The sequence below is a fragment of the Molothrus ater genome, chromosome 22 (genome assembly GCF_012460135.2).
Source record: "Molothrus ater isolate BHLD 08-10-18 breed brown headed cowbird chromosome 22, BPBGC_Mater_1.1, whole genome shotgun sequence".
NCBI classification, from domain to species: domain Eukaryota; kingdom Metazoa; phylum Chordata; class Aves; order Passeriformes; family Icteridae; genus Molothrus; species Molothrus ater.
The window spans coordinates 556,922-629,010 of NC_050499.2; the positions used below are offsets into that span (position 1 = coordinate 556,922).

A 72,089-nucleotide genomic window follows, 5' to 3' on the forward strand; every position below is an offset into this window, starting at 1 on the left:
GAGGGGTGGGGAAATCATTGCTCTTCACTCACCCCCCACCCTGAGACCCAAACAGGCCATGGACACATCTGCAGGAACAGATCGACTGGCGCTGCTGTCACACAAACCAAACATGATGGTTTAGGACAAGAGGAAACGGCCTCAAGTTGTGCCAGGAGAGGTTCTGGTTCTAACATATTAGGAAACATATTCTAACATATTAGGAAACATTTACTTCCCAGAAGGGCTGTCCTGCCCTGGTACAGCTGCCAGGGCAGTGGTGGACTCACCATCCTTGGAGTGAATTAGAGCTGCGTGGATGCAGCATTTGGGGGACATCATTTAGTGGTGGGATTAGCAGAGCTGAGGAATGGTTGAGCTTGATGATCCCAGGGATTTTTCCAACTAAATAATTCCATGATTCTATGCTTTTGGGTCCTCTTGTAGCAAACCGCTGGGCTGCTGCACCAATTTTTCCCTCTCTCTATGAAGGAGAGTAAACAAAACTTAATAATGTCACTGAAGGTGCTGTGAACTGTCAAAGACCTGGAAATCTTAGAGCGTAAGATCCAGCCCCAGAAGGAAATATTACTATGCATGATGGTGTGTAACTACCTTGGTGAGGAGTTGCCCAATGCTGGTATGGGAGAAATTGTCTTTCAGGTTGTGTTAAGATAAAGGAGAAAAAGACACTTCTTTTAGAATGCAAATGTTCCTACCAAAGTAATTATTCCAGAATAGCTAATCTGATAGATAACCAGAACAAACAACTTCTGTGTCCTGGAAGGATGGAGTTTCATGATTTTTGGGGATTCCCAGGCATGTTGTTGGCTGTTTTGCCAGCACCTAAAATGGTGGTTTTCTACCAAGCTGGGCCAGACAGAACCATAAATAACATTTGTGAAGATGATTATGGAAGTGATTAATTTGAATTCTCTTTCACAGAGAATGGGCTGGACGGATAAAGCCAAAACATTTTAACCATAAACACCTTCCTACCAAGAGTGGACATTTTACCCAATATACTTATTTCTTCAAGGAATAAATGACCTGCTTTAATGTTTCTATTTGTCAATGGAAATTACTTTACAAGAAGCTGAGTAGAGTCTATTTTTTTTTTTTTTCTCAAAGGACAAGTCCTTTCCCTTTTGCACCTTTCAGTGAGGCAGAAGGTGGAACCTTCACCTGCCAGGGGTGAGTGCTGCCAATGCAGATGTCTATCAACAGGTAAAATGAGTCCCTAGGCAGTGCAGGCTGATGGAAGCTCAGCTCCAGGCTTTAAAATGGGATGGAAAAGTGTCCAGATTGCATGGGGGAGCCTGGGAAAGACAAGCATGATTTATTGCATTAAATCACACAAATAAAGGTAAGTGAGTGACTCAGGCATGTGCTTGCCTTCACAGGGGTCAGCATAGCAGAGAGGCACATCCCTCTTCCCACCTGGTGGAAAAGCGCTCCAGGCGATCCTCCCAGGATCCAGTTGCTGATCTGGGGAACATCACTTTAAGCCAACGCATTTCACTTCCAGTCCTCTGGGATTCCAGATGAGCCATCAAAGGGGTGAAAAGGGAAGCTCCACCCAAGTTTGTATTTTGCAGGATGAGGCACAGTATGAACTGACAGTGGAACTGCCCGAGGTGCAGTAAGGACAGATACAGAGCCCACATGAGCTCTGAGTTTTGATTAATTATCCCAGCAGAATTTTCTTTCTCTTGCCATTGAATTAACTGCATGCACTGGATGGAGGAGATGCTCCTGGCCAAGATGGAAGATGAGAAAGAACCCTCCTCCTGCCCCCCAGCCTGCAAACTCCTCTGCTACTTGAAAACCCTTCGCAAAAAATCATTTTTGAAGGGTTCTGCCAAATGGATTTTAAGCAATAATTGGCTGGGGATGGACTATGAAGATGCAGAAGTGCCATTAAAAGGAGAAATTATTCACTCCACCACCTCTGGGAGCAATGCTGTCCTGGTGTAGGAGGAGAAGAGAAAGCACCAAGAGCCCACTTGCGAAACCCTGCTCTCCTTACTCAGAGGAAATTTTTAAATTGCCACCCACACAAATTCAACCCCCTGTGACTCATTGCCACAGAGAATGAGATCAGCTTTAAAGCAACCAGAACTTGAACACAATGAAGGTTCTCTCCTAAGTTCTTCATTCACAGATGGCGCCTTTTCCAGATTTTCCCACCTTCTGCAAGAGCTAGAAATATTCTGATTTATTTGCTTCTTCACTTCTCCCAGGAAACAGGGGTCTCAGGAGATCCCATGACTCTTAGAGTCAGAGATTTCTGGATGAACACCTATTCTTAACATACAGCAAAAAGAATCCCAGAGCTGGCAGAGGCCTCATGTCATGTTGTGGGACCATTGCCGAGTGGGAACAAGAGCTCTGGGCTATGATCAGCTCCAGCTTGGGATGGTTTACTCATTCCTGGCTCTCCTCCCACAGCTTCATTCCCAGCTCAAATCCAATAGTGGAGGACAGAGAAAGGATTTAACACCTGTATCAACCTCCTACCAGCTGCTGTTGTAGAGCAGGATCAGGCTATTAATCATGGACCCCTCTGGATTTTTGACTAGAAAATAATTCCCAGAGGGATTCTGAAGCTCAGCTTCAAGCTTAGGGTCTCTCAATCCCTGTGTTGTTGGTTGGGTGGTAGGTTTGGGGTTTTTTTTACATTATCCCTTTGGGCTCAGGGTTCTAATTACTTTTCATTCCTTTTTTCTTTAATGATAATATTTGAGTGACAGATCTTTTATTAAAACATTGTTATCAAAAAGCATCCGGGAGTGGGCAGGGCTAGAGCTCCACTCAGGGTTTCCATGCCTCAGGGAAGCTCTTCCTGGCTCTCACATGGCCTCTGAAGAACAGAGGTTTGGTGTGCAGGTTTGGGGAATGAGACAGAAAGACATGGTTGTCCCAAAAGTTTGTTAGGAAAATGAATGTCCATCACACCAGAGAGGGAGGTGGTGAGGCAAAGGAAGGATCTTCAACAGCTTCTTCCCATCATTTCTCCTTGGCAGGAGAGCTGCGATCAAGAAAGACATGCTGATGCTGTATTCACCTTATTCCTTGTCCATGTGGTGACCACCCACACAGCAAAGAGCTGTGTCCTCTCCTCCTGATCCCATGCTCCAGGCACCTGACCAAAACTGGGAGTGGTCATGTCTTGGAGCCTTCCTTTGGAGCATGGCTTTGCAGGAGTCATTTTTCCATGCTTCCTTCTCTCCTCCTGCTTTATCTACTGAGACCATGAGTTCCCTAGGACAAGAAACCTGCAGTGGTCCATCACTCCTGGTACTGTTAGTGCCATCATGGCACCTTCTGACACAGACACCGCACAGAAAATTCTATGGAATATACTTCATGGAAGGTCAAATCAGTTGCTCATGGATCTGAAGCAAAATGAAGTTTTACCCATCAATCTTTTTTTTTTTTCCCTCCTCTTTGAGTGCATAATTCTTCCATTTTTCTTTAAAGATAATTCTAACATGAGACTTGAAGCACTGGGACCAGAACCTGAAATAACAACCTGAGATTGTTATTGGGTGGCTGCATGTCTTCTCCACCTCTCCCATTTTCCATGGCACATTCTGGCTGCAATTTCTAAGAAACTGTGCAAGAAGGATCCATCCATTGTATTTTTGTAATTCCTAGCTGGCCTTGCCCAGGTGATGAAGTGATAACACGAACTGCTCTGTGCCAGAGTACACACTTGACATGGCCCCACTTTCCAGCCCTCTCAAACTGATGTGGTTTCTACTCAGATAAGCCAATATACACCCAATGCCTGTGGGAAAAGGTTAAAAAAACCCTAATTTGCTCTCTCTTGCCTATTCATGAAGCAATTCCAATTATTTAATGGATTAAATGAGCCTGAAAGCCACAAGGAGCCCCTGTGAAAGGAGAGGGGACATTACTTCACAGCTGGAGGTATTTGGTGGGTCAGATTTTGGCAGAGGGGCATCACCAGCATCCAGGGTTGGCTGTGCCATCCCTCTACTTCTCTTCTGCTGGAGTGGAAGAAGGTTGGAAAGAGGGGAACTTCTGATTTTTTGATTGTGCTCCAGTGAGTCTCACTTTTCCTGAAAGTGGATGCAGGGTCCGGTTGAGACAAGCCCCTTTCCTAAAGGCTGCCTGTCTTTCAGGAGATCATTTTTTTGGGAAGCCAATGTGCATCCTCAGTGATGAAAAATACAAGCAGAAAAATTCCCGCTGACATGCAGGGAGCTTGCTGTAGCCCTGAGGCCGTGTCTGCCCCCAGGAGCCCCCATCAGCTCCATCCCACATTCTTGCTCTTCAGTGTGTGTTTTCAAATAGTTTTTTTCCAAAACAAAAATTATTATCAGGGCTTTTTCGTCCTTCATTTTGCTTGGCTGGGTCACCTCTGCTTATTGCTCATTCCCATGTTCATCTCTGCTCCCAAGCATCTGGGGACAGGCTTGTGAGTGGGGAGTTCTGGACAGGCAAGATGTGGCACTGCTTCTCAAGACCCCACCTGAGACCCCAGATGGTGGGAAAAATTCAGCCGAAACATCCAATTTCCTGTGAAGTTGCTTTATTATCATTATTGTCATTACTACTAGTATTAATATTACTTTTATTAATACTGTTGTTACCTTGCACTGAAATACCCACTTCAGGATTTTTTTCCCAACAGAAATACTATGTCTATTTTTGAGGAGAACCTGTGGACTCAGCAAGCAATGGGGCAAAAACCACCTAAAAATTTCAGAGTGGAGTGAAGGAGTTGGAAGGGAAGGAGCCAGGGAAGGAGCTGGGAGCAAGGTGGTACAAAGATGCTTAGACTGGAGACTTTGAACTTGAATGAGAGATGTCAGGGGAGAAATACAAATAGAGAGGGAGAGAAAAAAAATGAGAAGTACTTTTCCTGTACTGTTGTTAACCCATAAAACCAGAGAAGCAGAGTCATGTACACCACATGTGCCAAGGGAAAGGGGAGGAGAGAAAAAATGACAGCATCACTGGCTTGACGAGATCTTCAGTAAAAAAACAAATGACCTTTTGTGCTGTCTGGGGAAAAACTCTTCCATCATCTTTATGAATTTCCACCTTTGGCAATAGCTAAATAGCCTTATGTATCTACCATTGAGACACTTACAGCCATGCCATAAATCTTAACTCCAAACTATCATTATTTGCTGGAGAAAATGTATGGTTTGCTCTGCACGTGAAAAAAAGAGCAAAACTTCTGACAGAGGAGACCCTTTCAGGCTAACTGTTCTCCCTGGGCTCTCTCCTTCTTGTTGCTGGGATGAACACTTCTTGCATGCTCAGCTCTTAGAAATATCTGTGGAAATGTGCCATTTTCTATCTCTTAAAACTGTTATTATCTTGGTATTATCTGTTGCTTGCAACAGTGAGTCAGTTTGGGAAACACTGGGCGGTCAAGTCTCAGCCATTCATCTGCAAAATGGAGTTAAGGAATAAACACTGGAGATTCTTGGGGTCCCATCAATTACAATAATTGGGGTTAAAAAATTTGATACAGTCAGAAGAAGTGCCCAGAGCTTTTGCCTTCCCCCTCTGCCCTATGGAAGACACAGCCCAGGTAGAGGTGGGAGCCCGTCCCCAGTGCTGGCTCTGGGGCAACTGGAATGTGATTTAATTCCTCCCCTCTCATTACCACTTCCTGAGCCTGGGTGCCTACAAGCCCTGAGGGACAGCAGGGGATGAGGGGAAATATTAGTTTCTTAACAAATTCTTGTGTTATCTTCTTGACAGTACCTTTAAGTGCTGGATGACACTCAGGAATGATGTGGCTTAACCTCCAGGGTTCAAGTGAGGGAGCATTTCCCTTTGCCAAGGAGCAGCAGTAATCGCTGGAGAAGAAATCCATTCCAGCTCTCCCTGCCAGCAGCCACAGAGTGCTTCACCCACATGGCAGGGACATGTCTGGGGGTCCTGTGCCACCTGTCTCGGGTAGCTGTGCTACCTCTGGAGTACCACTGATGTCAGCAGTATCGGGATTGTTGGTCTCCGTGAGCTTTTCCAACCTTAATGATTCCCTGATTCTCGATGTGTGGATGAAGGGGATATCATACATTCCCCAAAGTTAGTATCTTTCCATGGAGGTGATGTGATGGACTGTGGGCACTCCCTTAACCTGCTGCAAAAGGGAAAGGAAATGGGTTAAAGCACAGGGAAGGTGAGCTTAAGTGGAGGGACTCCGGGGAACCAACATTTCAGTGGGATGAAGGCTGGCGCTCTGGAGGAGTTGGATGCAAAGGCTTTTCCCGGCACTCCCTTTACACACTTATTATCTGGAGATGAATAAAAAGCCACGGTATTATTAAATCCCAGAGATTAAAGGTTTAACATGACCAAGAAGAAGTTTGGAGAGCAATAATTAATGTTTATATGTGGTTTCTATCTTCTCTTCTGTTTTTCTTTCATCCTTTGGCTGCCTCAAAAGAGAATAGAGGGGAACAGCTTCTTCTGCCAAGGCCACACTTCACCAGTTAAGACTCTTCTTTTTCCACTTCAAAATATTTGTAACAATTCAATTCACAGGCTCATGATTCATGGAGTTTTCCCAGTGTTTATCTGCAATTACAGGTCCCATTGTTCCCCAGCACCAGACTTTCTTGTAGTTTACATTCTCCACACAATGATTTCCAGCCCTGTCCCTCAGCCTGGGAAACCTGTGGCATCACTGCCTCCACTGCTGGAGCATTCTCTTCTCCCCCTCTCTCTCCAAAACAGAAAGATAAAGAACTTCCCATGGATGTGGCATCAAAAGCTGCAAATTCCCACCCTCAGTGGCTCTTCAGGAGCTGCTGTGTGTCACCCTAACCTTTCTTTGGAACATCTCCAGGTCAAGACTATTCCTTGTTCCTTGGCATGAGCCTCTTGCAGGGAGGACAGAAGGTGGCATGTAATCTCTTCTGAGCCAGATGCTCAGAAAGTATAAATGTCTCCCCACTGCTTTATGTCAACTGAAAATACAGCTTGACCACACCTCTTGGTTCCTGTACAGTCCTGTGCTGTGCTGCTCTCGAACCCAAGAATTCTAGCTAAGCAAAAATTTCAAGTTCCTACAACAGGCGAAAATAATGAGGGGCTGTTCCCTTCTCCTGCCCCAATGGAATGAAGATTACCAACTTAATTTACAAAACCCCAAACAAGGCAGAAAGCAACAACCCCACCCCTAGATAAACATTTCCTATCAGACCTAGACTTGGATAAGCATTCCTGGTTCCTGAAGAAATTTGAACCACAGAAAATTCTGAGTTGGAAGGGGGCCCACAAGGATCATCAAATCCAACTCTTAAGCAAAAAAGCCCATACTGGGATTGAACCTTCAGCCTTGGCATTATTAGCACTGTTCTCTGATCAGCTAGGCTAATGAATTTCATAAACCTGTCAGTGTTTCACTTGTAAACTCGAGGCCTTGAGTGTTAGGAATGCTGGAAATTGGGTGTTGCAAGATAATGCAATGACAAATTAATCTGTTTTTTTTTCTGGAAACCTCAATATGGGGCATAGATGGATGGTAGATACAAACCCCAATAATAATAAATGCTGCCTTCTCTGCATTTTCCATCATTCCAGTCTGCCCTACCTACAGATATCTGTCCATTACCTCTTTTCCTCCTGCTGTTGATCCTGAAAACCTGATTGAGATTTGCCATGCTGGGGGCTGCAGATGAAAGGAGCTCTGTGCCATCCATTCCTCATCCTTGGCAGATTCACATATGGTGGCACCATGTCACAGTCCCAAAACGCTCCTTGCCCGTGATTTTGGCAATCCTGCTGCCTCTAGGTATAAAGCAAAATTGCCAGGGAGGCATGCCCGAAACAACGCAATGCCAAGACAGGATTAAGCCTCTCTCATTCCCAGGCTATTCTGCAGGAAAAAGGAATTGTGGATCCCCTACCACATGCAGCCAGGGGCTTGGGACTGGGCACAGACCCAGCTGAGACCATCCATCAGCTCCTGGGAGTTATCCCATCCTTTTCCTAAACAGTTGTTCTTATCCCAGCAGTGCCAGGCTGGGAGGCAATGTAACACCATAAGGGGGAACCAATGTGATTCCCTCTTTTCATCTTCCTTAGAATACAAGTACAGAATTAATTTTAACTAAAGGAAGTCTCTTAAGAAGAGAAGTTTACCCTGGATATCAATATTTCCAGTAATGGAAACTCAAACATACCCCAGACACATTCTCCATGCTCAATTAGCCAGGCTGTTAAAACATCTCCCCTGATGTCTCTATTATCCCTCCTTTCCATTAGGGAAAATCCAGTAGATTTAAAAATTAGACACATATCATTTTAGATTTTAATGCAAAAAAAAAAAAAAAAAAAAGAAAAGTATAATGTTCATTAGGAAAAAAAAACCAGTTCTCAGTCACAATTCTCCAGAGGCTGCAATTGCAGCTCTTTTTTTCTGACTGGAGCCCAAGAGCTGACAAACTGCCTGACAGAACAAGTGCCCTTCTTGGAGGGGACTTGGCACAGCCCAGCCCTGTGATAAAAGGTTTTGTACAGCCCCAACCATGTTCACGCTGCCTCCCTTCACACCCCCTGAGCCTGAGCATGGGGGAGTATTTCCAAATGGAATGGCTCTAACAGCAGCTGATTATTACCTCAGTAAGTAACCTCGACTTCTCTGCTCTTTCCCCAAGTGAAAAACAAAGGCTGAGCACACATCACCACTCACAGCCTGCTCAGTGAGATCACACATTTTTACTGTGACATGTCAATACAATAAAGTATTATTAATAACTAAGAACTCCTGAAAAGAAAAAAAAACTGGATAAAAATTTATTTTTATTAATTATAAACCCTAGCAATTACAGAGATGATGGGTTCACTTCTCCTCTCACCCACTGACAGTACAAGGACACAGTATCAAGTGAGGGAAGGACGGCAGGATTGTGACCTGGAAGCACATGAGGAGTTGCCCAGGGCACATCCTTGTCCCCATCCTTGATGAGCAAGAAGAAGATCAGCACAGGAGGGAGGAGGGAGGGTGCACTGAGAGCCTAATGAGGCTGCAGGACTCCCTGCCACACGATGCTTCTGAAATCCAAGAACCAAAGTAATTTCTGTGGATAAAGATACCTAGGGTCATCACAGCCAGGAGTAAGGAGCATTTGGAAGGCAGATACAGTGTCATGTCCCGGGGTTAAGCCAGCTGCTGCAGGTCAGGAGAAGGAGGAAAGATTGCTCTCCATCTGTCTGAGCTGCTCCTCGTATTCCCCTTGGCAGCCAGTGTGACACAGGCTGGACACAGCCACTTTTCTAAACTACTCCATATTACTCCATATTATCCATTTCCACAGAATGGTCTGGGTTGGGAGGGACCATAATACCCTCTCATTGAATCCCCTGTCATGGGCAGGGACACCTTCCCCTGGACCATTTTGTGTTAGTCTTCAGCTAAAAAACCCTCTAAGACATCTGCTTTTGCTAAAAATGCCCAGTGATCATCAATTTCCATGCAAATCAAGGTCTGGTGTCTTCAGCTGTTAACATGAAACATGAAGGAGATTAGGGAAAGGATCTCTCTGTGTACAGTTAGTGGCGTTTCCAGAGAATGACTCGCCTCTGCAGGAGACAGCATAAATTGTCTGATTTTTCACACTGGCCACAGATGGAAGGAGATGGTCAGCTCAGGCTTAACAGCAAACTTTAAGATGGTCAAAGTCAGGTGGGATGAAGCCCATTCTAAGGAAGAAATGTTTCAAGCTGCTGTTGTGTAGCATTGCCCAACAGACTATCAACATGATAATAAAAATATCTGCTCTAATTTAAAAAATAAAAATGGGAAAAAAGTGCATTTCCTCACCTTTGATTTGTCAGTCCTGAAAAGGCTCATTTTTTGCATACCACAAACACAACAAAACTTTGACAAAGTGAACCAACTACCAACCAAAACTGGAGGAGAAACAAAATTGTGTAAATCATTAGCAACTTCCATCAAGAAATTGTGGCATTAAATCCTGGTGAAATCCACTGGTATTGGCTCATTGGGCTCAAGAACATGATTGACAAGGTGATCTGGAGGTGAGTTACACAAACACAGTGGTGGCACCTGCGGTGTCTGAAGTGGCTCAGACCCATACTGGACAGCAAAGCCAATCAAGGCCTCCCTGGGGATGGATCCAGGTTCAGCCATTAAGAGCTGGTGGCTTCAACCTGAACCCCTCCACCCCTGAAGAACAGCCCCACAGGAGCACTTGGGTGATCTTATTGACACTCAGCTTTGGGTGCCTTCCCCAGCTCACCCCTGACAGCAAACTCCACTCTACTGTGGGGTGTCGTGATCCAGCTCCAGACCTGAATTCTTCAGTTTGCTCCCATCCTGCACTTGCTGAACTGCAGGTGGTAAAAATAAAGGCTGCTAAAATATTTCCCAGTGCACCAACAGCACATAAATATGGGAGAATTTAAGAGAAACTCCAGTCAAAGCCTCTCAAAGGAATTAAAATGCATTTCTTATGAGCAGCTGAACTCATGTCCATACTCTTACTGCTCTCAGAGAGGACCCCTGGGGTTTGCACTCCTGCCATTTTTGTCTTTGTTATTTTGAGAACTGTGTTTCGTCTGTTTGTACCTTTAGTTTCCATATCTGTAAAATGGGCACTTCCCCTAACACAGTAGTTCTGCATTAACTAAAGTTGTCAAATCATTAAAATCATAGGCATGGAGTTCTTGTTTTCTTGATTTCACCCTGTAAAGAGAATAAAATCAAAGCAGATTGCCAGAAAAAAAGAAGCCTTTGTGTCTCATCTTCCTCCACAGATAGAGTTTCTAAGGTATGTTAAGAAACAAAACCCCATAGGGGTTAGTGGTGTCCATTTAAATCTCTCAAATACATACATGCAAATATTCCAAGTCCAGGAGGATTAACTCCAAATCTGAGTGGATTAGTCAAAAAGCTTCCACAGCAATGTAGAACTGCTAGAGAAAAATATATAAAATTGTCACTTTTGTCAGCTTTACAATACAACTTGATCCCCCTATGTATAACGAGCTGTGAGCCTGGCAATATCCTGGGATCAGGTGGAGAGGAAAATTTCACTTGGGAACAAAGCAGTGGAATACAGAGGGTCGGGAGACCTGAGGCCACCTTGGTCCCTCACTCAACACCCCACAGTCCTCCCTGGGTGCACCCATGGAGCTTGGCCAGCCCCTCTGCAAACCTATAGTCACACATACACACATATAAATATATATTTCAAACTCCAAGTAGTTACAGACATCTCCAAAAGATTAGGATGTGAAGGACATGATAAACACATTAAATCACATAAACAAACAAACAACCTTGCACCATTGTTTGAAGGTTATATACATTACAAGGCTAAAAAAAAAAAAGGGGATACAATTCCTTTGCAGGAGGAACGAAGAAAATGCAGCAAGTACAACTTCCTGCAGGATTTTCTGGGCTAGGAGACTGAAGGGCACAGATAACCACTAGTAACTCACACACAGAATTTATACCAGGCTCCATGGGTGGAACAGGTGACCAAGGGAAAAGTCCAGCTCTGATATAGAATCCCAGAATCCCAGAATGGTTTGTCTTGGAAAGGAATTAAAGCTCATTTCACCCCCCTGCTCTGGGCAGGGACTATCCCAGGTTGCTCCCAGCCCCAATGTCCAGCCTGGCCTTTGGCACTGCCAGGGATCCAGGGGCAGCCACAGCTGCTCTGGGCACCCTGTGCCAGGGCCTGCCCACCCTGGCAGGGAGGAATTCTTGGGAATCTACTGGCTGAAGAAAGAACACACCACTCTGCACCTGTGGCATCTCTGAATCAGAAATATTCAAATGTAGCAAGAATTTTTTTCAGGATTATAAAGGGAGATCTACTCCCAGGCTCCCACATCCAAGATTGCATTTGATCTGCAGAACTCTCCTCACTTTTTATTGAAAAAACTTCCCTGACTGGAATTGGTTGTCAGTGCCTGCATGACTGGTCACAGCTTATCCATAGCCTAAATTAGCAGATGTATGACTGCCTGTTTAGCTATATTTTTAGATCTCTGGGCTCTTGCAAGCTGTCAGAATGAAAAAAGCATTATTTTAGGAAAAGTAGTACAGCAAAACAGAGGGACAGTCCATTTGACGTGTGAGGATAAATTAAGGATGAGAATACATTAAAGAAAATTCTGAGCACCTTCATCATATTCCTGTATTCAAGGAGAAACACAGCTGAGTTTCAGTTGATCTTGGCTTCTTCATTGACCTGGAGCAGTACATTTCCCCCCTTTTTAGTGTTTGAATAGTTTGTCAGTGAAAGATCCCATTCATAAAGTGCTGGCGATGACAATTCTGCAAAGCTAAATGGCACTTAACCGTGTACCTAATAAATCTGCAACAAAAATAAACAGAGCGGATGAGAGGGAAAAAAATTAACAATGGCAGAGAGCTAAAAAGAAAAAAAAAAAATTAAAGCCCCACTGGCATGTATGAAAGGCCATTGTCATTAAAACTGTTTGGAATGGTATTGAGCAGCACTGCTCCCATTGCCCTCTCCTGTTTGCCTGACCTTTGAATTCTCAGAAGAAGCAGGGCTGGGCTGATGTCTGGGTACTCTGTATTTGGTAAGACAAACTTGCTGTGAATGGTGCAGATCTATCTCTCCATGCAGGTGGCCCCATCCACTGGCACCTCCTAGGTAAGACAAAGGACATCTCCATACTCATGGAAAGCAAGATTTGCATTTATGAAATGAGTGACTCCATATAGGAAAAATGAATGCAAATCCTCAAATTGTTGAAAGCAGGACTCAGGGAGGGAAATTCAGGCAGAAAATTTGGAACAATGACAATTCTGTAAGAAATTAATCTCATGTCACAAATGAGATAATTTATCACAGAAACCCCAGAGCAAAGATTATAATAAATCAATTTAGCATGAAAAATTGTCACCTATATTTAAGAATTTGGAAGAAAATTTGATAAAATAGATTTTAACAGCTTAGGAAAATAAAGCAGAAGAGATACAGGGAAATAGGATAATGTGAAAAGATTTTGCTGTGGATAATTTCTTTTCAATAATGTAATGGATTTTCTAGACAAGGGAAATGTCATCCACCAGCAATTTGTATGAATTCTCCAATTCTGCAAGGAGAAGTAGTATCTTCACTAACAAAAGCAGGGCTGTTATGAGAGGGTCCAGAGGTGGTTGGAGATAAAAGGAAAAGAGAGAGAGAGAGGCAAGTGGGCTCAAGGAAGTTTATTAACATAGTTGTTCAGGATTCCAACTGAGATTAATTTTATATGAGTCTTTAATTAAAACTCTGGGCAGTAAAAGCAGAGTTGAGCCATCAAAGTTGGCTGATGACAAAAAGCTGAGTCAGATTGCCATTACCAAAGGAATTGTACAACCTGCATGGAAACAGGAGATTGAGAAATGAGATATGGGAGAAGCAAACCATGTGGTAATCACTGAATGATTAAATGAGATCTCTGGCTACCAAAATCAGGTGGCCCACCTTAAAAAACCCCACCATTTTAGCTCCAAAATGAGCCAGATGAGATATCTGGGGTAGAGGAGGCGCTGCTGTAAGACCTTCACTACAGCAGTGTGTATGGTTTTCATCACCTGTGCTCAAGAAAGATAAATCCAGCCTGGAACAGAAACAGCAAAAGGATATGGGAGTGATCCTGGGAAGGAGATTATCTCATAGGACAAGCCTCCAAGAGCCTGACAGGATGAAGATTGCATGGAGATCTGATCCTCAGCTTTAAATACCCAAGGAGAAAAGCAGTAGAGAGGGAGATCTGCTTGTGGACAATACCAGGGAAAAATAAAAGGCCATGGAATGGGACACACAGAGGCCTAGACAGAAAATTTAATGAAGGGCTGCCACAGGAACTGGCCTCTGCAGCAGCTTTCCAAGAAGAGTAGAAAACTAAAACCCCTTCCATTTGTTTTTAAACAGAGACAGAAGTATTTATGAAAGTATGAACAACAAGGAATTGCAACAACCTGTTCTTGTAACCCAAACAATCCTGCTAGTGCTGACTTTTATTTCCTGCCATGATACCAGCTTGAGAAGGCACCCTCAGCGCTACCTGCACAGAACCTGCACAGGTAAAAGGGGAATATTTGTGTTCTATTTCACAAGCATCCATTTCCTGCTCTGTTGTTATTGTAACTACACCATGTTTAATCAATGTAAGCTGTTAGGAAGAACAGGCAGGAAATGAAGCTGATCAAAATAGAATCCTCCAAAGAGGACACCTGGCTCTGGGAAGCACTTGGGGAGCATCAATGGTTTGGCAATAATCCTCTGCTCACCTGCTCCAGATTTATTGTGCCCAACTAGAACTGTTTCTTTGCTAAGAGCAGATCTTGAAAAAGAGCTAAAATATAGAAAGATTTGGGTTTCTGAAAGAAAGAAAAGCATTCTGCCTTTGCAGGCCAGGGGTTAGATGTGCAGTAATTCCTGGTTTTGGGAGACCATGGCTGCAAGGAGAAGTGTGTGACACCCTCCAAGGAGCTCAGTTCCTTCAGAGGGAGCATTATCTTCTGCTTCAAAATCAGTGGTTCTCCCAGAATGTCTCCAATTCAGACTTTAAATCCTTATCTTGGCCCTTGTACCAGGCCCATGTCCCACATAAGGCACCCCAGGTGCTGAGTAAATAATGAAAATCTCATTTTGCTGCCCCAGGCTTCCAGATTGCTGCCGGAGCAGATGGGCTCCGTGCTGTGCCCAAAGGTCAGCACACTTGGCCTAATCCAGCCAGGGCTGGGCGCCAGGGAGCTGAGCATTCCTTGGGAAAGGGTGCAGGGAGACTGTTCCACAGCTTCCAGGCAGTTCCTGTCAAGGGGAGGATCAAGTTCAGGACTTTTGCTCATCCCAAGGTGGTGATATGGCACAAGGAGAGGGGCAGGACCTGGGGAAGGGGAACAATGAACCTCAGATTTAGCAGGTAAAGGGCTGGCTGATGCTTCAGAAATGAGCTGTTCCCTCTCTCCTGGCAAGAGCTTGGAGCAAATGCCAAGCCATCCTCTACTCTCTGACATCTTCATCTCACTGTGCAAGATGGTGACTTTTCACTGCAGGAACAGATCCAATTATTACCTCAGGGGTAAATATTCACTGAGGCACATGGAGAATAAGGCAGGTAACTCCCAGTCTGGGCTTTTAATCCCTTTATCAGGGATTATTATCAGCATCATTATGCTACATAACACAAAATGAAACACAGGGGGGAAAATGCCATTGTCTTTCCAGTAATGAAAAGAATGGACAGGAGAGAAAATAGTTTCTCTGAGTCATGGTCCCCACCCAAATAATAGAAATATCTCCGTGTGGAGGAGCAGGTGACGTTATGGATTAATTGCTGTTAATTTTCACCATGAAGCAGCTTCTTTGGGCAAATCCCAGCACGGAAAGCTGCTCTCCCTCCTTAGGTGGCCCAGACTCTAGAGCTTTGTTCATTTTCAGGTTTGCAGAGAGAGGATGCTCTGCATCCCCTGTTTGGCAGGGATCAATCCTCTGAGACTGCAGGCACATTCCTCCGATCCTCCAACACCAGTCCAGGAATGGGCACAGCACAGGAAAAAGAAAACAATTGTTCTGGATGTGGAAAACAGCCCTGGTGTGGCAGCCTGTGGTTTGAGAGCACACTAGGGTGTCTGCTAAAAATCCCAGCAGCATCGGTGGACCACAGCTCTGGGAGTCCTAGGAGGTGCAATTCCCCAGCTGCCAAAGCCCAAAGGACCTCCTGTGGGAGCAACATTGATCAGGAAGTGTCCAGGGTAGGAAGGTTGGGAAGAGAGACAGAATTATGGGCAATCCAAAGGTCCATAAGAGGCTGGAAGTTCCCATCCCTCCTGGCAGGACCTTGAGCACCAAAGCACCAAGGCTTTTATACATACTGACATGCCAAGGACAGGGATGGATGATGGAGGAGAAGTGTCTCCACACTGATCTGATGCCACCATCTCTCAGCAGAATCACTGTGAGCAAGAACTCCCAGCCTGTGATCTACTTGTGCATTTATCACTTTTAATCCACCACTTCCAGCTTGTTTGCCCCTCACTGAGCTACCAGTCCTATAAGATAATGTGAATTTTTCCAGAGGCACCAGGAAAGCGACTCAGGGAGCTATGTGACCTAGCTTTACAAGTAACCCCCCTTCCTCCATGTTGGCTTGCTAGAAAGTTTTGAAAGCCACAAAAATATGCATGGTTTGTACCCAGCAGCCTCAAGGATGGAGCCCTGCTGTTTTCATGGCAGTTTACTCCTCTTTTTTCCCATTACTTTTATAAGAGTAAGTAAGAGCGCTACTATAGAACTGTAATTACAAGGTGACGCTGCTGGAACAGCCAGGCTGGGACAGGAAGGGATGCTGCTGAAAGCTTTCTCACAGTGAGCTCCTTCTAGCAGAAATAGCAGGGCCTGACTGATTTCAGACAGTTGTCAGACCTGCTTTAACTTAATCCCCTTTCTGAGACAGCCTCTGTGACACCTTCCAGGGCTTCAGGATCCCTTGTACTCTTTGTCCCGACCAAACCTGCCTGAATTCATCATGGTCTGCAAGGATCAGCATCAGAATTGGGTATTGCAGCTCTGATACAACTAATGAAGACTTTACTTCAGCTTAAGCGAGACCTGTCTTTGGGTGTGGTGAGAAGGGTGAAGTCTGCAGTGTCCAGGAAATCAGAATCTTCTCCACCTGACAAGGCTGGCTCCTGCTTGGGAAGGGCATTAATGGTCCATGTGGGAAGCAAAGAAGGCCTGAAATATTTCACTGTTGTTTTCTCTACAAGGGTTTGGTTCCTTTGGTTTATGCAAATATTAGAAGCATTTGCCCAAGGGGTACCATCACTTCCGCTGCTTTTGTTAGTGCTCGACAGCCTTCGTCACCTTCTTCCCCAGGAAATTTTGGCTCCTGAAATTTTACCTTGATAATTTTGTCCTCAGTAATCTCTGGAGGGAAAATCCCCACTCCCACCTGCATGCAGGAAGGCAGGTTGTCAATGATTTCAGGAACTTCTCCTAGTGAGTAACGCTTTCTAGTACCCTCAGTTTGACAAAACAAGAACTCCAGTGTTTCCAGCAGTGAAGGGACCTGTCAGAACAGCCTGGAGGAGTTCCCTGTCCATTGGCAGCTGCCTACACTTCTCCCTTTGGGAGAGGATCATTTTACCCACGGATCCCAGCAGATCCAGAGGCTTCCCTTTGAGCAGTGACTACAATTCCACTGCACTGGGACATTCTGTTCAAGGAGGTTTATAATACAGGAAGGGACTGGTATTACTGGGAAAAGCCTAGGAACCACAGGGTGTCTGGTTTAAACAAAAACAACAGCCAGACAATCTATTTCTGCCAGGGAAAAATGTATTTAGATTTCAGGGTTCAAATACCTGCATTGAAAATCACCCTCATGGACTTTAACTCCACAACTTCAAGGTGTAAACTTGTTTCCAGTTGTGGATTCCTAGACACAAGACAAGGGACAAGTTGAGGGTTTTTTTGCCAGTTTTTAGACAGTAATTTAAACTAAATATCACTAATTTAAGAAATTTAAATTGCAGCTACAATATAATAATGGAAAGCTGCTGTGCTCCAAAGATTGATGCCCCCAGACCACTTCAGTTTACAATAAAACCTGATAAATCCTTCCTGGCAGTACCAGACCTTGGGAAGAAAGAGGAGTGAGGTTCTTACAGGATATTCATGCCCAACATCTAAGATTCTACATGATCCAGACTAAACCAAACGTCTGCCTTGTTGAGCTGTGGGCCCAAATTCTGTATCATAGCTGAAGTCTAATCCAAGAACTGTTCTCTATCCAGCTATATTTTAATTTATAGTGCATAAAAGGAAATATGAAAAACATTAATCATCCTTACACATAGAGCTAAACCAGAGAAAAATATCTCTCTACAGAACTAGTGCTTCATCTGTCCAAAAAATAGAGGTTGACTTTTTAACCATGATTATTTTTCTTTCTAGTTTTATTTTTCATGTAGGTTGATGCAGTTAAGCTCTTTCCCTTTGTTTTTTCTTTCAACTACTTCTTCTCTCCTCTTTTTTCCAGTCCATTCTTGTGTACTGGCCTTTTCCACTTTGCTGCTGAGGAAAGATGATTGAGAGGGGGGAAACTGAAAACCCTCTCAAACACCAGATTTCTTTGTCCTGGCCTGAAGTTAAATGAATAAAGATTTTTTTCTTTCCTTATTTATCCTTGCTGGGACCTGGGGAAACCATCCAGTAGGATGAGCTCAGTGCTTTGCAATATTATCTCAGGAGTGGGTACAATAAAAGGTGGGTCCCAGCCAGAACTCCGGATATGAGCACTTCCCATCCCTGTAGGGGAGTTGGGATTTTGGCATTGGGGCTTGTTCCTTTCTGTCAGGACTGGAAGCCAAATACCCCTGAACATCATCAGGGCTCAATCCCAAGGGCTCTTGTCTCAGGTCAGATTTCTCGGATGAGCAACCAGGAGTCCAGGGGCAGCAGATCCTGAGAGTCAAGAGGCTTTTAAAGGAATGAAATCACCCCCAGGGCTGGCCCAAAGGCTCCCAGGCAGCCCTTGGCTGTCACTGGGGGTGAGGATGAAACTCAGCAGATTGCCCCAGGGAGCTGCTCCTTGTGTTTCTCCTCAGGTGCCTAAAATCAGGTTCTGCAGAAGGCAAACACAACTCTCTGTGGGCAAACAGCCCACAGCCCCTCTTAAGGGTTAAATCCCAGTCCAGCTTTCAAACCCAACCCAGTTCAGCCCAAAGTCAGTGGAAGAGTCACTCAATTCTTGGCATTTCAGTGACAAGACCAAAAATAAGCCCAAAGTAGAAAAAACCTTAAAGCAAGAGGAAAAGGAGCACTTGCCTCCCAACAGCAGCTGGGATCCCTATGTTTAGGTCTACTAGAATTTGTAATTTTACTCCAGTTGAGCTGTAAATGGGTTTCCCCATTTCTTCCCTGCTGCTCTCCCTCCATCCAAAACATTCTGAATGTGCTTTCCATGATCACTCAAAGGATTATCAGTGAAAGTAATCCAGTGTGAGCAGCAGCAGTGAGCATTTCAAGAGCTAATTCTGGACTTAAATAATCATGTTGAAAAATAAGATGTTAAGATAGCTACTCAGCCAAAAGAGGAATAAAAACATCTTCAGTGTCTTGTGGACTCATGAAAAACTAGCCCAGACAGCAAGAGAATTGCATTTTTACCCAGACTGACTCATAAATTATTAGAATGGGATTAATGAGGGGGAAAAAAATTAAAAAATCACTGGAACTGTTCCTACTGTAAAGTGGGGCTGAGTCAGAAACAATTATTTTCATCTGGGAAGTGGGAAATGCCATTATGTAAAACTTACTTTACACTTTGTTAGAAAATGGCCAACTTTGATTTCCTTGGGACTTCGAAACTTATCATTAAAATCCTTATAAATTTTGTATTCTCATATTTATCAGTTTCAGGGAACAGCAAAGAAACCCCACACTCCGTTTCCTACCTCAGGGCAAGAAAGTGATGTTTTTTCCAGTTTCTACGTTTATTTCCCCACCCTGTTATGTAAATCTATCAGAATTCTTCAAATTGGACAAATCCAGTAGGTAACAACTGCAAAAACTCAGCAAATGTATTATACATTTTATAAAAAACCTTTTGGTTGAAGAAAACACTGCAGTTTCCAAATTCTGTGTTTACAGTACATCTCTGATTGGGTTGGTTTTTTAAGTTAAAAAAGTCCCAGGATGGTTTGGGTTGGAAGGGGCCCTAGACCTCATCCAGTCCCACCCCCTGTCATGAGAAGGAACATCTTCCACAATCCCAAGTTGCTCCAAGCCCTGTCCAGTGTGGCCTGGAAGAGAACAGATTCATTACAAAATATTTCACTTTGACTCAGACAAGCTGAAATATCTTTGATGCCTTCCCTGACAGTCAGCTTTTTGTTTCTAGAACCACACAAAATTCAATTTAATCAGCTGTTCAGGCTTACAAATCAACTGAGTAGAAACTCTTGCAGAGTTTTTTTGCAACTTGATGGTGAAACTCATTATTAGACAAATGATTTCCACTCAGTTGCTCTCTTCACTCTCCCTGAGTACTGTGGCATTTGAGACTTGTGGAAACATTTTCTGTGGAGATAGGAGTGCTGATGCCACTATCCAAGAACAATAGAGGCCGATTACAGATTTCATAGACCATGTAATCTAATTCCTGTATAAACAGGCCACAGGCCTTTTAAAATTAAATGTTATTTCTAGTCCAATAGATACGGTTGAACTACAGCACAATTCTGGAAAGAAGAGGGATAAAAAGACATCCACAGATAAAGAATGTGCAACAACTCAGACATTGCATCATAGCTCCAGCAAAATCCTGCCTCACCACCTTTGCCTCTCACTGGGGCTGTCACAAGCATGTCTGGGCTCTGTGAAAGAAAAATGTTCAAAGACAACTAAATTTTGATGCATTTAATGGCAGAGGAAACACTTTGCAGTTCACAGCCTGTGTTTGCAACAGAACAGGCAAGAGGGAAATGTTTCATCCCATTTCTAGTTCACTGTGACAGAGAAAAAAAGGAGCTAAAAGGTAACAAACCCCAGGTATTTTCTAAGCTCCTTGCAAACGAGTGTTGCCCAGTTCTGGTAAATTTGGCTTAGATTTAGGTGCAAACCTGTCGATGCACTTACACCAGTGGCTGCCTTTTCCAAGCTGATTATTGTGCACTGGACACACAGGGAGTGGAGCATGTCCCTCCCTGGCTTGGCTAAAGCTGGAGTTTCACCACATGAAAGTGTAATCTCTGTCTCACACACTGTAAACACACACAGTGAGCAGCACAAAGAGGATTACCTGGAAAGTATTTCTCTATTAAGCCATTTCAAAAGTCAGTCCCCAGGCAGGATTATACAGATTCATTTCTTCAAGGAAAGAAGAAACCCACATTTTTTAACATTAGCACTGTTCTAGGACAGGATGTCTCACAAACACCACTGTGCTTATATGACTTATTTATTTTTACCTTTCTGAAAGCTGTTTTCAAGTTTTAAAGCACATCTTCAGTGCTGGCTGGATGGAGAACAAACAACAGCAAGGGTTGGATGCATGGCAGCCGTGGAAAAGCCTTGCCAAGCTGAGACACTCAACCATGGATATGAACTGCACAAATCCTTTACCAAATACCTATTTTATCTTACCTGATTACCCAGAGCTAATGCAGAGCTGGAATCAGACACTGCCAAACACCACTGAGCAAGAAACTGGGGGAAAAAGAATCCCTTTCTGCCCACTCAACACTGCTTGGATAAACCGTTTGAGAACTGTGTGTGAATCCTTGCCATCCCAAAAAAGGGATATTCAGAAATCATCTTCACAGAGCCACAAAGAGCCACTAAATATGTGTCCAAAACTGGAGGAGGTGACAGAAAATAGTGCCCTTGTTCTGACACATTCACCCAGTGACAAGGTGGCATTTACAACACCCTCACCTCCCTCAGCAAGTGCTACAAATAGTTTACACGGAGCACGTTGTAGAGTGATGTTAAGGAAAATCTGATGATTTCTATTTCCTCCAGATTTTGTTGGAACAGAAAAACCTATTCCAGAAAAGCCTCTGCCTGATACTCTGAAATAAGAATCTCTGGAAGAGAAACAACAGCAGCAACTGTTTAATTTATGTATTTTATTTTTAATTAAAAAATAAAAGTTATCTTAATACATCTCTTGCAGCCTTTGGGCAAAATGCACTCTTAACAAGACTCTATGAAACATGATGCACATCTTTTCCTGGCACATATCTTAAACAAATGCCAGCTTCCTGCAGCAACTTTGGAAATCCACCATTTTCCCCAAACCCTGAAAACATTTAACAGTTCATTTAAAAAATCCCTCTAAAAATTAGAAGTGGGCCTAAAGCAAAAGTCCCAGATCCAAGCACCCAAAAGCTTTTGGAGGAGACTTATATCCAAATGCTCATTTCATTCCAAGTTTTATCCCACATCACTGCAAATTCACAGACACAGCACCCAAACCACCCAAGGAGAGGCAATTGGAGCTGACCCAGGTATGGATCTCCCTTTGGAAGCTTTGATCTTAACTGGGCCAAAGCAAACCTGGGGGTCTGAACCGTTTCCTAAAATTGTTTAAGTCAGGCCCATCCCTAACAGAATTAAGTGCTGGTTACACAAGGAAATGGTGCTGTCAGAGCTCCCATTCCTTGGCTATCCCTGATCTGAGCCCAGGCCAAGCTCTTTGTCCATTGGCACCACACAAGACAAGGATAAAGCCAAGGGAACACACTGACCCTCCAACATGGCCACACACCTGCCTCCCACTGCCTGGGAGAGCCCCAGGCTTCTCAAGGAGTTGTCTTGGTGTGGTTTTCCCTGGAAATGTCCTGGCTCAGCCCTCCCTGCAGGAAAGCTCAGGCCCCTGCCAGAGGAACAGGCTGGCACCATTCCCACGGGATGTCTTCGTTCCACCTGGCCCATGATGGCTGATTCCCAAAGGCACAACGTGACCAATCTTCAGACTTATGCACAAGGTCTACATACATATATATATATATATATATATATATTTATATATATATGTACACTCACACCACTACATACATATTTAAATATATATATACATATATATATTTGGTTTTGATTTTTCTCTTTGATTTTTTTTTTATTCTCTTCTTTTCCCCTCCTTTCTCTCCCTTTTAACTTAATGGTGTAGTCTCCTCTGAGGAAGGCTCTGGTATATGTTCTGGAGACTTCTCTGTCTCCAACAGGACTTCTGGGTTTTCCTCTGTTAGTTTTGGCTCCTCAGAGGCTTGGGATCCCTCCTGCAGCTGACTCTGAGCCTGGCTATTCATTTTCTCCTCTGCTTCAATCTCCTCCGAGGTGGGAATGGAGTTTTTCTTTGGACGGCCTTTGGGCTTCGTTGGAGCTTCCTGTCCACCCTTCAACACCTGGAGCAAAAAGATGAACTGTCAGGATTCTGAACTCTGCTGGTCTCAGACATCCTGTTCCTATGTCTAAGTCCCTCTCTCTACACACCATTCCTGCAGCAACAAGACACTCCAGCCAAGGATCTATATCCAAGGTAATGCCAAATTTGTTAGAAGTGACAGTAACTTCTGCAGGTGCCATATGCATCCAATGGAACAGCCTAGACTGCATCTCCTCTCCAAATCAGAAAACATAGACACCTCCACTAGAGAATATCACAGCATCATGCTCCCACCAGCATTTATTGAGTGGCTGACCTTCATAAAAAAGCATTTTAACTGGAAAAGGACCATGAAGATGAGAAAAAGTGAAAGGTGAAACAAAGATATGAGAAGTAAAAATTAGTATCAGCTCTCAAAACTGCTCTGTTTCCATAGAGCAACAGAGTCTTTTTTTTCTATGCACAAAACCAATCTCAGAAGCACTGAGATCACAGGAATGCAGAAAAATGCAGAAGGAGATATTTTGGTTTTTCCCTCACTTCTATTCTCATTTCTTTCACCTCTTTGCTTTGTCCTCCTCCTACTGCCTTTAGCCCCCTCTAGCCCACCACATGTACTTGCAGTATGAACACTTTAAAAAAAGAGACCATCTCTGTGAGAAATGATCAGGAATAAAACAAAATTTGGTATAAATAGACACAAGTCACTCTACTATGTTCAGCTTCCAAATCTGTTATTTGCAAGGAGCCATTTAAGAGCCATGGAGAAATGACAAGCACCCACTCACCATTTTCTTCCACTTCATCCTACGGTTCTGGTACCACGTCTTCACCTGGAGCTGAGTCAGCCCCAAGGATTGGGCTAAGTCGAGCCTGGGAGACAAACCAGACAACAAAATGAGTTTACTTAAGCCAAGAGGAGCTCAGGTGCCAGGTCTAGGCAGTGCAACACTGTTAGAGCATTCAGCAGTTTCTCTCTGATCAGTTGTCTCAAGAATGGTCACACAGAAGTGGTAAAACCCGTGAATTTAGGATGCAAAGATGGATGCTGCTATGGAAGATGCAGGTGTTGGCAAGCTCTCTTTTCTAGACATGGCAGGGTTTGTCTGCCCTCTTTGAGACATGAACCTGTTGCACTCCAGCTGCTGATGCTCTATGTTTGTCCATGAATTAGGAGCTACTGGTACATCACATCCCTGAAAAACAGGTCCCTGGTGTCTGAAGCAAACAGGTGGGAACAGACACACAGCATCAGCTACTCTTTGTATCATATTTCTCCTTCACTACCTTCAGAATGGGGATCATGGTACTTGCCCATTTCTCATGGAATAGTAGTACATCTAAATCTATCAATTTAATATACATTCTGTTATTGAGGCAATTTAAGCTTCTAAGTGAATTTATTTTTTGTATGTTTAGCTGCAGGGTATATGTGGCAGACAGCCCATAATCCTGATTCATCCTTCACAAATCTCCAACCCATGCAAGTTCATGTGAACCCATTCATTATTTCTATATTAAAGCCCAGGATATGAAGCAAATGTGGCTCAGAGTAGCTCCTGATCCTTCCCCACAGGTGATAGCACCATGCATCTGGTGGTTTTGTAATGGAGCTGCACAAGGGATGGAGCTGGAAATCCTCAGCCACGCCAGGAAAGTGCACCTCAGAGTCATGCAAGTCCTGCAGGTGGGACAGATCCAACTCAGAGCCACATTCCACAGTATTCTGCATTCTGTGACTTTTTGGCAAATATCTCCTTGCCTTTGGATGGGCAAACACATTTGTGAAGGCCAAGTTTTTCATAATGAAAGCTTTGTTACACCTGGGCTCCTTGGGCAACCAGATTTACATTTGTAAACACCCACATACCCCACCCTAGCTCTCTGTGCTCCACCTCACACTCAAGGATTCATGCTTCTCTCCCACTCCGGATTCACTCTGGACCTGCAGGCTTGTTCTGCCACTACATCACATCTGAAGCCATTGATCTAAGACACCATTACTGTTAAGAGTAGAACATGTCAGAGTCATTACCCTGATGATAAACCAGGGGTTTCAGGTGCCCTCCCAGGGCTACAATCTTCTATCCAGGACAAAAGCTGCAGAAGTGAACACAGGTCACAATTCACTGCTTTGCCAGGTTTTCAGCCATGCTGTTGACAGAGAGAAGCTTGGCTTAGACAACCCTTTGTGCCTTAGTGATCATGTCTGGTAACACCTGGTTTACTTGCAACCAGCTGCCATCTCTTGCCACATACCTCAGTGCAACCAGCACTGCCTGGAAACCCAAGGAAACAAACACAGAGGAAGTGGTACATGGGCAGGAATTGCTCATCGTCCTCAATGAAGCCAAGGAACAGTCATATGAGATTATTAATTACCAGCCTTGAGTGCCTCAGCAAACCATCTGGTGATGTGAAGCTGTGAGGAGTCATTGCAGGCATAGCAGGAACTCTGAAACTCCATGAGGCAGGTTGGCTACAACCAGGAATTTTCACCTGCAGCAATTTGGTGACAGGCAGTAGGAGCAGAAAATGCCATCTTCAGAATCAATTTAAATATTGGGACACTGCCCTCTGTGGAGTGCAGGGCCTGATACCTTTCAAACCTTCTCCAGGTTTACAAACTTCCTAGGAATTTGATGGGTCATTTTTCCATAATTTAAATTTCCAGAGTAGGATTCAAAGCCCTTAAAAAAGCTAAAATCTCTCTTAGTTTGGTTTGCCCATGTGGTACCAAGCAGTGCCTAAGAACTTGCCTGTGCCTTTGCAAGGCACCTTTCAACTCCAGGCTCTGCTTTCCAACCTTATGAACAGGCCACCACCTTCCCACTGAATTGCTGCCCACGGTGCTGGATAAAAGCCAGCTCAGGAGCAGCTGAAGATACCATGAACACACAGCCATGAGCCAGCAGATCCCAGGGGGACACAGGCTCCATCATTTTTCAAGTGTGCAGCAGGAGTTGGAAAGGCAGAGATCCTTCTTCTCTGAGGAGATCTCTGAGTCTGGAGAACTGCTCCCAACCATGTGTATCATCTGACATTTCCACTGATATGATCTATTTGTGTCACCTTTGATCCCAGGAAAAGTAGCCTTGAATTTGAATCAGGTTACCTGCCATGGCCGCAGCCAACGGCAGAGGCAACTTGGTGGAGCAAGAGGCAGCACCCCCAGCCAGGGAATGTTCACCATGGAACAACTGAGCAGGGCTGGAGCATCCCTTTTGCTCATCCCTACTCCTGGTTTGAGCAACCAACCTACCTGTCGGGGGTGGAGAGGTACTTTTGCTTCTGGAATTTCTTCTCCAGGCCCATGAGCTGGATCTCGGTGAAGATGGTCCGACTTCGGCGCGGCTTCTTCGAGCGGGGTGGGGGCTGCTCTGCCTCCGACTCGCTGCTGCCCTGGGCCTCACTGGGGGAAACCTCCGTGCCCACGGCGGCCCCGCAGGGCTGGGCTGGCAGCAGGCGGGAGCTGCCGGCGGCCGGGAGCAGCGCGGGCAGCGCGGGCGGCTGCCGGGTGATGACGGAGAGGAGGGGGTAGGCCCGGAGAGAAGGGGAGCCTGGCAGGGAGGAAGCACAGGCAGATGAAGGACAGATCAGTGCTGTTGTGTTTGAGCAATGCGAGTGCAGGGGAGAGGAGGGAGACAGGAAGGGCTTTCCTGGCTCTGCCATTTACTTATTAAAGGACAAGCAAGAATATTCACCTCTTTGGACCTGTTCCTTCTCCCAAATTGCACAGCTTTTCTTGGGCTGGGGAACCCTAACCCTAATTCTAATCCTAACCCTAGGACAGGGAAAGGAAGGACTGCCTTTCCACTCCTTTTTTAGGAGATATTATAACCACTGAAATCATCTGTCTGATTACTGCAAGAGAGTGAACTCCAAGCAAAGGATGAAATATATCCCCAATCTGTTCCCAACTTTGTTTCCCTGGGGAAACTAGGACAGGGTTCACTTGAGATAGTCCCCCTGCCCTTGCAGGTAATAGACAACAGAGTCTGGTTCACAGCTCATTCCATCCCCTAATGGGCAACTGCATCAGAACCACCCTTGCCCTCCATTGCCCACACTGATCCCGCTGACCATGCAGGAAGACGAGGATGAATAGACCCCAAGAGTTCTTCACTGAGTGAACGCTGCATCTTACACCACCCAGTTGATACCAGCCCTAAAAACAAACCAGTTCTGCTCCAATCTTTTGAGATCAGGGCTGTTCTGGGATGACAAATCCAAACATTCCCAAACACTAGAGGAAGTTCTGATCCACATCAGGCCTTCTGATTTACAACTATAGCAAATTCCTGCTCAGCCTTAGCCCCAGGAAATTGAATGTTCCTTTAAAGTTTGGGCAGGGAAATTGAGCTACATACGGGAAACGTAAACTCAGTGTCAGATATACAACCTGCAGAGTCTTGGGCAACTCACTTTCTTGCTCCGTACCTCGTTTTACCTCATTTGCAAGATGGAAACAATCCTCCTTACCTACATCACTGATGGTAAAATATGGATTAAAATTTAATGTACACAAAGTATTTGGAGATCTTTAGATAAATGGGACTGTGGAAAGGAACATATTACACCAGCAGGCTGATTGTGAAACCCTTCACATGAATCACCACTAATGAAAATAATGATCTCAAGACCTCAATGAGTGTGTTGGGGTGAGTAACTCCACACTGTGGAAGAAAGGAGTTCCCAGCCTGGCCTGCTGATGACCTGTATTCCTCAGCCCTCTCCCCAGCTGTAGGCTTGTGATCACAGGAACCAGGTCCTAGGTGAGCTGGGTACATCAAAGAACATCATAGACTGTTGATCGTTGCTTCTCTCCTCAATCACAGCAAGTTGTGCAAAATCCAGCCACTTAAAAAGCAAGCTGGGGAAACTATTGTCAAAACTCTAAATAGCTGTGACTACAGACTGGGGTTTAGGCAGACTAGGGCTTCAGTCTTGCTTTCTCCTCCACACCTCCGCAACACTAAAAATCAAAGTACTTCCATTAAATGTAAAGCTTTCCACTTAAACCACCAAGGAAGCATTTGAGAGATGAGATCAGGTTTGCCAAGCCAATCTTTAGCTTGTGTCAAGCCTTATCTACCTTTTTTTTCTGGGTATTTTTTCTAGCTGAAGACTGTGCTGATCTACAGCACCACTGAGTAACCTGGTGGAAATTTTGCCTTGATTTACAACTTCAGTGGCTGTTCAAAGATCATAAATTAGGACAGAGTGTGCTGTCCTTTGCTTTACACCTCTGTCCTTTGCTTTACTCACAAAATCTATGCTGGTATTTATGCCCCCTCTGACACCACTCAGCTAAACAGAAGACAAAGCAGATGCTGCTCCCATAGCCTATGTCCTTCTTGTCAACCCACCACTGTTCATTTCTGACACTGTGGGACAACAAAAAACTTGCTGGCCCACCCATAGAAGAGACGATTTCTTCTCTTTCAGCCAAATTTGCCCAAAAATCATCCCCTCTTGCCTCCTTGAAGGGTTTCTCAATTTCTAAAGTCCTATGAAGGAACATTGAGGCCACCTCCACCATGAGAGGTGTTCCTGGGTGTGCCATAGGATTCATGAGGACATTGTGTGTTGATGTCTTCATTTGCAGCAGTCCTGGGACTCAGCCCCAGGACACAACTGCGCTTGGTCACTCAGGCTCCAACAGACTTCTTGGATCCCAGTTCTACCCTGTTCTGGATAAGGAGACTTAAGCTTAAGCTTACTCCAGAAAGGAGTGGGTCCAGTCTTATTACATCCCCCTATCCACTGCTCTGGAGTCCTGGTTCAATCCTGCCCATCACAGAGGTCCTGCTCCTCCGTAGGTTCATGCTCCAAACCTTATCCCACAGCCCATTCCTGTTCTCACTCATGGGTAACTTTGGGCACCAGATCACTGATTAATCAATACTTTTGTACTTCCATACATTTCCAGCAGGGCTCTCCATAAAGCACAAAATTACTCATTAATAATAAATCATCTGAGCTCAGAAACCCCTGAAAGGCTCCAAGTGACTGACACCTCTGGATGACAGGATTTTTACAAGAAACTCTCTTCAAAGGAGGTCAGCAAAGTCATTTGATATCAGAGCAGCCAGGGATATTTTCTTTTCTGTATGGCATGGTAGCAGCATGTGGAGTGCTTGAAGGGAGGGGAGGGCGGTTACAATCGTCCCAGAACATAAGATCTGCCTTCATCAAACAGAGAAAAGTCTCTTCGGGTTATTTTTCTAATAGTCAGGTAAGATTTGGATTACAAGAACTGCTTTTCAAGATGACCAGCAAGGCCTTGGCTATTTTTGCAGGGTAAAAGAGTGGTTATTAGAGAAGCAGATGACACCGGAGTTGTTTGGGTCTGGGTTTTCAAGTGCTGAGCACCTGAATGGGGAGATACATTTTCTAAAATTCTCAGCAGCCAGCAGCTGTGCCCTGGTCAAACACTTAGAAAAGCTCAGCACATGCTTATTTTTGGAGCCCACGTCAGGTCACAAATGTATTTACGGCCCTTCTGAAACCACAGTGCTGCTTCTGCGCAAGTCGTGGTTTACAACTGCCTGGCTGATTCGAGTTCCAGGTGCTGAACAGATTTGTGAGGCTGTTGACACTAAGTGTTGTGTATTTGTTTATCATTTGTGCTTGCAAGAGTAACCTTTGCTTATGGTTTGACACCAACAGTTGTGACAGGGCTTTTAGAAACCACTGTAAATAATGAAAGCATCATGATCAGCCCAGCTTTCACAAGACTGCTCAGTTTTTTGCCCTCAGCCTGGTGAGGACACAGGATGGATGTCGCACAGAGTAAGAAATAAAGATGGCATCTAGAAAAGACATGAGTGTCAAGGCTGCAGATATTTTTTGGGAGAAAGCTACAGGTCAGAAAGGGGGCAATGCTTTAGCAGCCTCTTGCACGTAGAGCAAACCAGAAATAACTGACCTCTACATTGCACAAGGAAGCTTTCAGTTCCCAGAGAATGAAGCCCAAGTTCAGTGTCCTGCTCTGGATCTAGTTATCCCAAAGTTCAAAGCAGCTGAAGGTGAGCCAGTCCATAGTCTCTAGGTACACTGCTAACATGACTCCCCTTAAACCATCTGTACAGTTCTCACCCTGATAAAGCCTTGCCTTCCAAACGCCACGAAATCTGAGGCGAGATCTAAACTCCTCATCCCCCGGAGTTCAAAGGTACTTCTAGACTGACATGGTATTGTAAGAATGGAATAATTTCCTAATCTTCAACAAATTAAATGCTGGCAGGCAGCTCTTGTCTGCTCAGCACTGTTGTGACACGCTCTGTCTCCCAAACTGGGATGAATGGGAGTGAAGAGCTCTTTCTTTCCATACCTGCCTTTCACAATGGTTCCACTGAACACGTTCTCACCTGCACTGTTGCGTGAGCACTTTTTCTGACCCACTGCTCTTTTGTACATGAAAATGCAAAAGATGCCCATATAAACCAGAAAATGAGGAATTTGCTACTCTAGAAAAACACCTAAAGCATTTTAATATTTCCATCTAAAACTGTCAAGAGGCCCCACACTCCAGTGGCGAAACCACCAGTGGTTTAGGATTCAGGAGGTCTCACTGCTCTTCACAGGGACAATGGTCTCTGACTATGTGGTTTTCTATAGAAAAGTCCCAGTTTTATCTACTAGAATAATCTTAATCACCCCAAAGCAGGTATTCTTGGGCTCACTCTGCTGCTGAATACTTCTCAAATATTTGGGAAAAATAAGTATAATCCCATACTTCATACTATGCACTACTGAAGGAGCACTGCCTAAACAACAGATTTTTTTCCTGTAGTTCTTTTTTAAGGATTTGAATAATCTCAGTTTCAAGCAGTAAGAATGCTCTTATGTCTGTCCACCCCACAAAGCAAACATCTGGCCACTCCTGCTAAAACTAACCAAGGGCTAAAAATAAAAAAGACATTGGATCTGCAGAGCATTTTCTATGATCTGACAACATTTTGCTTCGCTATTTAAATCTGCGTTGGCAGACACTGTACAGTGAATAACAGATCTGTAGTAAGCACTGCCCACATCACCTTGGCATAAACTGGCATACTCAAGCCACACACAGGATAACCCTGGACTCCTGTTTCCTAATTATATGTCAGATATTTCTGCAAAAAAACTATCATGGTTTGATGTATCCAAAATTTTTTTTTGTCATTTGTTTTTCTTTGCAGCAGCAACAAGAAGAAGATGTTACATCAAGAAAACCAATCTGAAACCATCTCCTCTCACCTTCTGGAACGTTTCTAATAAACTTATTTTAAACTTCTGACCTCTACCTAAGACACAGTGGATACACCACCACTGGACAGATCACCTTGCAGAAGTTGTAATTAAAAATAAATACTTGAAACAAGTATTTTCCCTTATTTACCCCCACCTCCCCTTGTCCCTGGCTTAATTTCAACCCCAACAGACACGGAATAGAAGGAAGAGAGAACAGAAAGCACTAATTAGTTGCACGGTTTGACTGCCGGCAATGGAAGAACAGTTTTCCTCCCAGGCAAACTTAGTTTCCAAATGTTGTTTTGGAAAGCAAGAAAGAAAAAGGAAGGAAAGATTTATGGATCAGTTCCTCTTGGCAAGTCAGCCCTGCTCAGAGGCTGAATGAATCTCACTCAGAATGGGCTGCAGCAAAAGGTAAATAATAAAAGAAAATGAATTTATGACTTAGGAAGGTCTATAAATCTCTCATCTCCTGAGTGTCAAAACAAAGAGAACCAAGGAGTTGAGTTCATTTTGCTGAAGGAGCAGGCAGTCTCCAGACAGGAATAAGTGATCCCTGAGTGAAGTAAGGAAAACAAAAGAAGCATGGAAACGTTGAGAATTAGTTGAACCGCACACAGTTTCTTTAGTGGGGAGGCCATTACATAGACTTTTTCCACCACAGATCCCAAAAAGCAAAGATTTTCCAACAATACCAATTCCATGGATCTCAGCTAGACTTTACCACCTCATCCAGAGCATGAGGGACCTGGTACAATCCAGGAACTCAATGAGGCCCAGGAGCCAAGTGCTTAAAGACAGCAGCCAGGTACCCAGTGTGTGCTGCAGGACACATGGCATCCCCTCAGTTAGAGTGGGACTTTGCCTTATGGCTGCCAGACCTGCCAAAAGTTGATCAGAGAGAAAACCTGACCCTTGTACAAGGGCTCTGTTCCTCTGCTGAGCTTCCTCAGGCAGCACATGGATCTGCAGCACCTAACTTGTCCATTAGGAGCACCACTGAGGGCAGGAAAGCAATTCTTGCAGTCAGGTGAGACCTTATTTAATCTATTTTTGATGACATCAAATTTAAACCTTCTCTGCTCCCTCTATACCAGGCTTAGGCACTGAGAAGTTCCCCAGAGATGGGAGATTCTTATTAACTATTAGAAGGGTTCTTCGCAAGACCAACACTGTGCTCCACCAAGCACCCTGATACAGACATAAAGGCAAGAGGAAAGGAAAGAACAGCAAAAGGCTGTGCATATACCAGAAAAATTCACATTCTCTCAGGAACAAGTGCTTAGGAGAGGGTTGAGGGCAATTGCCAGGTCTCTCAGACTTCCTTGATCTAGCCATTTCCAAGGTGCCTGGCCCACTAAGCACACTCATGAACACTTCAATCCCAAGTTTAAAAAATGACATGGGTGATGTTTCTGCAATGCAGCATGGTGGGAACAGATCCCTCCGCTATCTCCGGAATGGGAAGCAGCAGAGCCATGCCCGGGGATGGCTGCTCCTGAGCCAATTATAGCCTGGGCAGAGGTGGGCTAATGAGGCAGCGATCACAGCGCTGACAGCTTGGCACTTCCCAGCTGTGAGTCCATGTATTTGCATGGAGCAGCCCTTGGAACACACTGGCACACACAGTCCTTCAGAGCTGAAGTCCAGGCATGGCAACAAAGCCTCCCTAAGCCTCCCCTGAGCAAGGCAATTGAGCCTAGAGGTGGTACCTAGGTATGGAATTAGATGTTTTTAGCATCCCTCGCAAACAAAGCTTAGCCAGAAAAGTGCAGACAAGTAATTTGTCAGAATCCCTTTTTATCAACTAGTTCAGGCACTGATTCTCTTCTCATCCTTTTCAGTCTTTAGGAAAGACAACCCTCAGATACTCTTTTAGATTTCCTATACCTCTCTTAGTATTGGAAGAGCTGGAAAATCTGCAGATAATCCTCTGAGCCTTTGCAAGTGCCATAGCTCAGCTCTGTAAGCAGATTTTTCTGTGACTATTATATATTAAATGGGAATCCTGGAACTGGGAGTGTTTGAAAATGCTCTTTGTTGCCATTCTTCCTCTCCAGCACCTCAAAGCTGAGTGACAGACTTAGCCTTGTTTGGGGAGAGGAGAATTGTCTGCGGTTTGGTTTCTTTTTCTACTTGCTCTCTTTCTTTGGATGTGTGTGGAAAATGGTGGTAGCTAAGCTAGACCTAAAGTCTCTGCACAAGAGCAGAGGTGAAGGGCACTTCTGGGACATTTTAAGAGCTTCCAAAAATAGTCTTAAGACTCAGCCAAAATGCAGAGAGACAAAATTTCCATAGGAATTGTGTCATGGAAGCTACTGGAAGGCAGAGCAATCAACCCAGAAATCTTAAGTGCAGAACTGGAACACGAACAGACACTGCTGACACTCTAAAATAGCACCAGTGAGGTTCCTTGGAGTAAAGTTTAACTGCTCCCTCAACCAAAGACTGCAGGTACATTAACCCTACATTCTTTTGCTACTTCAATGAACCCTACTAATCTGACAAGGACCATGAGTCTTGCAAACATTAAATACAACTCAGCAACACAGCAAAAAATGTAGCAAATGGCTTCTCTTCATTGTGGAAAAATCCAGACCTAACTGATATCCATGGCAAAATACCCATCAGCTTCAGTGGAGCCAGGATTTCACACTCATGTGCTCACAGAAAGAAAACAGACGACAAAACAAAACAAAGGAAGTTATTGCAACTAATTTTAGCACAGGGAAAATGATCCTTTTTTTAGGCATTCTTACTGAAAGCCAGCTCTTCAGGAGTCTACACCTCTGTATGAGCCAAGTGAGAATGGGAGAAAAAATTGGCATCTAATCAAATGTCAATATTTTACCTCAGATTTTCAGGTGGGCTCAACCAGGAGTCGTGTTTAACCTACCCTAAGAGAACAGTCCCTTTTCCCTTCAATCACTCTTTTTGGGGGGATCAGGTTTTTAGCTAAATCTGTTGCAAACAAAATCACTGATGTTGGTGGAGGTTGACTTAAAAGATGCTCCTCCCAAAGCATCTCCCACTCTGCAAATCCTAGTACAACTTCCCAGGGATGACTGGAGCTGGACACAACTCCACCTTCTGCTCCCTGTGGTCTGGGACACTTGGAGTTGTGGCTGAGTTCAGTCCAATTTCAAAGCCACAGGGGAAATTTTCTCAACTCTGTAGGATCCAGATTTTCTGTTTTAAGTCTGTCTCCATTAGCAATTTATCAACACATTGCTGTATTTCTTCTCAATAATAACAGCAATTAGTAAATTTGAATGATGCAAGGCGTGCATGCTGCTGGCCTCCACAAAAACCAACAGAAAAATAACTAATCCTTACTTATTAATGACATTTGATATTCATATCATACTTTTTTGTGTGTTTAAGGCCCTGCACACACTACGTAATTGGCCTTGGACAGCTGAGAAGCCTGAGAGCCCCCCTGAACATGACTTGTCTCACTCCCTGCTGCCACAGGCACCTTGCCTTGGACAGGGCTGGATGTGGGACAATTATCCATCTTAAAAACACAATCCAAAACTAACCTAGAGCAGCAGTGTCTCCAGGGATGCCAGGTCCCTGAGGATGGCACCAGGGATCCTCTGGCAGGGCTGGCGATCACCATTCTGACAAACTGGCTTTGTTCAGGGCCATTGTGGGGGAGGAGATGGTAATGCACCTTTTGAAGCTAGAGTGGAAAGACCTGGCTGTGCTGTCCTGGGGCAATCACTGGGATATCCTGGGATAACAATGCTCAGCCACTGAGTTTATTCCCAAATGCTGGAAAGACACAAGCCAGCAGCACCTGGTGCTAAAGGCTGCTGTCCCTGCACAGAGCAGCCTTTCTTCCAGGCTGTCAGTCAAGCAGAGGAGTGTGCCAGGACCTTGTCAGATCCTCAGTGAGGAGGAAAATTTATATATAAGGAAGATTTATTTTGTTTTAAAGAAGCATTTAAAGAATCTATTTGGCCAGCACTCAAGAAATCCTTTGTGGCAAAAGTAATGGCACTGTGGCTTCATTAGCAGAGAACGAATCAGAACACAGACCACGTCTGTACTTTGAATTTTTCTGTTTCACATACTCAAATGACAACCTGCCTTTTGGATGGGGACCCCCTTGACTCAAACCTGCCCCCTCCAGCCAACCTGAGCATGGCTCAGAGAGGTGCTCTAAGGCTACACAAAAGGGTCTCTGTCTGGGATTCCCCATCTTTAGCTGATGAGTCCTTTAAATCCTTCTCAGTGGGAAAGGAGGTGCTCTGAACACAAGCAGATCTGCCTTAATATTTATTGGATACGTGGGCCCAAGGCCATTGTGACTTCAAACAGCTCCCAAGGGAAGGCAGGCTTGGAAGTGAACCTCCATTCCAGACTCTAACTGCTTGGACTCAGAGGGAGTTCTAAGTCTGGGCTACATCAATCCCAGCACATCTCCATAAACAACAACACTCAGACAGTGCAGGGAAATTCCGGGATACAATCTGCCAGCTCCCTGCCCAAATCTGCACCAAGGGACACTTTGGGTCCACTAAGCCAACTTCAGCTTGAAACTCTTTTCTTTTGAACTGAGTCATGTTAAATACTTCAGTCAAGAGTTCTCTCCATCACTGTGGAGAAGGCTCAGCACTAGAACTCATCATCCACTGACCCAGACTTCACATGTGAAGCAGCCAAAGGATGAGAGAATGGAACAGCTCTAAAGGGTGGATTTACAGGAAGTTTCTGGTCTTGACTATTGGGGATGGAGGGGGAACACAGCACCAGAACTCTCAGGGTGTCTCAGCTTAAGTTGCAACAATTTACCAATGACAGACATGACCAGACATCATGGGACACTGGGAGAGGCCAAATCGATTCCTCTCTCCAGGTGGTGTCACTGGTCAAGGAATAAGATTTGGACTTTGATGGTGAAACAGCTCATCCTAGCTGAGAGGGTGGAGTTTGATAAAAGGATAAGTCCTGTCCTGTGCTTTGTTCTGCTCCCCAAGCATCCCTCCCTGGCCACTGCCCAAGTTTTGAGTCTATATGGCCCTTGAGCCAACACATTATGGCCATTCTTACATCCTCACACATCCGAAAAATGATTCTGCCTTCTCTGAGGATTTCACAGTTTCTAGCCAAGATCAAACACACAATGCCATGGACACATAAATCAATCAGTCCCCCCCTTCCTGCTCTGTAATTATTATCACAGCATCCATAAGCAAACACCAGCCTTGGTCAGCTGACAGGCTGTGCACACAAAAGCACTCTTCAAGTTTCTCAAGCCCACCCTTGTGTGAGATCCAGCAGAAAGCTGGCCATAAATATCACTACCTCTTCCTGTCCCAAGGCTCTAAAACACACTGCTGAGAGTGACACATGGAAAGAAAGAGAGTGCAATTGTTTCTCAACACCAGACTGTGTAAATTTTGCCTGATGGACCCTTTGGAAAACACTTTTTCCTTCTTAGAATAGTGGATCAGTGTTTAAAATACACACACATCCAGCTCTTTTCCTACCCGCTGAAATGAAAGGGGGACTTCAACAAGTGCCAGTGTTAACCTGAAATGGATCTGTCACATCTTGGCAAAGCTTTTCCCTCTTATAGTTGTGGCTTATAATCTCAAGGGTTGCTTTATTAATAATTTTGCCCTCATCAGGACACATTTAGGAGAGTGCTTGGTCTCTCTGAGCTGGATATATGATTCTTTTGCCCCCATCAGGACACATTTAGGAGAGAGCTTGGTCTGTCTGAGCTGCATACATGATTCTTTAATTTTGCATCTGCCCTAATACAGAGAAAACCCATCTCTGTTTCCTCTATGGACAAAAATAAACTCTGTGGCTAATTTGGCTGAACAGCTGCACAAACAATGCAATTTAGAAGGATGCAAATGATACACGAGCAAGTTTTGTTCACAGCCTGCCTGTCCTTTGTGGTTGACAATTAGATCAATGGTCTTAACCCATCTCTGGTGGCTGGGGTAAGGAGGAGAGACATGCACAGGGAACAAAGCTGAGGATAATGGACATCCCAGCATTATTCCAGGAAGCTGAAACCCTGCTAACAGAATCTAGAGCACCCTGGAAGAGGATTTCCTCCAAACCTGATCTTTTTGTTTGAGTAAGCTGACTATGTCACAGCTTCCATAAGCACAGGGCATGGCTATTTTTATCCTCTTCACATCAAGTAACAGCACGCCCATGTCACCTTACAGATCCAATCTTAAATGAAAGAGAATGAGTTTAGGACAACTAAGCTTTCACGTTTTGGAAATACACAGCTGGATTTCCAGGTTACAGAAACTTTTCACTGCCAACGATTCTACAGCATAAAAATCAATCATAAAAGTCCTGGCAACTTCATTCCTGAAGCAGCTTCCTTGACTTCAGGACTCTCTGTATTACATAAAGTCAGTCATGAGCTGAAGATGCTGCAAAAACCATCAGTCATGGTTCCATCTCCACCTCTGCCTGCAGACATGAGTGTCCATATGGACATGAGGAGGTGGATGCTCCCACCAGTAATACCCCAGTCTCCCAGCAAGCTGATTGATGGGAGCCAAGACCCATTGTGCTCATTCCAATGTCAGTGGCATATTGGGGTTTTTCAGCTGAAACAAAAATCAAGTTTCCCTCTTACAGAAATTCATCTAATCTCAAAAAATAAGCTGAAAATGTCTCAAGGATGGGCAGTCCCCAAATGGACACATACAGAATAAGCAGTTGCATGAGAAAAATGTCAGCCTCAGAGTTGCCAAGTGCTTTGGAGGGATGAAAGCAGGTATGTGCCAGAAAAGCGATGATAAGGTTTTCCTGGCATCCATACCACAGCCCTGACAGAAGGATGTGCCAGAGATTCCAGCTGGTGAGCTCCAGCTGTTGTGACCTCCACCTGCTCAGAGCAGCTGAGGCTGCCCCATCCCTGGAAGTGGCCAAAGCTGGGCTGGATGGGGTTGGAAGCAAGGTGGGATAGTGGAAGGTGTCCCTGCCCATGGCTGGAACTAGATGAGATTCCAACTCAAACCATTCTGGAATTCCATGATCTGATGATCTCCAAATGCAAGCCCTCACTCATGTCCAACATTCATCTGTGTGATTTTTTCTGTTCTGATAGGAAGAAACACTGTTTTCACATCTCCAGACAAATTTAGATTAGACGTCAGATGGAGATAATGCCCTAATTAATCATAATGGATGGAATTAGGTTTCTACAGTGCTCAAATTCAGCCTTAATTGTGAACAAATGCCCTTATGTGCAGAAATGTTAGAAGGATAACTGTTGCAAACAGCTTCAATCCAGAACTACAAACATGCCCCTGGAAATGTTCTGATTTAGGGATTGAGGTGGGAAATTTAGGGATCCAAATGGAAAACCCTCCCTCAATCTAAGATTTGAAATCAAACCTTTGGTTATCACCCGCCATCCTTCACGGATTCTCCTCCGAGTTTCCTACAGCCCCTGTCACCGGGAAACGTGGCGCTGCTGAGTTCCAGAGGGATGTTGGGGATTCATAATCTCATTCCAATGCCAGTTACAAAACAGGCAAAAAACAACACAGCCCTTTCTTCCCTTCATGTGTAGGTGGGTGTATAATTCCCACTAGCATAAGAAGCAGCTCCAGGCTAATGGGGTATTGTCACATTCCCACCAACTTTACTCTGTCCCATAAAAGAACCAAACAAACAAAGTTCTGTTCACTTGGATGTAGATTTTGGGGAAAGAGGACGTCAGCCACAATATCTCCCTTCCTGGCATTGCCTTAATGGTCAGTCTCAGCCAACTCCCTGAATCCCACTGGACTTCTGTTTTCCCCACATGCAAAATGAGGGCAATAACACCAGTGATATGGCCTGGAAAGGACTCAACAGCAGCCATGAGAGGAGGCAGAGGTGTTGCTATCTCCCAGCTTGCTGCAGACATTTTGCATTAATGCATTGCATGAGTGCTGTGTCAAGAACTCTCTTTTGTGTCACACGATTATGAAATTCTTTAATGTGCCATTAATATGTATGTTAATTTTGAAGCAATGCATGTGTCCTGTTCTTGTGCAAGCAGTAATGTTTCCAGGGGAACTCCTCCAATAAGAGGCACAGATACAGCGTGTGGCTTTCCCAACAAAAATAGCTTTTTTAAGCTCAATTTTAAAAAAGTTCTTTTTACCCAAGAAAGACATTCTGCCTGGGATCAGCCATCCCTGCCAATTTTAACATGATGCCGATCTAAATAATTCTGCAGGGAATATTTTATGTATCTCCCAAATCTCACCACTACCAGACTCTGATTTGGCTGTGCTGGGATGAAACACATATTAGAGTTGGCATTTCCACATGCAGACAGACAAAATCTTTACACTGACAGTGTTTTCATTAAGCTCTGAAATAGGGGCTGTATCCCACCTGGAATGTTATTAAGCTGTCCAGAGAATTTAGGCAATTATTGACATTTACTGCTCTCTGATGAAAACACCCAACACTGCTGACCCATCATGGGAATTGGTATGCTCTGCTCAGCAATGGTGTGATAGTTCTGAGGGAGCTTTTAAATTCTGAGACTCAAAAGAGCCTTTAATTCACATTTGGTGAATCTCATATGAAAAACTGTTTCAATTTTAATTTTTTTTAATCCCATTTTTCCTCTCTATTGAAGTATTGATGCGTTGCCTACAGCTGTCCCTGTTTCCATCCCAGGAGATCTGATGGGAAGGAGATCCAAGGGCTTTCATTTTATGTAGAGCTTCTGAAAGATTTGCTTGGACCCTGCATCCCATTTCACTGCCTTGAAACAGATTTTCTCCAATTAATTAAAAAGTACTTTTAAAAGTCTTTTTCCTCCTTACTTAAAGCCATTCTACAGAAGTTAAAGACTTGACATTAGATGGATGCAATGCTGAATCCATATGGATATAAATATATAGTTGGTTAATAAAAAGGTGAGTTCTGTGTCCACTCTGTGTATTCCAACCACCACACTCTACCATCACATCCTTTACACATACAAAATGACAAAGTAGAGGGAAAAGTGCAATTGAAACTGCAGCAAAATCAGAAACTTATAATCTGATACAAAAATTGGCTCAAATAACAAAATATTTCAAATTATTTTAGTCCTCTACTAAAAATAAATTTAAGAAAACAAAGTTTAAGGCACTTGAATAGCTTGCCCCTTCGAATGCATAAAGTTTCAGAATGACAACACATTCCTACTAGTTTCCAATTCGGAGGGAACAAAGTAAGAATCATGAAAGAAAAAGAAAAACCCCATATGAAAAAAATAATTTTATGAGTTGTCTTCTCACACATTAAAAGGAGGCAAAGGAAAGGCAAATTTAAATTATTTTCTCCTCTCTGTGGGTCACCTTTCATTAAATTGCTGAGAATGAAACATACTCCCACCAGGATGTTAACATCTCATTTTCAGTGCTGCTGGGGTGAGAAGCCTGAATAAAAATAAATGGCTTCTCCAATGAGACACATCATCCATCGTCAGCATGTAAAACACAGTCATTAATCACAGCACAACCTGCTTATTATGGGCATTCAAGAACTGGCAATACAAATGCTTATAAAACAGGGGCTCCTTTCACAATTGCCTGCCCTTGTCTCTCAATAGTTTAGAGGATTAACCCTTTTGCAGTGAGGGATAGGCAAACTGGTTTTGCTTAATTCCAAACCAACCTGACATCATGGGTTCAAAAGTTCGACTTGAACACTCTCAGGTGCAGTTTGTGCGAGGGAACAAAGAGCTCAGGGAAGATAAGGGAAGGAATATAGCAAAAGAGCAAATTGAAGAACCCTACAGGGCATGGACTGAGTGTAAAAATCCAGTAAGAGACAAAGGATGGATAAAAAATGGAGATGAAAGAGTTGAAACTCTTGCAAAGTAATAAACACGGTTTTGTCTTAACACCTATCTTAAAGTGATTTATGGGGAAGTCTCTTCCTTCCTACAGAATTCCCTCTGTTGGGAAAAAACAACAGGATTTTACTTGTACTTAATTAATACTCATGAAGAACACAGTTAAACATACACAGTCCCCACTGACCATATGACTTTGGGCTTCTCTTGCATTTCTTAGCAAAGGAATTTAAAATGCTAATGTGTAAAGGACCACCATTTTTCTTTAAAAAACGGGAAGGATGAGGAATTCAACTGGCTCCATGTCACATATGAATTCAAGGACAAAGCCAAGTACGGATGGCCCAAGCACAAAGCGCTGCCTGCGAAGCTCTCAGCTCTTCCCTGGGCTCTGCAAAACCCAGCTCCACTCAGTTATCCCTGCTCCCAACACAGCATGTCCCAAGCTGCCAGCTAAATGAATGCTCAGAAAATGGTCATTTATTTGCAGTCTGATGCAATTCCTTTTCTTTTTCTACACACCCAAAACTTCTATTGACTTCAAGGAGAAAATAAGTGGGGACACAAGGAAAATACAGAGGTCTTGAGAAAAGCAGTATTTGGACATCCATGCAGCAGGCAAAAGTACCTAAGCCCCACTATTTACTGATAGCTGTAACAAGTGAAAACACCCCAATGAAGAAAATTCTTGTGGAGAAAAACTAGATGAGGTGTATTTGAATTTTCTTCTGAGGTGTAAACTGGCCCCAGGTTAACCAGAGTTGATAATTTGTCAAACACTTCAGTTTGTCATCAACTGGACAAATATTTCCAGTGTTGGTATCAGTTACTGGAGGCAAATGACCCATGACTAGCTTTGGGGAAAACAAACATTTTGAGAAGACAAATTAATAGTCCACCGTATTTTAAATTACACTAAAGCTACATACCAGGTACTGGAAATGAACACTTAACTTTCTTCTGGGTGGATTTTTCAGTTAATTAACATTGCAGCAATGGGTGGTGGCAGCAATTCCATTATCATTTACTCCATATGTAAGAAATACTTAGCAAATGCTTCATAGGCATGACTGGTTCAGAGTAGAGTGGGATACATCCCAGCAAATCATCAGCAAGGAGTTAAAATCAAAAACTATCTTGATTTAAAAGAGACTCACAAGGATCATCCAGTTCAACTCCCAGCCCTGCACAGGGCAAAATCACACCTGAAGTACTCAGAAATTCAGCAATGGCTCTACTTCCTAGAAGTAGAACTGTCAGGAGTTTTCCCAAGGTATTTCTTCTAAAGGAAAGGTTTTCTTCAACTGAAGTCACCATCAAGACACTGTGATGAATGAAAGGCTTCTCAGTATCCTTCACTGCCAAAAGAATTTTCTATCCTGTAATCTACTACAGGAAAGCATCACTTTTGTTTTGTGGGTGAAGCTCAGAGATAAAAACCACGAGCAGGTGAGAGCTTTATTGATGGGTTTGCTTTTCCAAAGGAACCCCCAAAGGTGACTTTGGTGCTGAGCCAAGGCTGTGCTGAGCAGTGTCTGTGAGGTGGGAACAGCAATGCTCAGGTTTTAAAAAGCTGCCAACTGATTTTAATGCATTTTTGCAAGTTGTATCATGATTAATTGTGCTAATGCTGAAAAGGGAGTAATAGGTCACAGAAATCAGCTTTTTCAAACATATTAAAGCTACAGAGTCACCAGTTGCCATCAAAGTCTCTCGTTGCTCTCCTGGCAGTGGTTTTGCTCTGTGACAGGGAAGAGAAGGAGCAGTATTTTTCCTATTTTTCCATGGTTGAGTATGTGCCACAGAAGTCCTGTACTAAGGTTTATCACAGTTCTGTCCTTTTTTCTTGATTAAAACTGCTGGATGAGTATAATTTTTCCCTTCTCTGAAGGCCAAATTTCTATTTCATAGTTGCCAACTCAGTAGAATGTGACAGTGGGAGCTATTAATTGATCCTGCTATTAATAGAAAGCATGGAAAACAGAAAGGACAAAACAATTACAAAAACTGTGCAAGCACAAAAGAAAAGGAAATTATTTGCCAAACTGAGTTTTCCAGACCAAAGCCCAGTCCATGGAGCCAAGCACACAGCAGTAAGACACTCCAGCACTCCCATGCATGCTGGGCATATGCAGTCAAACCATCTTTTCCATTTCCACACATGTCCAGCACCTCCATCCTCCACAAAGAACCTCTCACAGAGCCAAAGCAATGTCATGCCATGAAAACCAGGATCAGGCCCTATCTTTAATTTTAGCACAACCGCTACAAAGACCAAGAGACCAAGCCAGATCAATCCCACACCTGCAGACTTGGCATGGGCTGGGAGATCATCTGTGCAGAGATGAATTTAGCTCACCCAGAGATGGGAATGATCCCAGTGCACAGACATTCCCTGCTGTCTGCACAGCTTGCCATAACCCAAGGTTTTGATGGGATGGCACTTGGGAGCTCTGACCTCCCAAGACAAGCAGACAAATGCAAGCCAGGAAACCTTACATCTGCAACTCAGAGCTGCTCCCTGGCTCTGCTGGAAAATGGACAGGGAAGAAAATTTCGGATGATAAATGAAAAGAATCGATCCTGAATGTATTAAAAATGCGTAAGTTGTCTTAAAGGAACCATGTGAATTACAATTTAAAAGATAATAATGATTTAAAAGATAATCTGCCCAATTTTGTGAAAACACTGCCATACTTGAACTCATTTCTAAATCCTCTATTTTATCATGTAGATTATTTCTTTTTAAATAATATTTTGGATGGTGTACTTTGTTCAGCTGAGAAACAGATTAATACCCATAACCATTCCAGCTTTGGAATTTGGGATCAGCTCATGTAAAAGTTTCATTAATTTATGAGCTGGTACTTACACAAGTAAGCTCTCTAAATCTTGACAATTAGATGAAAAAGCAGTGGGATTTCTACAATCTCCTTTCAGTCTTCTTTGCTGCCTCTTCTGATGCAATCACTTCAGCAGCAAGTCTGTGATGGACAAATTCATTTACAGCACCAATGGCTGGGACATCTCTTCACAACAGACAGGTGCTCTGGGGATTAGGCACCAGCCAAAGAGATCTCTGTCCCAGCCACAAGAAAAAGGCTTTTAATAGGGCTGTACAAATAAAATAAAATCAGTTGGGATTTCATAAATGCTTTTGTTTTAATGTAATTTAAATACTGAACTACCTTACAGTATTGTGCTTTCAAATGTTTACAGTTAAGACAATAATTGAATTTGACTCATTCTGGCCCTGATCCAGCTACGATTTAATTGACTTCAGTGGGAGTTGGACTGGGCTCTAAGTAATTTTAACTAAAGTAATCCATCAATTGTTCCTCACCCACTTCATCAAACTCCTTCCTATCATTTATGATTGCTCTGTAATTTATTGCAACAAGGTGAAACCAACACTTTTAACTTCTGGCATGGCTTCCTGACCCTCAGTGGAGAATTTCACCATATGCAGCCACCTAAACCAGACCTGTTCGAGGAAAGCCAAGAGCTCAATACAGCTGAGTCCCAAACCTCCTGGTACTCTCCACAGAAACCTCCAAATATCAGCTCCTCCATGGCTTAGTCACCACAGCAACAAAATAAACTGTTAGCAAAGCTGTCAAGAGGAGGCTTGGAACAAAACAGGCAGAAGGGTGAAGTGAAATGCATTCACAAACACTCACAAATTTTTTTTTGGCCAAACAATCCCATTTGCTTCAGTCTTCTCATCATTTTTTTCTATCAATGATTACATTACTGTTTTCTATTTCTTTTCATATTTTTCCTCTTTGAGCCACAGGATGAAACACCATCCAGAGCACTAGGCCTTCCATAAGGCATATCATGTTATGTGCAACATACATAATAAAATACCACTACTGCTAATTTCATTTCAAAGATGACAGGTTAATCTGTCATAGAATACCCTGTTTAAGTAACCAGAAACATATAAGGCACATTTCTCTATCTTCTAAAAGAAAAGGACATGTTTTTATTAAGGCTTCAATCCTTCTGTGCTTACACAACAGAGCTCTGGTTTTTAATGGATCAACATAAGCAGCTCTATGTTGGATGTGGCAATAGGCACCTGCACACTCAAAGGTACAGGAACTTGTTGCTTCAACATTAATTCTCAAGATGTCCATTAGAATTAAATTCAGATGAAATTCAATCCCTGTAAGGTGAAATAAATCCCAGTCTGGAAAAAAAAAAAACAAATACAAACAACTCACTGGCAGGAAACACAGCCATTAACTGCTCTGTCACTTGCAAAATAACCATTAAAAGAAATATCCAAAGGCAAATGGTGGCCAAGTATTTAAAGATGACTGACTGATTACATGGAAAACTCTTATTCTGATGAAAATCCAAAAAATGAATAGTAAGGTTATCAAAAATGCAGGCCAAATATAAATACTTCCAATTCAACCCCTTCTCTGCAAGTCATCCCATTGAAGTCAGACAACGAACTACATGAATAGAAACCACTGGCATGTAAAAAAATTTACAAGATAAGACCTGAACATACACATCCAAACACATTAGGGTCACTGAAAGGTTGTTGCTAGGAGAAGAAGACCATATATTTGCAAATTTTCTGTAATCACATCTCTAAAGGGAATTGTAATTTTGTTGCATGGGAAGTTCTGGAAAACTGTTTTTTTCCTTTCATTAAAAAAAACAAAACAAACAAACAAACAAACAAACAAAAAAAAAAAAGGTGTGATTTTTTGAAAGAGAGAAAATGAAAAAAACCCACCAGATTTGTCTCTGTCTCTTACGGTTCTTTCAGGTTCTGTGTCTTAGACAGAGCTTAAGTATTCTGGATGTGCTACCTGCAGTCCAAAGATTTTGAATGTGAGTACAGATGTCCATATTCAGAAAGTTGGGGTTTTATTTTAAAGACTGTTCTTCATCTTTCTCTTTAGTAACATAAATGCATCTCACCTGTTCCCAAACACCTGAAATACATGCAGCTGGTATCTGGGTGTTGCTCTGAGCTGTGTTCTGGCCAAGAATTTCCTCTCATGCATGTAAAGGCGCATGAGAAGAAAAGGGAAAATACTGGAAAATTGAAAATACTACATATTACTGTCTTAGCCAGGTCCTAATACAAACCTCTATATTTTTAAAGATGTCATTAAAATGTAGCTTTGGGAATGCTGGGGTAGAAATCTCTCAGCTAAATTCTCCCACAGTCCTGGGAACCCAAGAAATAATGGATAACACCAGACTTCTACTGCTCAGCTCCCATTAGCTTGTCCTTGTGATCCTACTCTATTACAGACTTTACACAAATACAAGTGAGATCAAAAAATAAGTCCCAAATTTTCCAAAGAAGTGCTGCTTCCTAGCAAGTGAAGCTCTTGAACATGTTCTGGGTTCTGCAATCTAGCTGGAGCAATTCTTACATAGGAATGACTGAAAAGGTTTGGTTTTAACTTTCTCTCCTTGAAAAATAAATAAAATTTTGCAATACTGAAAGTAACTTCATTGTTTTGCCAAATGTCTCGTAAAAAGAAAAGTGGTATAAAGTTTTGCTTCAGCCTTTAGAAGACAAGTTTTCAGTATTTATTCCTGATCGAGTATTTTCTCTGATCTGATCTTACACATACACCTACTTTTTAAACCTCTCCATTATCAAGCTAAATTTATAACATTTTCTTTGTTCGGAACTGAAAAAGACACATAATGATTATTCAATCTACCAATAATCCAAAAGATCAATTTTTCTGACTTCTCCTATTTTCACTTGGATATGATGAGATTTTGTACATAGCCTGCAAATGCAAACCCAGGTTTCCAGTGGCTCCAAGCAGGGCTGCAGTCACTTCTAACACTGGACAACTTATCAAGGGCTGAGCAGAAGAAAGAGATCATCAGAATCAAGTAATTAAATCCTCTGAGCAATCAGAGCAAAACCTTTCTCCAGCCCAGCAGTTCTTTTGGAAAAAACTTACGCCACTGCATTGAGCAAGTGCCTCCAGAGCTCAGTTCCTGACTCAACCATCAGTTCTGGCTCTGCCATCCATTGTGTGCATTCCATGCAAATGTGCCTTCCCCACAGGCCTGCACCGAGGGCATGGAAGTGACTTTGAACTGGAAAGGCATAAATTTTGTTCCATCACCCAAACCTGCTCACAACATTCCTATCAGCAGAAAATCCATCCTGGAGGTGGATCAACGCCCCAATCCGTACATTGCCAGAGCTGTGATCTGGGGAGCTGTCCGTCACTGCACCCAGATGGCAAAGAAATGTACTGCTCAACACAACAGAAGAAAAAATACAAAATCTCCTTAGTTACTGCCCTGCTCTGCTCCCCAAGCCTGGTGGAGTGACAGGAGCTCCACACAACACATCAGCTCCAAACAGTCTCAGTTCCTTTTCCTCACCTTCCACAGTGAGGATTTTTGCCCCTGTTCATGCCCAGCTTGTCCTGAAGGCAGCAATGCTGAGCATCATTGATTCTACAGGATGAGATGGTCTTTTCCTGCATTCTACAGAAGCAAGTTAAATAAAAGTCCTCAAAATAATTATGGCGCTCAGTCTGCATTGTGCAGTCTCCATGAGCAGTGGCCAAATTGAGGACACTTAATGAAAGTGCTACATTTAAACTTAACTCACTGTGCAGATGGATTTAAACTGTGCTTCAGTGCCAGCTGTGAGGCTTTAGAAAATGAGGCGTAGGTGTCAATTTTCCCAGTGGAATCCTAGATTCATTAATGCCTCTTATTACAGCATTCCTCCACAATGCTTATTCATGCCCAACCACAACCACAATGCTGATTACTTGCCACAATAGGTTTTATTGCAATCACTGGGGTGTGATCTTCTGGTTTGTTCACTGTAGTTTTGCATTCATGAAATCCTTTTATTTGCTATTAACAGTACTGAGATAAGAAAGCAAAAGTCACTCTTTGTTACAGATATTTTAATATCTAGCACTGAAATTTCTTTAGAGACAGATTTCTCTGCTCAGTCCTGAGATCTGCTTTCAAATCCAGATTTTAATCTGGGTTTCCTTCTGAAATGCAGTATCTAGCACTGCATATAATCCAACAGAAAAAAATAACAGGCATTTCTCCAAGTATCCATTTATCATCACCCAGCTCATTATTATTATCCCCCATATGCCACTTTTGGGTATTTCTGAACTAGATTTTCTGCTAAAAACATCAAAACACTTAAAACCCAAGATGGTCACCCTGAAAAACACTAGGCTCCTTAAAATTAACTGCTGTGCCCAGTCTACAGCACTTACAGAGGAATCCACTTTCAGTTCATAGGTTTGTTTCATTTACCTCAGTTGATAAAGTGCTCCTCATCCACAGACAGGCTTTCCCTTGTAGGGTGAAAATAGACAGGGAATTTTGGAGAATTTGAGAAAACTCTGACTTTCCCAATGTTGCAGCTGAATAAATCCTGCTACAGGAGCAGGGACACAGTCCTGACAGGAAATCCTGACTTTTCTGGGTTTTCAGAGGAATGCTCAGAGACAGCAGTGTAACTGTGACTGCATCTTCTGCCATTTCTAGGCAGAAATATTATCTCTGAACTATCTTATATCTATTAAAAATACTCAATAGCTTCACAAAGACTGGATCAAAGACATCTATAGAGGAAGCACTTTGTATTTCTCAGGACTAATAGAATTCCTTTCTAATTTTGCCTTTACTTTTTGCTACTCAACTATAGAATTCTATTGATCTTTGTAAGCTAAACGAAATAAATACAGGCAGTTTTCAAAGTATCTTTTTTTAATTCATATATTTTTACAAATAATCAGCAAAAATCCCAAACAGTCTTGGCAGCAATGCAGATTTCCACACAGAGGCATTTTCAGCTTTGCAATTTAGGTTGGCACCTCCTGTATAAACACACAGATTCATTTTGGCCTGCTTCCCTCAACATTTTGGGACACAGGTTTTTCATGGACTCAGGAGCCATTTAAGACATGTAGATCTCCTGAGCACTCACTTCACACAGCACAGAAAGAAAACTCTTTCTGAGACCTTGCACTATTGCCTGGGATGCCGTTGCTTTCCCGGCAGTGTCCTGGGGGAAGACAATCCAACCCCAGCTGCAGATGCCACGCTCGGGGAATGCGGGACGAGTCCAAGGGAGCCTGGCAGAAGGTGCCCCCACCATTCCACATCAGCTTTATTCAACAGGATTTATCCATCTGTCATATTCCAGACTGGAAGCACGATAAATGGACGGCATTTCATTTTTCCCCGTGCTGGAACACACACACAACATGGATTCCCTTTTCCTTTCCCAAGCGTTTTGCCTTTCCCCCCGGAATTCCATAGCAAAATCTGTTCAATGTAAAGGAAAAGATTCAGCAGGTATTTGAGCAACAGAAATGGCTTCCACTCCAATTTGAAGTAACTTCCCACAGCAAAATCAAGCCTTGCCTGTATCAAGACCTTTTAAAAGATAATCGGAAGGAATCTTTTGTTGTGAGTTTGCACATAAAAACTGAGCTATTTCAATTCACAATAAATCTACTTTCTCACCATGGTTTCCTAAAAAGGCTGAGGAGACGGGGTGAGGACCAGAAGAATGAAACCTCATAGCTTATCTCCAAAACAATGATTCCCCAAAGGCCCCAGCGGCTGCAGGTACCGCTGAATTTAATCCAGAAAATATCATTTATATGAGGAAAATGACAGTTCAAAAGACCCCTTTGGAATAACCAAGGGGTTATTCCAAAGTTCATCCTAAGATAGAACAACAGAGGACAGACATGGAACTGGAAGAGAAGAATTCAAGATTTGAACAATTCTGTATTAGACACCTGAATACATTAAAATCCCAACCACACAAATCCTGAATGTTTTAAAGTTAAAAAAACCCCAACAAACCCAAACAAACCAAAAGATCTGATCACCAAACTAAAAATCCCAAAAATTGTTTCAAAAGAGCGAATAATAATAATTATTAATCTTCTTTAAAGGAAACTTTTTGCACAGAGCAGCAAGAAGAGAAGAAAATTTTCAAAAAAGCAAAAAAAACAAGTGGAGAAACTTAAGATTGCATTCACTTCCTGAAGTTACAGCGCTTTTAAATGTACATATAACAGTAGAATCCTCTTCAGGACAACTCCCCTAAAACATCGGTAAATATTTTATATCTTATTCTTTATATCAATTCTCTCATAAAATAAACAGGGCCACACTGATCCAAGGTATATTTTTGCCTTGCAAGGTGTTGTTCTGGTATAGCAATTAAAGAGAAATCATCACAGCCCTACCTGAGATATGGACTAGTAAAAAACCTTGGCATAGACATAAATTACTCGGCTGCTCATTAGGATTTAAATTATAAACCACTAAGATACATTCAAATTTGAGGGTTTTTTAATGAGCTGGAATGAGGCCTGGTACAAATGAATACACATCACAGACAATTAACAATTTGTATTACCAACTTTGCTGAAATAACTGAACTCTGCAATTGAAGGCAACGCGATTCTTTCTAATCCAGCCATCTCAATTCATTTGGAGAGTTTAAAAAGGCCATCCAAGACCGATATTACTGATTACCCACACACAATGTCACGAATTCCACTAAGACCAAGGATTGCACACAACTCCCCTCCACACCCCAGCCTAGTTTTCATTTCCAAACTGTTTTAGTTTCTTTGATAAATAAGGAGCTTTTCTAATTTGACCTTGTAACACTGCACACTGACAGTGTCCTTTGATTCTTTTACCATGCCCAAAACTACCAATAAGGCAACTGGATTCTAAATCTATCACTAAACCAACATAATACAAATAGAGGAAACAAATTAGAATTGGAGTAGCAATTGCCTACAAATATTTTTAATTGAAAAATTAAATTTTAAATGCAATTTGAAAATTGATTCCTATAGGACTCTGCTCGGTGAAAAAGCAACCACTGTAACAAACCAAGCATATAAACAGTGTATCATTATTTATACAAATTAATCAATGGTGACATAATACGAAAAGTCAATAAAAATATAAGTATCATGAAAAGAGAGAAATATTATTTTCACTCAGCCATCACAGCCCAAAAGTCATAAGTAAGTGGCATTAATCACCATCTGAAAATATTTCTAGTCTTTAAAATTTTAATCAAAATGCCTCTGAACCCAGACTAGCATTTTGTTACAGATTTGGTACAGATTTGGTACTGGTTTAGCCTTTTTTTTTTTTTTTTGCTCAATAAACATAAATACATGTTCATATATCAAATTTTAAACTAATGATGGAACATTTTCACAGGGAATTGCAGTTTTCTTTCAAAAAAAAGAAATTGAAGCTCTCTTCAATGGGAATCTCCCCAGCGACATTGCATTAGACCGGCGACATTGCATTAGCTTTGCGTTAGACCTCACAAATGCTCCTCACAACTAAAATGTCAATCTTTGACCTCAAGATTCACCGGAAGAGTCCCAAATGCTTCTTCCACCACCTTCTGCTGATACTTGACAAATCTGTTTTGTTCCAATTCAGATGCACTCAGTTAAATATTCAGCAATTCATTAGAGCCAAAAGAACAACTCTTTTCTATTGGGCTTGCAAAGTTTTCTGATCTCTCTTCGATTAACTGGGGATGTTGTTGAACACACACACTGCACAAGTACAACATCTTATGTCTTTCAGCTCCAAATAAATTATAAAGGCCTATCAGCCTTCTCTGACTTCACCCAAGATGAAAGAAATATTAACTCTTTAACCCATGAAAACATCTCAAACCCTGACTCCTGCCTCTCAAGGCAGTTTCTCCTGCCTTGAGAAAAAGCCACTGAGGAGATGTTACCTCAGTGGAGTAACTCATTACTCATCACTCCATCAGTTTCAAACACTCCCAAGTCCAAGCTATGATGGTACAGTAACAAATCTCTGTGGTTTAGGTTAAGACGCATTTTCTTAGATCATGAAGAGACTCAGTGCTCACTCCCTTCCTGATTAACTCCGGAGGCAAAGGAAACTCAGGCAGTAAGTTAAATGCCATACAGTATTTCTATAGTGCTATATTTCTGCAGCCTTTAGCCCCCAAGTAGTTTGGGAGGAGTTTTTTAGTTTATTTTTACTCTGTGTGTGTGTGTCTTTGTGGGTTTGGTTTTTTACTTTAGTTTAGTTTAGTTACAGATTTGTACTGGGTATTTTTCAAATTCTTTGTACTGGGTATTTTTCAAATTCTTTCACATTTAGGTATCTTTTGTGGTATTGTCCATTTCTTAGCCAATAGTTTCCTTTCATAAAAAAAAATTCCCATAGCCTAATACACATAAGACTTGAATTATGCCTATACACCTTCGAATCTGACAGTTTGGAATTGTGGACTTGATAGTATTTTCCCCTGTGATTTTAATTCCACAAGCAAATCTCTCTGTGTACTTCACTTCACAAATGCTGCAATTCCATACAGCTTAGTCCAATAGAAGCAGATATTCACAACCCAAACTGACATAGGGACAGGCCAGAGCTTGGGCTAGAAACACAACCTTGAGGGCAAATTCATTAAAGATCCCAGGCACAAAGAGAAATAAGGCTTTAATTGAAGAGTAACCACAAGAGACTCACTAGCATCACTCTCAATCCACTGCTGAATCATATGAGGATTATTAATGATTATTTACTGAATATACATCACCCTTGCAAAGACAATGCTTGCTATACTTGACCCAGAACTATGTATTTAAAAAATTTCCCTCTTTTTTTTCCATGGGGGGTGGTGGGAGTCACACCAGCTGCTAGGAAGCACCTCACCCATCCAAAATCCCGAGGATCTATTAGGTGACATTCAGACCATATTTTTTATGCTGAGGTAATTGTACATGCTTCTGGACACTGATAATATCGAGGTTAATATTCCTTTTGGATGCTAAAGGAACTTTCTTTTCTAATTCTTCCTCTTTCTGTACAGAAAGAGAGAAAAGCCAAGAGGCTTGGTGTCCTTACCCTGGTGGATTGAGGTCTGCAGGCAGAATCAGGCACTCCGTGCGTCACTGCCACACACCAAACCCCTTCAGGACGTTTTGGCCAAGCACTGAATTTCACTACACAGTAGTGAGGGATCAGCTCTCAAAAATTCCCTTGTCAGCAATATCTTGATTAACAACTAGTTCTTATATAAAATATGTCAGCAATTAGTTAGGGAAGGCAAGGGATGTCACACACAAATCGGTTGGAAGAAATAAATGTTGACGGAGGATCAAATTGTCCATGCAACTTCTTCCCAAAAGCTGGTCATCATGGGTCTTAATTCTGATCCAGCCCCCTAATCCCTTCTGGATCTTTAATAACTAGTATTTACAAAATAAATATTGAGGTTGAAGGAAGATTTATGCTTGGAGCAAGGATTTACTCTACTTGTCAAACTCTTAGGGTACGCTAACAGCAAGTTTTCTGTCAGCACAGCTCTGCTAAGAGCTGAAAAGATCCTTCTTATTTATATTCAGCAATAAAACATCTCAAACTAAACCAGCAAACCTAAGCCAAAGAACAGGCATCGAGGTTTTAAACACAACCTAATGCAAGGTCAAAATGAACATTTTCAGCAAAGAGGAAAAATGTAATTCTATGACCTTGAAATAGGCATTATTTTTATTGGTAATTAGTCCTTTACAAATATTTTTCAATAGATAAGATTTTTTGAAGAATGAATTTTTAAGTTGCAGTTTCATCACCTCATTTCTCTTGACACATTGTGTCACCATTGGAAGTATGGCCTTATGGGAAGAACAGAAATCTGGAAAACTGCCTGCTTCACCAGAAAAAGGAATGTTTAAAAATATTTTTTAAAATCTGGAATGTATTCTAAGAATACTGCTTTTACTTTTAATGTGGATTTTTAAACACCCACATTAGACCAGTCCGCTTGTGAAATTTTATAATGCCCATGGTCAAGACCCGATTGCTATTGTGCTGCCTGTGCAGGGCAGAGCCGTTTGTGCGTATTTATTTGTGGTGTCGGCAAAATCTTTACAAGTATTTTCCCATCTTTGCTGTTAAGAAATAACCTACATTCTTTCAAAGAAAAAGAAAATTTAGGGTAGAAAAACTGCGTCTATAGATTTTTTTTTCCTTTTCAGAATATTTCTATTAATTTCTTTGTACTCACACAGACATATAAAAAAACCACTGGAGGTTTCAATGTGCATAAGATGAAGGACGATTTCTACAGGACTCCTTAGCACTGATATATTGGCTCCAATGCACACCCCGGATTGGGCTGAACCCCACCACTACACACTGAGAGTAACTAAAAAGTGATAATAACTAACTGATAGCTGCTAGTTACTGATAGTAACTAACAACGATCCCAGCGCTGGCAAACCCAGGGAGTGGGGATGGAGTGTGAAAGCCGGGCTTCGTTCCGGCAGGGTTGGGGGGGACGCAGTGGGAGATGCAGGAGGCGCTCGTCCGAGACCCCCGGCTCCGCGCCCGCCGCATCCCCGCTGCGGGCACCGCTGGCGTCACGCTTACCGGCGCAGGAGTGCAGCGGCTTGGGCCGGACCAGGAGCGACGGGCAGACGGAGTACAGGGAAAGTTTCTCGAAGTAGTCGCAGGTCTCCTTGGAGAGGATCTCGTCGATCATGAAGGTCTTGTAGCGCCTCCTGCCTGCCTTGGGCCGGCCGGCCGGGGGCTGCGGGCCGGGCTGGGGCTGGGGCTGGCCGTGCATGGCGGGACCCCTGCGGGGCGGCCAGAGCCGCGCCCGGCTCGCATGGGCGCCCGGCTCGCCGAGCCTGTCCCCGAGCCTGTCCCCGCTGTGTCCACGCTGTCCCCGCCGCTTGGGCCGCGGTGCGCGGCGCCGGCTCCCCGCTATATAAAGCCGCCGATAAGCATCTCTCCCATCGCTCCGCGGCCTTTTTAGGAGGCTCGGGCTGTCAATCAGGGCGCCCGCTGCTCCCCGCCAGCACCATTGTTACCCTGCGCCGCGCTGGGAGGATCCGCCGCTCCTCTCCCCTCCCTGCTCGCTATTTTAAGATACTGGGGTGTGTGGCTTTTTTTTTTTTTTTCTCCGTTTTCCTTTTTTTTTTTTTTTTCTCTTTTTCTTTTTTTTTTTTTTTTTTTTTTTTCCTTCTCCCCCCTCCTCCTCTTCTCTGGATTGTAATTATCTACAAAAGTTAAAACGCGGGCTGCCGGAGGAGAGTGCCGCCTCCCCGGCCGCGACAGCTTTCCCCGACCGGCGTCAAACCTATTCCCGAGCCTCCAATGCTGGAGAGTGGCAGACGGGAAAAAAAACCTGTTTATAGTTGCCTTGCTTAGGAGCACTGTGTAGCAGTTATTTTTCTCTGGAGCGGCGTTACTTGGACCCCACGTCTGAGATTATTTTCTGGCGGATCCCTGCTTAGTTCAGCTGGAATTTTGCAAAGCTGAGCTTTCAGCCCCTTCTGCTGAGGGGTGTTGCGGCTTCGTCACTGGAAATTTTCCTACCAGGCTGTGGGCTGAATTTTGTTTCTCTGTGGCCTGCAAGAGGAATCACCAGGACACCCTACTTATGGAAAGGTGTATCAGGAGGAATCCTCTGGATTAACTGGTTGCTGCAGATTTTGCAGAACGCCCAGCCAGCTCACTAACTTTAAATGGGTAAAGAGAGGCTCATTATGGAGATTTACCACTCTCCAAAAAATATTACTTGCAGGTTTCGCACAAGGATTTAAATGTCATCTGCAAAAGGTTATCAGACATCCTTCAGTTCTCATGCTTTGGCAATCCAAATGACAGCAAACTTATTCTACTAACAGAAAACTCAATCTGCTTTTGCAAAAGCCAACAACCATTTCAAACTCTCATCAATGATTTCAACCACTTTTATTTTTTCAACTGTTTTTTTTTAAATCCTTCAAAACACTGTAAACTATCTTTAACCTCTTTTGTAAAAGCACTACTTCTTTTTTCAATTCAAAGTTTCATTTAACTTCAGTAATAGAGTTGTTCATTTATAGAGACTCAAAATCAAAATAAGACGCTTGCATTGTCCACACACTGAACTGGAAGGCAGATGCAAGAATATATCAGGCTTTCGATACAGCCGTTGAAATTTTTTTCTTAAAACCGCATTACTTTTTTTTTTTCAAATATAACACAGCAAATTATAATGAAATAAATGTAAAGCAAAGTGTTTTGCTAAAATAAATTGTTTGGAAATGGTTTTATTTCTTTTTATTTTGAGAAACTAAAGTGATCTTCGATGAGGAATTTCCCTAGAATGATAACAACTTAGGAGTTCAAGAACTTCTCGCCTCCACGACATTATAACTCTTTCTAACTTACTTAAACTGCTGCTTTAATTCCTAAACAAAATACGGCTATTTAAGCAGATGGACTGATTTTGTTATGACTGTAGTTTTTTGAGTACTCACCTCTTCATTCAGACATACACCACTTCAGGAGCATATTTTCTTCCTCTTTTTCAGACACTTTCTTTTTCTGTAGGAAACAAAGTAAGTACCAGCAACATTTACTTCAGCAATTAATACGTGCTGATAATTATTGCATAGAATATTTTGGAAGCAACACTGAGCAAGCCACTGATTTAAGCCCCAAAGCAGCAGCAAATGGCATTTTACTACTTATGTTTCCTCGGGGTCCGGCCAGGAGCTGCAGCCCACCCTACCCCCACTTCAAATTTATCCTGCTTTTCTTTACTTTGAAAAACCTGATACAACACAGCAGACAAATGTTTCCTGAAGAGTATTTCAGGAGCTTGACTAGATCCAGCCCAGAAATCAAGAGGGGAAGCAAACCGCGGGCTTCCCAAGCTCACGGGACAAGAGACTCTGCTTGTCTTTAAATGTTTCTTTCTCACATCTGAAGGGCTGAATATCCAGACGTGTGTGGCTGGCACCTCTGTCCATACTCTAGAAATGTGATGCCCTCACCTGAGCCCAGGCAGGTGAACTGGCAGGTGGGATTAGCCCACACTAACCCATCTCTAGACACTGAATTTCTTTTTATTAATGTTTTTTTAAAAGTAAGTGGCCAGAGCAATACGGTGGGTTATGTCAGATGAAACACACACTGTCTGTCAATCAAAAAGGGGGTGCTTTGGTCAGGAATAACCAGGGGTTTTGTTTCCAAAATTAATGAAGTGGCTGGAATAGCAAACATCTGCCAAGGGGACTCAAACCCCGAGCAGCTGTTGGAGCCCCAGGACTCTTCCCATGTAGGACAGCCTTGCTGATAAGTGCTTCTCCCTGAGGTTTCTCCTGTGGCTGGGAGCTGGGACCAGACGGGAGGCTGGGAAGTGAAAGGCGCATTTGGGAAGGTTTCGAGGGCAGGAGATTTGACACAGTCTGTGTGCCCCAGGCTGGCACCTGCACGCCACAAATAGCAGCTGGGTGGCCAGGGACCAGGATTTCTGCCCTTTTCCAAAAGGGAATTAATCCAAGGGACACAATAGTCCATTTTACCGAGTAAAGCATTTTTGAAATCAGAATTGAGGAAAATAGAACTGCTGTGAGTCTGTCAGTCAGTAACAAGTAATTTCTAAGGAAAAGCAGGGAGGTCAGCCCAGCACCAGAGAGCTGGAAATAGATTGTCCATGAGGGCAATTGTGTTCAATCAGAAGAGATATGGAAGCACCCTCTTTAAACTTGGGTTTCTGAAGACAACTAGTTTTGATTTGGAGTCAATTTGTGCTACCAGGCCTTTTGTGTGCAATGCCAGAGCCCCCAATGTGCAGTGCCCCTTGGGAAAATGATTAAGCACCTTTGAGTTGACTTGTTAGTCCCAGCACGAACACTACCATGAGAGACAGTGATTAAGGGAAGAGGAATTAAGTTGCTGCTGTATTGCTGAATTTGTGATGTAGGTAGTACCCAAGTGCTCCGCTTAGGGCAGAGTCAGCTGGTTGTGATCACTTTGCTGCTGCATTTGTACACTGTCGAGCACACTAGAATTCTTTGCCCGAAGAGAAGAATTCTATCTGTTGGGCTTTCAGCTTCCAGTTTCCACAAGAATTTAAAATGCAAACCTATTTTGACAGAATGGGCAGGATGAACTAAAGTGCCAAAGTCTGAGAGTGCCTTGGCTCTTAGTCTGAAGTCCTGTTTCTACATCGAAAGGGCAAAGATACCTTTCACAAGCCCCTGGCATTACCATTTTTAATCACTAGAAAGTCCCTTTTTCAGTGAAATGCAATCACCTTTGAAAACAGATCTGTACAGACATAATCAATCCTGCTAAACACCAACACTCCAATCTCAAGTGTATGCCTTTTTCAGCATGATATTGGGCTTGATACTTGATCCAGTATAGAAAAATAAAATGTGTGACTAGAAAGAGGAAGGCATAATATGGGCCAATGCTTTGCTCCAGGGAATCCAGAGGCTTTGTCCTCTCAGCATAAAGGTCTCAGTGCATAAAAATCTCTTTGAGTAAAAAATCTCAGCATCTGCCTGACATAAATAAAGTAAGTTTCTAGTATCTGCCCCATTCCAGAGAAAAGGGCATTGCTCAGGAAGATTTTTTTAAGCCAGTGAGAGTGTAAAACATCCAACACATGCACATAGAAGGAAAACCCACCTGATGGGTGGCTAAGTGAGCCCCCAGTTCTGTGCCTTCCCCTGACAGAAATGCTCACTGAGAGAAAGATGCCTCTGAGCAGGGTCTCCTCCCCGTCTCCTGGAAAGCCTTGCAAAGGCAGAGGAAAAGAGGAAAAGAAATTAAAGTGTTTGTTGATCCTGAACTTCACCTTGGCCCCTTTCCTCTGAGCAGCCGAGGAAACAGAAATTGCAGAGCAGCAACTGCACAAGCTCACACACCCCCATCACCTTTAGGGGGGCTCTTTGCTCCCAGCTTATCTTTACAACCAAATTTCACTCCTGGCCTAAGTGACTATGGAATATGACTGCTCCAAGTCCAGCAGTCTCATTAGAATTTTTATTTTCAGTTGCCAAAGCTATGGAGCCTGTCTCAAATCCTCAATTACATTATTTCCCCTGTCACCTAAAATCTGTCTGCAGCCTCTTTGAGTGTCATCAGGCCTCACTGTGAGTCGAACTGATTCCCCTCTTACTTCCTATTCCCCCACTGTGATGCTGCAGCATTTGTGTGGTTACAAACCATTCCTGGCTCCAGTTTTGTCCCCTAATGGACAGCCCTGGGCTTAGGGCAGCAACACTACAAACGTGTCCTTGACATGCTCAGAATAAACCAAAGCTTGAGTTACTTTCTTCAATAAAATTATACTGAAAGCTGAACTATCTATTGGGACACCTTTGTTTTATTTCCTGCTCTGCCTCAAGCCCTAAACCTAATCTCCCTTGCCTAGAGCCAACTTTGAATCATCTAGAAATAGAGTATAAGGGTATTCATCATGTGACTGGAGCCACTGGCCAGTCCCCAAATTAGTTAAGATGCTCTGATTTAAAGTAATAGTACAGCTAATAGCCATTTTTATCAGTGCTGATAGTGGGCTTAGAACACACAAGCTGTAAAGTTCATGGCACATTCGCAAAATCTCTTAAAAAGGAGACCTAGATATGGCCTCAGATTTACGTGCAGAGAAACTGAGGCGAAGTTTTCCTCTGTTAATGCTTGGGACAGAAGCCAGATCTCACTAACCATCATGTCCTCTCCAGGCAGAGCAGAATCTAAATCCCAGAATTTTCCTCTGTGACCTAATTTTTTCCCCCACAGCACACTGGGGGGCTGTGAGACAGAGTGTTAATTTTTTTCCAAGTTTCCTCTTTGCAGGACACACAACACCTGAGCAGCTTCTCCTTCCTACCTATTGCTACCAAAACCCTGCAGCCAGACTCTGGCACTGGAGTTGGAGTATTTCCATGAGCTCCCAGGGCATTGCTGTGCCACTACACAGGGCACCAAGGAACTAAACTAGAAGGAATAAGTCGCTATGAATCCTGAGACAGACCCTCTGGCAGAACTGAAGGCATCTAGAGAGGTATTTATGGGGTGTCTCTGATTTTGTGGGAGTTGCACAGACACCACGTACACCAGAGGCTATGCCAAGGAACAGAGCCCATCTTTCAGCAAGTGGGATTTATTTTTCCAGGCTATAGCTAAGAGACTACATTCTGGACTTATAAACTAGGGCTAAGGAGCTTGGGAGTGGCAACCAGGAATGCAAAGATCATTCTGTGCCACCTGAGGGTCCAGTTTGGGCAAGACAGAGGCACCTGTCCCCTACTTGTCATCCCAAATATTCCTGGGACAATAAACAGTATTTTTCCCCTTTCTCCAATGAATTCCATGCTGCTGTGACAATCCACCCTTAAAGGGAAGGAAGTGTCCAACCATCATCCTCCTCCTTGCCGTCCTCTCTGAGATGCCAGTGAAAACAGAGACAACTATTTTAATATGGCCAAGGTAACAACAATCTCATTTAACTCATTTTCCTAGAGGGACTGGAGCCAATTGTGAAGGGAAGTATCTAATCTCATGAGAATGAGTGTTTGGAATTGGAACATCTTTCAAAAAACACCCCCAATTTTTGGCAGGGAAGGCTTCCCAAATCTAACACTACTTCACTCTTTAATCCATGCTGCAGCCTCATTTGGATGAAGATCCACATGTGAATGCTTCATCCAGCTTTGCCTAAGGCCAATTATTTTAGCACAAGTCTTGCTAAATCTCTGCCAAGCTGGTAGTGTGTTAAAAAGGAAAAATCAAAATATTTGCATCTCCTTCTATAAAACAGCCAGGATGTTTTGGTGTTCTGTGACTGATGCTTTATTCATTGCTCAGAGGATTATCTCTGCTTTCTTTATTTCTATTAGACAATTTACCTGAAAGCAGCAAAGATCCCCAACCAATAGACCAGAAGAATGTCTCCAGTCTCCATAGAGACACCAGGAAAACACCAGGATCATGTGAGTTGTACACAAGAAACCTATTCATACTGGAATGGGTGGTGTTCCAGGATGTTAAGTAATTTTGACCATCTGCCACTATCTCAGCCTGCAAGAAGCCCAAAGGGAGTTATACTGATGCCATCAAGTTCTAATCTTTATTAATGGTTTCTAGACAGCCTTCATCATTCTGGGCTCTGCAGGACCCCAATCCAAACCTGCAGATAGATCTTTGTACAGTCATCCAAGAGAAACCAGGACCCCCATTTCCAGAGAGCCCAGGGGCTGAGTATCCTACAGGAGCTGCTCAAGCTTCCCCTCCTGACAGCCAGAAGCCCAGTTATCCCAGTATGCTGGAACAGTCCAGGACTTGCTCTTCACTTACCAGGTGCTGTGCTGCCGCGGTTCACTACTGTAGATAAACTTGTACTTGATTAATACAAGGACAAACAAGGAGACACAGGGGCTCTGGGACTCAATAAATAACGCAGCATACCAAAATGAACTGTAGCATTCCTGCATCCATAGGTAAGGCCAGGATTTTCATTGCCTAATGCCAAGGGAAGGACAGAGAGGAAGAGCCTGATCATGCTTATAAATAGATTAATTCTTTCTAAACAAGGAAAGAGCAAAACCTCAGCTACAGTGAGAAGTCCTTTCCAGAGGTTCCAGCCAAATTTACCCTCTTGAGGAGCAGGCAGAGGACTGACTGTGTGTGTGGAAGCCAGCCAAGGCAGGGTTTGGGGCTTGAAACACAGAGGAGTCTCTCTCCTATTTAAAGTGCCTGGTTTGGCTCCCTATGTGTCATTCCTCCACCTTCCACAAAGTCATAGAATCCTTACCTGTGTAAGAGCTCAGGAATCAATTTCATCACCAGAGCTGGAGAACTGTGCCATTCCCAGAAGGATTTGTTGCCTGGGTTGCTGCAGTTGAGTATTTCAACATCAGCTGGGAGGCAGCACCCAGCTCCAGGGGTTTGGGAATGCTGCAGAGGACACTCTGCATTGACAGTGGGACTGCCTGCAAAGCACTCAGCTTCTTCAGCCCCAGCTCAGTCAGAACTGCTTGGAACACTGAAACCTTCAGAGCAACCCTGGACTAAAAGGTTTGACCCTGAAGAATGACCTGGATGTATCAGTGCTACTCTAGAAGCAAATCTGTCACACTCTAGATTGCTTAACAGCACTGAGGCACCTGCAGGAATCTGCAATCCGTCAGGTTTTGCCACTGCTCAGCTCCAGGCTCTGCCTCACTTCCCTTCCCTGCAATGCAGACAGAGATTTTTGGGTAATCCCAGTTCCATGCAGAGACAGGCTCTGACCCCAGCCTCGGGATCAGGCAAACCAGCCAGTGAGGAACAGGGAGGAATCAGCTCTAATTCCATTGCCATTCCCTGTAATTAGGATGTTCAAATACACGTAGCTGTTAAGACCCTGGTGCCAATAGTTAAGCCCCAGAGCTTTCAGTGTGTTATCAGTGCAAGGGGGGAGTAGGACATCAAACAACTGGTATATGTGCCCAGTGTGTCCAATCCCCTTATTTAAGGAGCACCCCCAGGTCCCTTAACACAGTTGTCCCATCTTTCTGCCCATAGTCTCAGCTTTATGCTTGATCCTGAGCTGTTTTTCTTCTCACCATTGCATATTTCCTTGCCTGCTCTCCCCAGTCCTTTTCCAATGGCATTCTGAAAGACTTTAATCCTTACTGCCATGGATTTTACAGCTGCTGGGAGCCTCGGGGCTGTCTCAGCTGATAACTGAGCAGTGTCTTTCACTCAGGGCTTAACACAGACTGCACAGATCCTCATCGTGTCTGCTTGCAAGGCAGAATTGTTCTCATTTGCCTTCCACCCATTTCAAAGGTTTCCCAGGGTAGATAAAGTTCCACTTTCCTGCTGGAGGAAACAACAGCAGCAATTGCAGAGTATCCTTAACACACAAAAGAAAGGTCTCTGGACTCAGCCTGAAAGCTTGTCCCTGCTCCTTGTCTGCCACCAATCTGCCATTAGCATTTCTTCATATTCCAGAGATGCTCCTACTTAACTGCACTAATATTTTACATTTAAATTCTTCATGACTTATCTCCATTTTATGCTCTCATTTGGGGCAACACCTTCCTTCCCCAGTCAGGACTTCATGTTCTGCTGTGAAAGTCTTCCGGCTATAAGGAAGAGAAGAAAAAAAGAGAAATAAACAGAAGGAAAGTTCATCTTCCCCTTTTCATAAGACGTCCAAGTCCTTGCACTTCCACCTGCAAGCAATAACAAGGGGTCATTGTACTAAGTGCCTTCTGCACCGTAAGAAGGGGACAGGACAGTCTAAGAGAGCTGTAATTGTTATGGTTGCTGGTTATATTGTGTTCATAGCTCAGTGTTAATGTCAGCACTTGAAAACAAAGTGTTTCAACTGTTAAAATAGGCAAGGCTGATGTAAAACAAGTTTATGTAGGTTATAATTGCACAATGTTGGCCTAGAAGGATGCCATGAAGAAAAAAAAGGTCTGAGCTCTTATAGTAAGGGCATATTATTATAGATCATTCTTTATTATACAGAGCTCTTTTTTTCTCAATTCTAAATTTCTCATTAATGTATTTTTTAGCACTGGAAAAAGAACGTTCTAACACTTAGTTTCTGAAGTCTTTCTAGCTCATACAAAATTTTATTTTCATCTGCTATGAATCCCTGGTGTAGGCAGGAAATCTCCTTATAAGCTACAGGGGTCAGGGAGCACTTGGAGACTCCTTAGTCTTTGTCTGTCTCTGTGTCCTATTCTGTGCTTTGTGTATTAAAGAAAACCATGGTTTACCACAGCTGTAGCTCCTAGTCTAGAAGAATTTAATATAGAAGCGTTAAAGTAGGTATGTATATTAACACATGGAACAAAGGTCAAGGCTTATGGAAAGTCTCCTATTAAGAGAACAGAAAGAAATGACGCAGCTGCAGCCAGAGAATAAATCAAAATACACCATTTTTCATAGTAAACCATGTTTCTTTTCAACTTATTACTACTCCTTCATAGCCTGATAGTGATTAATAGTAATACAGTAATTGCAGCAAGACGTTTCTGCAGACCTGAGTGTGAAAACCTCCATTCTTCCAGAATATTTGGATTGTGAACAGGATCCAGTTTTACAGATGATTCCTGTTCCATTGCCTGCAATGGGATTTTACTGATAGAGGATAAAGATCTGTCTTGTGATCCAGATAAGGCAAAGCTTGAGAATAATTACCAGCTAATTAGGTCTCTATGGTCCAACTGTTTTCTTGGTTGAATAAGTAACTGGTTAACACTAAAGACCTGCATCCTTGAGAAAAGTTGCTCCTTTCAACTTAGTGTGATTTTTAATTTATTTTTAAGTATCTATACTAAAGGCAGGACAATAACATCTTCATTCAGGCAAAGGATAGTGACTGGGGTTGTACTGGTAAGCCACAACTGATTGCTGGGAAGGCAAAGAGCAGGTTAAAGAGTTTTCTGTCCCTAATTGTTCTCAGCAGAACTGGTATGGCCACATTTCTCCAAGATGCTCCTGTATGTAGGAGAACAAACAACTCTGCCATGTCCCAGAGGGCTCTCTGGGTCTGAGACACCACTTCAGGCAGAGAGCTTTTGTTCCCCTCTTGCCCAGTTGTCACTCTGTACACAGGAGTAACAGGAGATGTGCTGCCTGGCCCATGGGCTGGGATAAATGGGGCTGGTTCTGTTTGGTTCCACAGGGCTTGGCCTGCCAATATTGGGAGGTGCAGCTCTCCTGAGAAAAGGTTGACCTGGGCAGCTGTTGCTTTCTGACACTTCTGCAGGGATTTCTGAGGGTGATGTGCATCCAAGCAGGAGCAGAGTGGGAAGGGTGAGTGTTCCTGGGCTGGTGGTGGTTGTGAATGTTACCCCTTTGTGTGTCATAAACAAACACTTTCAGCTGTAAAATGAGCATGCAAATAGAAAAAGATGACAACCCCAGACTCACAGAATAGTTTGGGTTGGAAGGGACCAGCCCCTGCCATTGGCATGGAATCTTCCAGTGTTACCAAAAAACAGACTGATCAGGAGTCCTGGACTCCTTGTGACCTTTTCACATCACACAGCAAACATGGAGAACAGCTTGCAGGTCAGAGTGACAGTAATCCATAGTCCCTAACAGACTGCAGTGGGATCTCCAGAGCCTTGTTCCCCACTGGGTATGGAGTCACTGTATTAGTGGGGAAAGGTCAGCAGAGCTTCATTATTTTATCAATACAGTTATCAAGTCCCCATTTTGGGAGCATGCTCCCATAGGGGAGTGGCTGCTGACAGCCTGTCTGAGGCACTAATGACCCAGTCATTAACTGCTGAGTGGAGAAGCCTGTTTGTCCAACTCAGGGCTGTGTGTGCAGTAGAATAGACAGCAGCAGAGGAACCCAGATGCTGGCTGAAGAGGCAAGAAAACAAATGTGCCTTTGGTGTGCTTCAGATGCCATGTTCAAACACCCAGACGGGGCTGCTGTGCTCTCAGAACCAACTGACCCTCCCTTTGCAAGTGTTAGGTCACAGACACGTGGGTTATTCATGTTAAAAGACAGGCAACACAACTCCTCCATAAAAGTCCACCAGACAGACACTTTAACCCCTGTAATCCCTTCCTGTGGTGTATGTGACGCCACAGAGATTTATTAATTAAACCCTGTTATCTGGTGGCCACTGTCAATTAAGTGTTTCCTTGTAACGTGCATAACGAGGGCTCATTCATTAGCAAATGTTTCCATTACATTTAAGGCTGTGAGTCTCTCTGAGCACTTCTCTTCCCCAAAAAGAGGTACTGAATTGGCTGTGGTTTGAGATTCTGGGTGAAGGGAGAGGAGAGAGAAGTAAAAAACAGATAATGGATCTGTTGCTAAACTGAACAATTAATAAATTTAATTGCTGTGCCCTGGGAAGGCGCAGTGCTGTCTGCAAAGAACTCTGTTTCAGGAGATGGATGCAATTCTTGCTGTGCCACTTGCCACTTGCACTGTGACCCCAGGAAAGTTGCAGCACACCCTTTTTGTTACTGTTCTCTGCTTTGACAGCTCTCTGGAGAACTCTGTATACGGATGAAAAGGAAGAACCTCATATGCAGGGTCTGCATCTTGATCAATGCCTCTAGAATGTGCTCTCACTGAATAATATGACCCAATAATTAATTGCAATATGTGCTGACACTCTGCTAAAAGTACCAGTTCCCTGAGTTCTGTTACCAGAAATAGTCACATCTCTGCCTGATAAACTCTGACTGCTGAGAAACTAAAGTACCAAAAGACTGAACAAAAAAGCTTTCAGGCAGTATCTGTAATAATAAAATCTTCATGATTTAAATGAGTACTAAAAGTCCCTTCAGACCTGATATGGTGTCTAGATCATTGGATTTCGGTGAAACGGATCTAACAGAATAATTAATCCACTTGGAATGTTAGCCAGAGTTCTTTCCAGCAGCTGCCTCGAGAGAAAGAGGGAAAGGACTAACTGAATCCAAGGCTTTTAAGTGCATTCCTGTCAGTTGTGCTGGAGCAGCTGCTGGGAGATGGAGCTTCAGTTCCACCTTCTGGCAAAATTTGCAGTTGCAAGTTTCTTTTAAAAACAGGATTTAAATTAAAAATATATTTTTTCAATTAATCCAAGACTGGGTTAGGGCTTATTCTGAATAAAGCTCAAAGGTAAATATGTCAGACAAATCACAAAGTCCGCATGTCAAGGAAAAAAGGAATTAAAGCATATAGGGAGGTAATGACAAATAGTCAAAGAAATTATACTCAGCCAGTAACTTGTTGGCTGATTTAGTCCTCAGAACTACATTTTTCTTGCTACAATGTTGTTTGGTCTTTGTACAGTGATCTCAAGGCTTTAAATTTACTACACTGGCAAAAGGAAGGAAAACCTCTTGTAAAGATTCATTAGCTGCCAGAGAGCCTGGAAAAAGAAGGGAGTGGAAATTTGGCTGTCAGGCTGAGAAGATCCAGTGTGGTGTCCCTGTGCTGTTGGAGTGCTGCAGTATGGTGCTGGATGCCAACACTGGGGAGTAGGGTCAGCAGCAAATCCTGAGAGCATCCCACAGCAAAGATTCTAGTCAGATGTTCCCCTTCTCCCAGGTCCTTTGCAGCCAGACTGAGGGAGCTGTTACTGTGGAACACATGGAAAAGGCAACCTTATCGAATCAAAATCACTGGGAAAAAGAGACAATGCCATCTGGCTCCTCTGGAGAGAGCTGGAGACCATGCTGGCACTACCTCAGGCAGGCTGTGCACTCATCCTTCCCCACACATTCCTGGGACATTTCTAATCATAACTGTGAATGGCATCCCGCAGGGCCTTTCTGGGATCAGGTTCCCCTCTACAAGTGTCCAATCCTGTGTCTGGAGGCAGCAGAGCTCCCACTAATATCCATTGAAACATAGCCTGCCTCACTGCCATCAGAACTGCTATTTCATGGAGGGCCCATTTATAAAGTTTTTAATAGAACATAATTTAGACTTTTAGAGAATCATCATATCTATTCAAAGCTGCAATTTTTTAGGAATTCAGCAAAAGACAGGAAAGGATAAAATGACATATTCCTTGTCCTGGCTTCTGGGTTGTTCTAGTGTAACAAGTATATATAATCAATCATGGAGAGCAAAAAATAGCATTACTTTTAAGAAGCCCACTTTACTTTTCTGTCTTTTTAGTGTTCAGCCTGGGTTGAAGACATAACGAGTAACTCAGCACATGGCCCTGTCTGCTCAGTTTATTATCGTGCATTCCTATCTGACTATCTAATCTAAGATGTTTTTAAAGGACCCATCACCAAAATATTTAAGTGCTGCCACAGGATCTAATTACTAATCTTCAGGAAGAAACACTGGCTTTGCTGCAGATTTGAAATAAACCCCCCTTAAATCTTTCTGACGGTTGAAAAGCAAACATGTATAAAGCATAAAACTGCCTTTCCTTGTACATGCCTGAGAACACTGAATGCAGGATGCAACATAAAACCATTGTTCTGTCAGAAACCAAGGTGTTGTTTCACACTGCATGAGAACATGAGTCATTAATATTGAGCTATGGCCAAGGCATGGTCTACATCAGCCTGTGTTCTTCATCACTCTCTTTATTGGCTGGCTTTTCTTCGAGCTTGCTTCTGCAGCCTTGGAGTGCCCTGCAAGTAGTTGTGGATTCATTCTCCAGCACTCATAGATCAGGCAACTTTTTTTTTTTTTTTTTTTTTTTTTTTACGTGTGGGGATTTGGAGGCAAAGATGAAGGATGAGATTTGTCCAGGGAAATAAGAGTGATTTTCATGGCAGCATTCCAAGTGTAACCAGATGTCTTGTGTCATAGTCCTTCCCTGCAGGAGCTCTGCTCATCTAAATAGAGCATTTCCCCTTGTCTCCTGACAAGCCAAGGACAGGCTCACCAGCTGAACCAAATAAAATCACAGCCAAAGTCTGCATCCTTCTGCTCAAAGGAGTTATGAAAACACTTAGGGAGAAATAAGCTCAGAGTAACAGTGTTGGATAAAAAATACCATAAAAACTGGGGAATAGAAGATTAGGGAATGAGCCTGGGATGAGTATTTTATACTTGTTATAGAAACCATCTTGCCTAAATCTAGGTCATTCCTTCCTTCTGTTCCTAAGTCACTACCAGCCTTATCCTCAGTTCCTGCCCATCAGGAATATCAGGACTATCCTGCATATCCACGTTTCTGGATAGTTCTTCATCACAGACAGGAACGGCCTCATGAGTCACATTCTTGTATCCCAGAAAGAAGGGAAGACACTAATAGTTTTCCTTCCAATTTAGTCCACTCAAGACTCAGCTCTGTTTGATTTCCATCAATCAAAGTATGATATTCCTAAAAGCACTGGAAAACATTGGGTGGGCACAGGCTCATTTAGGGTTTGGAAGGACAGGTCAGTTTATAGCCATACATTTGAGCTGAAAAGGAAACCATTAGAACCAATTCCATTGTAACTGACACTGTAGTGTTACTGGTGTAACCGTGTTTCTAAACAATGTCCACAGACAGAGCTACCCAGGCTCATGGAACAACCATCAGCCACTTCCCTCCATGGACAGAAGCATAGACCACATGTTCTGAACCTTCTCAGCCCGGCCTTCTCATTCCTTTTTTCCAGTCACCCTCCTACCAAGCAATGGCAGCACATTCATGGAGTCAAGGCACGTACCAAAAAGTTATCCACTGGCTCAATGCTCATGTCCTTGGACTGCTCTGGTTGGTGATTCTGAGGTGAAACAGCATCTTTAGAAAACCATGCACAAAGCCTTCATGTGACAGCACCTGTAACATGGAATTCACAAGTCTGCTGAGGTATGCCTCTGCAACATCAAAGTTTTACATCTAATTTGAATGCATTCAGCTCTAGCATCTAAATGCTGATTTAATAAGATTGTTTGGCATTTTATTTGTAAAACTTCTACTTATTATTTTGCTTTGTAGTGCATTTAGTTGGAGTTTTTTTAAGTGCTTTTACTAGGCTGGCACCCAGTTGGGATGAACATCCTTTGTGCAGTATGTTGAATCCCTGTGCAATAAAAATGGTCCCTTTCACCAAGATCTTATGTTATTCCTTTTCTCTGGGGCACCCTCACAGATGATGAAGACCCTTTCCTCCCCTGCCACGTCCTGGGCAGAAGTCAGACAGAATACTGCTACTCTGCACATGCCTTGGGAAAGCTGCCTGCCTGCTTCATACTAGGTGGTTTGCATGGAGCAGTGAAGGGGCTGCAATGAACACCAATAGCACTCCTCTTCCTCCCTATATTCTCCCATAATTGTAGCACTCATTACATTTGTTACTTTAAAACCACTAAAATACAAACCAATCTCAGCCTAGAAGTGTTCATGCTGGGAAAGACAAAAGAAGAATTTTAATGACACTGGGACTGGTGCATAAACTATCATTTAAAAAAAATCAACTATGCAAAGCTTAAGAAACCACTTAAACCCAGCACTAAGAGGGAGATGGGGAGATGGTGTTGCCCTAAAGGTGAGGAAACACAGAAGTGCTTGCAGCCAGTACCAGAGTGGCCTTCAGCTCCTGAGTTTGGGGTTCCCAGAGCTGAGGTTGGACTTCTGAGTCCTTCCCCACTCGGAGCTCGTTCAGAAAGCCAAGCCCACGATCTCCCTTAAAGCCACTCTCCTGCTCCATGAGCCTCACCCACTGTCCCGCCTCTGCTCTCCTGCCACCCCAGCGTCCGACCTCAGCTCTGGAGTTCCCAGAGTTACCAGCAGGAGCGGAGGGGAGCTGGGATGGGGCTGGATGCCGAGTGTCAAAAAGACAGGGAACAGCAGGGGGAGGTATTAGGCCAGGAAAACCAAGGATACGCGGCTAACCAGGAGAAACTCCTGCCTTGTGCTGACAGACAAGAGAATCACTAAGGCCGCTTTGGTTTGTATGTCTACACTATGGGACACAGTGGACCCAAGGAAAAGGGTTTACAGGTGATAGGCAGAGACAACCCTTTGTGCCCTACTCAACTGCACAGCTGTGCACATCTGTGAGCTCTCGGAATGACAGAGGCACTGGAGGGACAGGGAAATGTTTTACCCTGTGGGTGTATTTCTAAGTGCTGCTGACCTCTCATGTCTAAGGGAGAAAGGCAGGGATGCCACGTGCATCTCGGGAAGAGGATGTGCTCGCACCCTCCCAAGACATGGGTGCTCTCAACAGCCAGAGGTTCCAAAGAACACATCTGGAATAATTTTCAGCAGCATCTGGAAGCTGTCATGAGCTGCAATGAGACACAGTTGTTTAATTATTCCATATCCTTTGCCACTGTTGTCAGTGGCTATTCAACCTCCTCAGCATACATCCCAGCACACCAGCCCTGAGGGCTCCTTGTCACATGGAACACTTGTGATGGCACAGGGGCATCAGCTGCACCTTCAGCCCTGCCCTGATGGCGTCCAGCACAAGGAAACAACCATGGTAAGTTCACTGTTACAGCAAGAGGAATGAAATGAAAAGGGAAAACTCTTACGTACTGAAAGAGCCTAGAACAACATTCTAAGAGAATCACAGAATATGAGCTGGAAAGGACCCACAAGGATAATCCAACCTAACTCTTAGCCCTGCACAGGACATCCCTAAGAATCAGAGAATTAAACTGTGAGAGGAGAGAAAGGTTCAGGCATAATTTATCTCGCCACGAGACACAAATGAAGATTTCATTCTCAGTATCAATCCCTTCCTTCATGAGAAACCCATCAAGAAATCAATTTCCAGCAGCTGTATGGCTAACATTCTCTTGTGAGAAATGCTGGAAGAGGAAAGGAGTATGAAAGTACCCAGGACAGACTTCTCTTTCATCATTATACTATCAGTATCTCGTGCTCTCTTACCAATACAGAAGAGATGGATTTTTCATGGAAGATGCTCCTTTTTGTTTCCCTATCTCTTTACCAAAATCTTTGCCGCTGGCAGTGAAGGAGTTAAGCAGACTGTACTGTGCATTTTACTCATAGCACAAAGGGAGAGGGCTAAGAAGTCTTGCTGACTATCCCAGTGCTGAACTTTAAAAGCTTTTAAAGCTGAACTTCCTCTGTAATCGTTTGCACCTTCCCTTTTCGCCTCCAGCAGTGCCTCTGAGGTCACTGTCTTGACCCAGGGTGGATGGGATTAGACATGGAAGGACGCTGATGCCTACCCTCAGTTCACTGTTTCAGAGTGGGATGGTGCTCCCTGTGCTAACAGGAAGCAGAGAAACGTGAGAAAAAATAGAATACAAATAATAGAAACCAAACAAGAATGTTGAGAAGTTCTGGGGCAAAGAGGAATACAAAAGGATACGTGGGATACAAAAGGATAGAGTGCACTCACACAGCAGTGGCTCCGGGGGCATGAACGAGACGTATGGAAAATGCAAAGGAATGACAGAGAAATCACTAAACCAGAACCAAATTCCAAAGGATACATCTAAGAGTTCAGCTCATGCTGCAATAAACAGCCAGATGGCTGCGTATCCCAGAGAGACGCTGCTGGGAAAGGAAATGGAGAGGGAAGGAGGGGGCGAGCAGGGTCAACTACACATGACTCTTCCATTCCCAGTGAAAGAGGAAAAGGAAATGTAGATTAAGAGGTGTCTTCAAGGCCCCAGCACTGGCTGAGCCAGCACAGGAGGCAGAAGAAGCCAAAGAATGTCTTTGAACGTCTTGTGCTCACATATTTTTCTTGCCCTCTTCCTTCTCATTCTCCCCCACCATTCCAGCTCCCTCTTCCCTGCACACCAGCCATTCCTCCATTTCTGACAGTCCCTCTGCAATTTTTCAGAGGCCCAGAGCAAGGGATGGTTTCTGACACCCTAAGCTGTGTGTCAGGGGCTCATGCCCTGCCTTCTTTT

General features: G+C 43.3%; 1 protein-coding gene across 1 annotated transcript; it reads right to left on the reverse strand.

The window, feature by feature from the left end:
• Positions 1-21,592: 21,592 nt before the first annotated feature.
• Positions 21,593-54,880, reverse strand: BARX2 (BARX homeobox 2). Its single transcript, XM_036397593.2, has 4 exons — positions 54,407-54,880; positions 26,129-26,426; positions 23,655-23,739; positions 21,593-22,885 (listed from the first exon to the last, which is right to left on the reverse strand). Exons 1-4 carry the CDS (start codon positions 54,600-54,602, stop codon positions 22,634-22,636), a joined length of 831 nt encoding a protein of 276 aa, XP_036253486.1. The 5' UTR covers positions 54,603-54,880; the 3' UTR covers positions 21,593-22,633.
• Positions 54,881-72,089: the final 17,209 nt, after the last annotated feature.

Excerpts from the sequence above, each read along its gene's own strand:
- BARX2 (XM_036397593.2), bottom strand. The coding sequence starts at position 54,602 with ATGCACGGCCAGCCCCAGCCCCAGCCCGGCCCGCAGCCCCCGGCCGGC. Across the intron at positions 26,427-54,406 it reads GCCGCTGCACTCCTGCGCCG|GCTCCCCTTCTCTCCGGGCC; the intron begins GTAAGCGTGACG and ends CCTCCCTGCCAG. Across the intron at positions 22,886-23,654 it reads GGATGAAGTGGAAGAAAATG|GTGTTGAAGGGTGGACAGGA; the intron begins GTGAGTGGGTGC and ends TTTTTGCTCCAG.